The sequence below is a fragment of the Dryas octopetala genome, chromosome 1 (assembly GCF_963921425.1).
Source record: "Dryas octopetala chromosome 1, drDryOcto1.1, whole genome shotgun sequence".
Classification (NCBI taxonomy): Eukaryota; Viridiplantae; Streptophyta; class Magnoliopsida; order Rosales; family Rosaceae; genus Dryas; species Dryas octopetala.
Genome location: NC_141366.1, coordinates 25,114,511 through 25,186,599, shown reverse-complemented (window position 1 = coordinate 25,186,599; position 72,089 = coordinate 25,114,511). Strand labels below are relative to the sequence as shown.

At 35.4% G+C, this 72,089-nt stretch overlaps 5 protein-coding genes, 1 long non-coding RNA gene and 3 pseudogenes across 9 annotated transcripts in view; 3 read left to right on the top strand and 6 right to left on the bottom strand.

The window, feature by feature from the left end:
* Positions 1-388: 388 nt before the first annotated feature.
* On the bottom strand, positions 389-4,026 carry LOC147299397 (uncharacterized). 2 transcript variants are annotated; one of them, XM_086229158.1, is made up of 6 exons: positions 3,728-4,026; positions 3,506-3,623; positions 2,387-2,493; positions 1,757-1,955; positions 1,574-1,647; positions 389-873 (listed from the first exon to the last, which is right to left on the bottom strand). In XM_086229158.1, the coding sequence occupies exons 4-6, from the start codon at positions 1,941-1,943 to the stop codon at positions 787-789; spliced, it is 348 nt and encodes a 115-aa protein (XP_086085284.1). In that variant the 5' UTR covers positions 1,944-1,955; positions 2,387-2,493; positions 3,506-3,623; positions 3,728-4,026; the 3' UTR covers positions 389-786. The 2 variants fall into 2 exon arrangements, with proteins under 2 accessions (XP_086085284.1, XP_086085283.1); XM_086229157.1 differs by having other exon boundaries at positions 1,757-1,952.
* Positions 4,027-5,763: 1,737 nt separating this feature from the next.
* Positions 5,764-8,750, top strand: LOC147299396 (uncharacterized). Its single transcript, XM_086229959.1, has 5 exons — positions 5,764-6,087; positions 6,241-6,308; positions 7,399-7,589; positions 7,773-7,865; positions 8,113-8,750. Exons 4-5 carry the CDS (start codon positions 7,812-7,814, stop codon positions 8,581-8,583), a joined length of 525 nt encoding a protein of 174 aa, XP_086086085.1. The 5' UTR covers positions 5,764-6,087; positions 6,241-6,308; positions 7,399-7,589; positions 7,773-7,811; the 3' UTR covers positions 8,584-8,750.
* A 4,678-nt stretch (positions 8,751-13,428) lies between these two features.
* Positions 13,429-14,124, top strand: LOC147299395 (uncharacterized protein At2g29880 pseudogene; annotated as a pseudogene).
* Positions 14,125-17,779: 3,655 nt separating this feature from the next.
* LOC147299394 (uncharacterized) lies at positions 17,780-19,130 on the bottom strand. The gene is made up of 3 exons (XR_015120045.1): positions 18,645-19,130; positions 18,344-18,538; positions 17,780-18,058 (listed from the first exon to the last, which is right to left on the bottom strand). It is a non-coding gene; the product is annotated as an uncharacterized LOC147299394 (long non-coding RNA).
* A 17,082-nt stretch (positions 19,131-36,212) lies between these two features.
* Positions 36,213-41,829, top strand: LOC147299392 (receptor-like protein kinase FERONIA pseudogene; annotated as a pseudogene). The gene is made up of 3 exons (XR_015119727.1): positions 36,213-36,324; positions 37,090-37,194; positions 40,490-41,829. The product of XR_015119727.1 is annotated as a receptor-like protein kinase FERONIA pseudogene (transcript).
* On the bottom strand, positions 38,232-40,362 carry LOC147299393 (putative disease resistance protein At1g50180 pseudogene; annotated as a pseudogene).
* Positions 41,830-44,938: 3,109 nt separating the features above from the next.
* Positions 44,939-45,919, bottom strand: LOC147299391 (protein ANTAGONIST OF LIKE HETEROCHROMATIN PROTEIN 1-like). Its single transcript, XM_086230328.1, has one exon. It carries the CDS (start codon positions 45,917-45,919, stop codon positions 44,939-44,941), a length of 981 nt encoding a protein of 326 aa, XP_086086454.1.
* Positions 45,920-63,729: 17,810 nt separating this feature from the next.
* Positions 63,730-66,562, bottom strand: LOC147299390 (calcium-dependent protein kinase 17-like). The gene is made up of 8 exons (XM_086236712.1): positions 65,821-66,562; positions 65,313-65,456; positions 65,053-65,205; positions 64,841-64,956; positions 64,521-64,688; positions 64,258-64,385; positions 64,011-64,110; positions 63,730-63,825 (listed from the first exon to the last, which is right to left on the bottom strand). The coding sequence occupies exons 1-8, from the start codon at positions 66,521-66,523 to the stop codon at positions 63,730-63,732; spliced, it is 1,608 nt and encodes a 535-aa protein (XP_086092838.1). The 5' UTR covers positions 66,524-66,562.
* Positions 66,563-69,552: 2,990 nt separating this feature from the next.
* Positions 69,553-72,089, bottom strand: part of LOC147299389 (rhodanese-like/PpiC domain-containing protein 12, chloroplastic) — a 9,132-nt gene continuing 6,595 nt past the window's right edge. Inside the window, exons 8-9 of one of the 2 annotated variants that reach the window (XM_086250696.1) lie at positions 69,739-69,853; positions 69,553-69,619 (exon numbers count right to left, since the gene is read on the bottom strand). In XM_086250696.1, the coding sequence (XP_086106822.1) occupies positions 69,773-69,853 (81 nt within the window). In that variant the 3' untranslated portion in view covers positions 69,553-69,619; positions 69,739-69,772. Of the gene's footprint in view, positions 69,854-72,089 lie in introns of both variants that reach the window. The other variant, XM_086250688.1, reaches the window with a different exon arrangement.

The following is a 72,089-nucleotide window of genomic DNA, read 5'->3' as shown; positions in this document are numbered from 1 at the left end:
TACCAATTCATATGTGGAGGATTTTTGGCACTATATTTAATATAAAATAGGTATGGACCGTTATTGACATTGCATATGAGTAAATATAAGCAATAAACTTCCCAATATAAGAAACAAATTAAACTGAACACATTGATTTTTGACCCTTATAAGGCATTAATCTTATGAACGACAATTGTTGATTAATAAAAAAAAAAATGTTTTTGAGTCGAGTTTCTTTTTTTTTTTTTCTTTGAACATTTATGTAGATAGAGAGAGTCCATGCATATAATATAAAGATATTACTACTTAATATAAATCAAAACAAAACAATGAAGGGGCAAATCCCTTGCACATTTCTAAGTGTAATGCAATGAAACTTTGACATACTGGTATGTTTAAAAAAGGATTCAGCTCCAATACTTCATTATAAGTCTTTGCCCTTCTTTCCTGGCTCTTAATTCACAATCTCTGCGTGCTTCTCAATAATAACAATACAACTAACATTGTTCTTCTTGAAAGTTAAAAAGGAATAAATAAGAATATTGGAAGTTGAAAGCTCAAGCAGGACATTGAAACTTATAAATTACATTAATAGTAAATATTTTGCTCACAGTATATACATATATAATTTCCAAATACATGCACTAATTAATCTTGAGCTAATGCTATTTCTCAATGTCTTGCTTTTTCGTATTTCTAGAGCATGGCTAATATGTGATTCTTCTTATGCATCAACCTCCATCTTTATCTCTTCACTTAAGATGTGATGATTGCAATGAGCTTCTTCAATGAATAACTAGGCTGTCACTTAAAACTTTCACCTCTTCTTTCAAACTCCAAAAGTTGGTTAATTGTGTATGAAGGACAAGCATGCAAGACCATCTCCTGGTACTGAAATCATGAAAAAAAATATATTGGATTTTGAATGTTCAAACTCGTTATAATAAATAATATACTGCAACCACAGAACTTGTAACTTGAGAAGTCCATTCTAACATAATATTAGCAGCCAACAAGAAGTTCAAATTATGGTTTTCTGCTCAAAGCTCATAGCTTTCATACAACTAGAGTCTACAGTTAGTAACTCATATTAATTTTCTACAAAGAAAGATGTAGAGAACATTGTAAAAATCCCATAAACAACAATGACTCCTATGATCAATTGCTATCATCAAATCTAAGGCATATCCATAACTTACCACCTACGGACAAATGTATTCCTCGAAATTTAACACAAGGAAAAAAAGGTTCAATTTATCATAATGAAGCAACGCTTCTCTTGAAATTAATGAAATAAACAGCAACCTCATGCTATCATCATCGATTTCAGATTCTCAAAAGGAACCCACAACAAATTACTCATAATTTCATTGAACAAAAGCCACAATCATGGAGGATGATCACCCAAAAAACAAAAGCCCCTCCTGACTTAACCCATTAAGCCACAACTATGAAGGTTGATTTAACCCAAAAGCCCGTCCTAACTAGCCAATTTATTCTACCCAACAAATTAAAAAACAAAAAATACAGAAATAATTACAAAAATGGTGAAGAAAAAAAAAACAATTCTGAAAATGAATTGCTTAAGCACCTTAATGGGATCAGTCTTCTCACCCTGCACAACCACCTTATGAGTCTTGCAATTTGTGCTCACATCTTCAACCCCTAAAATTAAACACAAACAACTCATTAACATAAATCTCAAAATATAAATTATTTGTTCCTTGAATAGAAGATGCAAGAATAGAAGCTAGGGGAATTTTCCTTGACATACCATACTGCATTAAATGGAGATACACCTCTGCAATTGAAAAAGAAAATCTATTCTGACATTCTTTGCAGGGACATTTTATCTCATTCCGCTCATTAACATGGTGTCTTGCAAATTCCAAAAATGAATTAACCCCTACTTCATACTCATTTGTGAACCGATTCGGATTGAACATCCACTGCCTATCCATATTCACTTCCTGCTAAATGATGTAGATTATTATACATATAAATTATATACACATATCTGTGATAACCTACATTTTAATTAAACTGTAGAAGTTAACATAGGTAATATATATTGATAAGAATGTGAAGTTCTAGTTAATAAGAATCAAATATATATTATATAAAGTAACTTCATTTAATCTAAATCCAAATCCCTCGTTTCAAGTCCACAATCAAAAATAGTTCTGTTTGATAGTTTTTTTTTTTTTTTTGTAAGTAGAACATACACACTTCTTGGACAAATATTTTGTTGCTTTTAATTTCTCTCTTTGGACTTGGTATTTACCTTTGTTTTTCAAAAAAATATAAATATAAATATAAATTGGTTATAGTAAGACTAAATTCTAGCTTTAGTGGGACAAAAAAAGAATCTAAATATTGAATACTATAATCATAAGTAAATTACCTCCTACTGGGGGCTTTCGTGAGTAATCCCCTGGTATGCTCAGTGGGCCTTTAGCTGAAACCACTTCAGAGTTTCTTCATTTAGAAGCTTTTTCAGAGGAAGGGAATCTACAATGTAATTAAGATGTGAGGATCAAAAGTACTGTGTGCATTTCCATAGAGCAAAAAAGTAATATAGTTTACAGATTTTGATTAAGAGATGCATAAAAGTAAAAACATTTAGTCAAAACAAGATTACTTTTTACGTAATAAGCTTAGGTAGAAACAATATATTAACAGGATAATTTCAATACGAACATATACATCTCACTTTACTGTCTACCATGGCTTCAAAATGTACCATGGGCTTTAAAGTTAAGTTAAAGTAAAACTTTCAATTTGTTCTACCTAAAGCAATACTGTCTTTCAACTAGTGCAAAGTTTAGTTAATGAATATTGATACCCAAAAAAAAGTGGAAAAGCTAAACAGTGCATGCATTTCCAGTTTATGGATGTCATCATATGAATTGTAGACCCAGCCTACAAGGGTGCTCAACACACCCATCCTACGCATGATCTCATACCTTCCAGTTATTTAGAAATATTGCTCTCCACCTGATCAAGTTTCTGAATAATTTTAACAGCACCTCATCATCGTAAAGTATATGTAATTTTAAACCTTCATGGAAAATAAAATAGCCTGATCCTCTGACTAGACAAATCAGCCCCACTTACTTACCCCTCCCCCCCCCCTCCCCTTTCCAAGATTTTGAAAAGAAAAAGAGCATAAAAACAAACCCCACTTTTCTTTTTCCTTGCACAAATTAAAAAGAAAAAAGGGAAAGCTATAACTATTCACTACAAATGAAAAAACTCTTATTGCCACATGAAAAAATTGTAGGCAATTAATTAATTGGAAAGGTAGTAATCCTTCAAATATCAGAGATCAAAGAAAAGATGATATTCAGAATCAATAGTAACGAAATGAAGGTGTGCACTGTGATAATCCTTCATATATTCCTAAACTGTCCACTCTTTAATAAAACTAATGCATGTAATTGTCCCCTGTGCATAGTCATAGTCAAATTTATTCCTAACAAAAACAAACACACAAAGGAGAACCTTAGAAAAATGAATATACCGATTCTCCTTTTGATTTAGCAGTGCCAATTTGTTTTTATACTCTGTTTCCTAGATGTCAGTGGTGCACGGGGATAAAAGGGATTTGGGATTGAAGTTGACAAATCACATAATTCAACCTGCATAAACACAAATACAAACCAAAAATCAGAAGTCAAGAATGTAACACATAAAAATAAATAATGATGTGAAAAACTTGGGTAAAAAAAGAGAAGAAGAAAACCTATATAGAAGAGAACACATGCGGAATGAAAAGGCTATGAGGGGGTTGGACGATGGATTCCACGACCAGAGAGGATGAGAGCCAGAGGGGGTGAGGGGAAGAGATGGGCGTTGGTGAGAGAAGGGAGAAAGGGTAACGGCAACAGAGGGTTGTGGGTGATTAGAGAAGGAGAGGGCGATTAGAGGATAGAGGATGGAGGAGGGTGTGGGCAACAGAGGAGGAAAGGGCGATTAGAGGATAGAGGATGGAGGAGGGTGTGGGCAACAGAGAAGAGGAAACAGATGGTGTGAGTCGTTTGATTGGAGGTTGGCGAGTACGACATAGCTTTTTTGTGTTGCCTTAAATGGGCAATTCCTTTTTCGACCAAAAAAAAATAATAATAAATGGGCAATTCCTTGCCTATTAAAAAATGCAACATTTTTATATCGTTGCCTCCCAAATTTGGTTTCTCATTATTAAAAAAAATAAAATTATTAGACAATACCTGTAAAAAATTCAAAATAATAGGCAACAAAGTCATCGTTGGACGCCTTTTTTTTGCCTACTAATTTCCCGTGTAAGAGAATAAACTTGCAAAATCAATAAAATTAATATGATTATAGAGCAACAAATTAAATTTACTTGTGGATTTCAGTGATTTTGACTAGAAGGGTGCCTTGGATGGGGTATGGGGGAGAGCCGTACGTTTTGGATGGAGGCGGCAGTGGCAGAGGCATGTTATGACCGGCCACCAGTGCCCTACTAATCTTTGATGTTCCAACTAGTCATAACATGGCTCTACCGGCCACCATTGCCGGAGCCAGCATGGGCTCACTAGTGTTAGTTGACCCTTCTCACCAATTGAAAAACTCTTGTTTCTATGTTGACTAACATTTATTACTCAACATTTGAAAATATGTAGTTTATATATATGCAGGGGGCTTCTTCCAATAAGAGATCCTTCATTTAGTGTTAAATGAGGGATTCCCCTGGTGAGGCCTACACGGGTTGTCTTGTGTCGATCCGAACCGTCCATTTTAAACATCTTCATTGATAGATCATTCTTGAAATAAATCAGCCAAATTAGAGACGGTTAAGATATCTAATTTGGATCAAACAAATGGATGAACAATAAGTTCACCTATAAACACCTAAACTTTGACCGCTTAATCAAACGGGTAAACGGTTTCCGATTTAGCTGATTTTCTGAAGGAATGATTTATGAATAGAGATATAAAAAATGGACGGTTCGGATCGACACAAAACAACCTGTGCGGGCCCCACAGGGAAATCCCTCATTTAACACTGAATAAGGGATCAATTTAGTGTATATGTTTTCCATATGATCAATTTCGGTATCAATTATATATAATTAATTTAAGTATTAATTATATATAATACTTATTAACTTGTTAACCCTCTTAAGTAATGTTTATAATAATAATAATAGTAACCTGACCATATGAGATTTGAATTCAAGACCTCTCCAACAAATTGCGATTGGCCAAACAATTTTCATTAATTTCATAGTTAATTTAAGTTCACCTCCATAACAACATTTCTAACTCCGCCACTGTCTAACTGCCCCCTCCACCCAAAACCGCCCTTTACCGTACCACCTCCATCAAACCCTTCCACTCACAATCACTAACACCCACAACTAAATTCAATTTTTGTTCTATAATTTAATTGTTGTTTTTTAGTTGTTATGATGTTTTTTTTTTTTTTTTTCATTTGTTATTTTTTTTTTTTTTTCAATTTTTCCCCCAACAACGATTTTGTTGCCTATTATTTTGATGGTCATTGTCTAATAATTTATTTTTTTCTTGAGGAAAACGAAATTTTGGCGTGATGCTTCCCCCCATTGTCTAAATGAGAAAACAAAACTTTTTTCACCAAAAAAATAGAGAACAAAATTTCGGTGGGATGATTCCCCCCATTACGAAATTTTTAATTTTTTTAAGGGAAAAAACCCAAATGCCCCCTTAAGCGCCTATCACTCTGATTATCAGAGACTCCTATCACTCTAAGAAATCAATAGACTCTTAAACTTCTCTCACAGACCCCTCAATTTCTGCAAGCTATTTACTCTTCCCTGCGACTACGACTGCGACCTTCCCTCTTCGCCCTAGCCCTCTCTGATAACCCACAAAAATTTTTGGTGGGATGCCTCCCGCCATTATGAAAGTTTATATCTTTTTAAGGAACAAAACCCATATGCCCTATGTATTGCCAATCAGAAACCAATCGACCCTTAAACTCCTCTCACTCTCAGACTCCTTTCTCTCTGCACGCTATATATATACTCCTCCATGTGTCTGCGAGTGCGCCTGCTTCTTGTTCTCTGTCCCTTTCGCCCTAGCCCTCTCTGATCGCCAACAGTACGCCCCTCTCTTGCCCCTCTCTTGCCCCTCTTAGCCTCCAATTGACTCTTCTTCTCTTCCATCAAGTTTTTATTTTCAAAATTTTAACATCTCTAAATATTTGAATGTTTTACAGTTCTAACTTTTGATTTTTGGGTTGTTTTTATGCAGGTTTAATTATTTTATTTGCTCACTTCCATTGCAAATCTCGTGCGCCACCCCCTCCATTGCAAACCAAGGTTTTAAACAAATTTCACTCTTAATTTTCCTAATTTTGAAAACCATATTTGGGCTTTGTGCTGATTTGGTCTATTTGCATTGCCTTTGTGTGTTGTTTTCCCCCTTTGTTGGTACTCCCTGTTATATTCATGAAGAGAATTAAAACTAGAAAACTAGAAATCTCTTTCAGTTTGATAGCAAGCTGTGAGTGCCTGAAATTGTAAAGTTGCTTTCACCATACCAATGGGCTAATAACTAATTAAGTGTGTTATATTTGGTCAGCAATATATCTTTCTAATTATATATATATATATAATAAGGAATAGGTCCAGCAATTATTCCACCCACCTTTGCAAATTGGCTTCGACCACAATTTTATTTTTCTGTAGAATATATATATATATTTAGCTTTCATAATTGTGTGATGAAATTGTTTCGGCTGATACTGCAATAATGCAAAAGGATTAGAAAATCATCATCACTATCACAATTTGCACCTTATAGTCGATGCCAATTATCTGGGAATTTCAAGCACATACAAATCAATCTGTGACTATTTGCATGGTGACAGTGATTCATATACAATACGTGATCTTGATGAGCATATATATAAGGAATAAGTTCTATTTTTCAAGATAATCACCATGTGCTGGTTTAACTTAATTAACTCATGATCAATTCTCTATTTTTTAAGGTAGCAAAATTAAGTTAATGAAATCCAGTACCTTAACTCATGCAATTCCATCATTAATATTGGTACCTAGCTAGCTAGCTTTACATCAATTCTACATATGAACGTACTCAAACTGATCGATCCTCTCTGCTCACTATTATATTCCTCTTCTCTAGCTAGCTAGTCTTTGTGAAATATGCTTTATATATATAATTGTGAAAAGCACTGATTTCTTATGGTGGAGCTGAGCTATAGTTGGATGAATTGTTGTTGTTGGGTTTTCTTCCTTTGCCATTAATTGGATGGTTTAGGATACTTGCAAGCTCGCATCATAAGTGCAGACCCAATTGATTGACCCATATTTGTTATTAAAGACCCATATTTGTTATTAATTTTTACCAACCCATATTTGTTATTAATTTTTTGCATTGTTATAGGTTTATGGAGACCCGTGGGAAGAGAGCAAAGAGACATGCTTCAAATGCACCTCTCCCAGCCAGCGTCACTAACTCAGCTGGCAACACTCCAGCTCGCAATACTCCTTTGGCTAGCGCCACTAGCTCAGCTGCTAACACTCTTCCAGCTGGCCTAATAATAGTTCTATAAAACTTTCCTTTTAATCTATTTGGTATTCTTTTAAGCTATATATTTCTTTTCTTTTTAGCTATATAATTCAGTTCTATAAACAATACCTATATATTTCTAATTTTAATATTCAAGGTGCATGAACAAGCTATAATGTGTTTTACAACTTGTTTTTAATTTTTTGCCACTAACCAAGTTGTTTTTTCCTTTTGTATTTTTAATATAGGAGGGCAAGGTCCCATCTTTTATTGATAATTGGAAAGATATGTACGTTAACAAGAATCAGCAGTGGACTACTGATGAAGCAAGGAAGAAACATGTAAGTCATGTGTTTGTAAATTTAAAAGCTTTAATTCCACCATGTGTATGTGCTCTTTAATTAAATGAAAATATGCCAGGAAAATTTTCATATAAATTATGCATTTGGGTTGAAGAATGGATGATTTACCAACACTGCTAGTTTAATATAAAGATTCCTAATTTCTTTTCTTCATAACGGTATAACACTACTGCATTCTACCATTTACTTTTAGTTCCACCTCTTGAGTATAATTTTTATATTGTAGGAAAACATGGAGAAGAAGAGGGATGCAATCAAGTTGAGTATGGCTCAAGAAGCACTTGAGGGTACTCAAGTGGATTCCATACAAGTTCCTTTGGAAGTTGAGTATGGGATCTGTGGTGAGGAACTCGGGGTGAAAGGTAGAATCGTATGCGGTCTTGGTGCTTTTCCTCGTTTGGACAAATCTTCCTCCTCCTCCACTACTGCATCTGGGCCTTCATTCGATGGTTGGATGGAGATGCAAAACATGATGAAACAACTTGTTGATGGCTTTAAGACTTTACAAAATGAGAATGTTGAACTAAGATCTGAATTGCAAGCTTTTAAAGGATCTCAAATGTGCAATAGTAGCAGCGGATCTATCTATGAGCAACTGACTCCCAGTCACACTCCTCAACAATCTAGAGATGGCATAAATGACGATCTTGCAGGCAATAGTAGTGAGGATGAGGATGAGGATGAGGATGAAATTTGATTTAGTTGCATTTTTTTTTTTTATCTTTATTGCATTTGTGTTTAAGTTATCATTTTCTAACATTTGGATTTATTAAATTTTTGTTTAAGTTTTAGATTAGACAAGTTAGAATATGACGGTCAATTTAACATTTGGATTTATTATATTATAAAGCTTTATTGGGATTTTAACTTTTATATGTTGAAAAAATAGCATTATTTATATTTATGAAAATTAATTAAAATAAATAATTGATAATTAAAAAATTATTCGTTGCCAATTCTAAATGAAAACCACGTTACGCACCTCAAAAGGCAACGATAACCATGTTGCCAATTGAGGGAAAAGGCAACGATGACATGGTTGCCAAGAAGATTAGCCAAGGACCAACTCATGTTGCCTTTTGAGAGAAAAGACAACGATCACATGGTTCGGTTGCCAAGAAGATTAGGCAAGGACTAAACCATGTTGCCTTTTCAGAGAAAAGGCAACGATGACATGGTTGCTAAGAAGATTAGGCAAGGACCAAACCATGTTGCCTTTTGAGGGAAAATGCAATGATGATAATGTTTGGTTGCCAAGAAGATTAGACAAGGACTAAACCATGTTGCCTTTTATGGGAAAAGGCAACGATGACATGGTTGCCAAGAAGATTGGGCAACGCCATGGTCCTTGCATATTTCATACTTAAGCAACAATAGAGTCGTTGTTTGATAGCATAGGCAACATCATAGAATGTCACCGCAATTATTAAGCAACAACATAGTGGTTGCCTATAAATTGAAAAGGCAACAACAACGGTGTTGCGTAATATAATACGCAACGCGACTTTCGTTGTCTAAATGATATATGTAACGACATGGATTGCTATCAAATATAGTCGGCAACGACAAAGTCGTTGCTTATAAATTGATGAGGCAACGTCCGCGTTGTTGCATAATAAAATAGGCAACGCGGTGATCGTTGCTAAATATCTTCAAATTTGGTTTTTTATGCCAGAATAGACAACGAAGTATTCGTTACCAAATTAGCAACGACCGTCAAAATCGTTGCCTATAGTTATTGGCAAGGGTCCTAGGGCAACGCCCATGGCAACGGCATAATTTTGTTGCCAATAGTTTTAGGCAACAAATTTCGAGCTTTATACAACGACCTCCAATCATTGCCAAATCCCTATTTTCTTGTAGTGTTGGAAATTTATGGAAAACAAAAACTTAGATCCCATTCAATTAAAAGGGCGTATATATCATTTTATCTCCTTACTTGGAATTCGTTTAATAAATTTCCCAAATTATGAAATTGGGCGTGTTTTTTTTTTTTTTATACTAGGTCGACTGTGCTTCACCTCTCGACTATTCTAGTGGCAAACAAGTGAAGGATCGTGAGTAGAAATCAATTTCGGAAAAGATTCGGCACAGCTCGGTATAAACTGTGAGTGGACCTTGATCTTTTATTATTAAATTATGTTTTACCATGTGATTTCGGTCTCTTTGATTTAATTTGAAATCGATTTGAGTTTTAAATCTTAAGTTTGCTTAAATAATCATTCGTATAGTTCGATTTTCCTTATCTTAGAATTTATATTTTAGACGATTAATGTATATTTCAACAAGCTTTTGGATGTGATTCATATCGAAGAATTCTTTATTTTAAAAAGGGGTCTTTAATTGTTACTTAGTTTATTAAAAGATCACATTTTAACTTGGATGTTCATCTATCTGAATGTTTATGTTTGGTTTGAGACGTTGTGATTCTAAGTAAAGGCAGGTTTTGATGAGTTGGATTGTTAAGGAGAGTTTTAGAAGGAATTGAAAAATGTTTAATCATTTATCTCAAAAGTAAGTAGAGATTTAAAGAGTATTTAAAAACTGCTATGAAAATGCAAGTACTGATCAGACAAGTCTGCCTGTGTAAAATGCACAGGATTGTGGTTAGGATATAAGCCTACTTGTGCGGAGCGACCTCTCCATACGAGATTGTGGCTAGGATACGAGCTTACTCATGCGGAGTGACCTCTCCGTAAGAGATTGTGGCCAGGATACGAGCTTGCTCGTGCAGAGTGATCTCTCCGTACGAGATTGTGGCCAGGATATGAGCCTGCTCGTACAGAGTAACCTTTATGTACGAGATTGTGGCTAGGATTTGAGCCTGCCCGAGCGCGGGATTGTGGTCAGGACATTGTCTACAGTACGGGTACGAGTATGACGTCGTTTCGTTATTCTTCAAGGAATTCTCTTACAAAAGTTTAAACGATAAGTTCTTTTTATGCTTTATCTTGATTATTGGACTTCTAGTTTTGCATGATACTCTTATTTAGAAAGTTCTCAATGAATGATTGCATATCGGTATTATTCATGTATCTTATGTTAAATGGTTTTATGACGTTTTAGAAGGATTGCGAAACTGTTTTAAAACTGGGGGATTTTTTTTAAGAAAATGAGTTTAAAGTAAACGAGCAGTTTTACAAATGGTTTTCGAGGGGTTTGTTTTAAAGTTTATTTTTGTCGACTCATAGAGATTATTCTCATGTTTTATTTTTCTTACGTTTTCCCCCCAGGTTTTAGAGATCGCTGAGGTCGGACCGCACCACATCGAGGCATCAGTTTTTCCTATCATTCGTCCGTCATCATCGTTGTGGAGATTGTGGGCCTAACACTCGGTGGGTTTTGGACTCCACAGGGTCACTCCGGGTTCCAGGGTGGAATCTGGGGACAGTCCTGTCAAAAAATATTTGGTTTAAAAGATCATTTTGAAACTGGGAAATACATAATACTATATATAAATTTTTTTTTTAATAGTACTATAATTACTTTGTGCTTGAGTCTAAACTCCAGAGTGTAAACAAATAATTTGTTCAGGATAGGTTAGATGAGTTTGTTGTTTGAGAATGCCTCCGTAAGCAAGTTCAGATGCATCAATTTCAACTATTTTGAAAGAATTAACTATTGGAATACCAAGACAGGGTATGTCTTGACATAGCGTTTAATTTCTCTGACTATAAGAGTATGAGTGGGTGTTCAAGGAGGAAAATTGCTTTGAAGTCTATCAAACAAAGGTTTGCATTGTTTTCTGATATTTTTGTAGAAATCAGAAACATAATTGAGGGATCCAAGAAATCTTTGGAGCTGATTCTTGTCAAGAATTTCGTTAGAGAATTTTTCTGCAAATTGGATTACTCGATAAGTTGGACTGATTTTGGATTCATGAATATTATATCCAAGAAATCTGACCTTGGTTTGAAATAATTTGATTTTTTAGGATTAGACTACTAGTCCATTGGTTTTGACTATGTGAAGAAACAAATGTAAATGTTTTCAATGTTCTTCTATGGATTTGGAAAAGATAAGGACATCATTTATGTAACCTATGGAGAAGTGACTAAGGAGGGTGTATTCAATTAGGATTTTAATGGACTTTTATGGAATTGAAAAGTCTGACGGTATTGAATTAAAACTTTTAAAGAGTCCATTAAAGTTTGATGGTAATCAAATAGGACTTTTAAAGAGTCTATAAAAGTCTGTAGGTATTCAATTAAGACTTTTAAAAAGTCTATAAAAGTCTGTAGGTATTTAATATAGACTTTTAAAGAGTCTATTAAAGTTTGATGGTGTTGAAAAAAGTCATTGACTTTGATAAAATTTAATAAACGGTGGAGTTTGATGGAGTTTGGAGTATGAAGTATAAATATCAATTCTCCAACCTTCTCCCCAGAGATTTCTAAAGGAATTCACGCCAAAACTTTTTTTTTTATGACTTTGCTGAACAAGTAAGCTCCCAACACAGCCTTCAATCTTCCATCAGAGACCACTTTCTGATCTCATCTCCAGGTAGGGTTCTCAATAATTCGATATTATTCTTTTATATAATATAGATCCATGTGTTTCTAGTTAATGATGTCTCTCGTATTTAAGGTTAGGGTTCTCTTGTATTTTAGGGTTTAGGTTCCCTTCTATTGGGTTTATGGATTTTCAACATCAAACATGCATCTATACAATTTACAAATTTCAACGGGATTTTTTTTTTAAAAAATATTTTGTCAAGCTGTGCGAAGATACTAGTTATATTTTGCTAGTTTATTAGAGGAATCTTTTGCCCATGGTTGCCATTGTGTTTTGTTGGTAAAAGAATGCTGTTGCAATTTATGACTCTCTCAAATCTAATGGTTTATTCTAGTACAATGTTTGTCAAACAAGTCCTCTTTCTTCTACTCTGTTTGTATACTTTTGTCTGGTACTATTTACTTTGGTTTATTCAAGGCCTTTAGTACTATTTATTTATTTATTTCCTAGCTGTTTGTTTTCCATGGAAGTCAATTGACATTGCATTTCAATTTCTTTGTATTAATTAATTAGTTTACTCGGTTGCAATAAGAATGTTTGGCATCAATAATATACACATATATCGAAATTTGGGAATGTAGGAATGGAACGCTCACATTCTTGTTTGGTAATTGTTGTACATGTTATATCCATGTTACATTTTCTCTTTGCTATGTTTTTGCTTTAAGTAATCACTTTTTCAAACACCTTATTATAATATTATTTTTTCTTTTTGCATTGAAACTCTTACTTAAGATAAAGAGGCAAAGAATAACCAAAGAATTGATCACCTCTGCCAATAGACAGAGAGAAAATTATTAATCATTATGTATGTATTCATATGTTGCTATTTTTTTTCTGAAATAATATCATGTATAGTATTTATTGCGGATATTTGGGATAATGATTATATTGAGATAATTGGCATGTGGAACTTCAGTGTGATCAATGGAAGATTCACAACCAGGAAAGGGAAAAATGTCATATAAAATGTGGACCACAGTAGTGAGCAATTTATTGTTAGAGCTCATGGTTATTGTTAGAGCTCATGGTTGACGCTGCCAAACGTGGATGGCGTGATGCTAATGGTGTGCTGAGCAAGCAAATAGTAGAAAACAAAATACTTCCTCGTCTTAATGAAAAAATTGATGAGAAAAAAAATTATTCCCAGTACCAAAGCAGATTGAAATGGTTTAAGAGCCAATATTCTAATTTCTCTGAGCTTATGCGTCATAGTTCTGGGTTTGGGTGGGACCTAATAACAAGGAAGTTTACTGCTAGTGATGAAGTATAGGAAAATTACTTTAAGGTGAGCTTATTATTATTTTTTTAAATATATATTTTATATGATAACTTTATATTATACGTAAAAAAAGAAAAAAATTATATTTTTATTATATGTTAACAAATTTTAATATTTTTTCTTTGCTAGTCCCATCCAAACCAAAGACACCTTCATACAGACACATTTGCAGACTATGAGGACCTGAGAATTGTAGTTGGGAATAGAATAGCTTTCGGGACAAATTTAATTGGATTGGGCGATGATACTGATGCAACAATATATAGGGCTGAAGACAGTAATCGTGTGAAGATAGAAGACTATGTGTATGATGATAGCCATGATGCCTATGTACCAAGTCAACATGAACTATCATCCCAAGCACCACCAGCTGGACAAAATATTTCACACTTACCCTTAATTCCCGGACCCCTCTTTAGAGACTCCCTTAGAAGACACTAGTCTAAAAAAAAAAAAAACGAACTAGAACCGAGTATGAAGGAAATACTAGCTCATTTGAGACGACCGCTCGAGCCGATGTTCTAGACAAGATTTATCTTGGCCTTGATACAATTGGTTCAATGGACACTAGGTTTGAAGAAATTTAAAGGCTGATGGAGAAAAGGGACAAATATATGGAGAAACGTGAATTAGAGAAAAAGGAAAGAGAGAAAAAGAGTAATCTCTGGAATGCTATCAAGGAGATCCCAAACTTGGATACTGTTACTCGTTGCAAAGCACTTAAGTCGATTAAGAAGATAGGAGTCACATATGAGTTCTTAGAAATGACTGTTGAAGAGCGCTCAATGTGGATACTCTGCAACAAGTTGGATGATTGAATGTGGTTTTTTGAGTCTAATGTGTCTAGCATTTTGGAGTATGTTAAACTTTTTGGTTTAGAATATGGGTTGAAATTTTGTTTAGAATTGATTTTCTTTAATTTGTTTCACTACTGAGTGCTTATAATGAAATAAATGGATGTTTGATTTATTTATTCTTAATCGTAATTTATAAAAATTTATCCTTGCATGATGTGGCTATATGCTCTGGTTTATACATAGTAGTTGCAAACTTAATTATTACTATGCATGGTTGGTGGAGCGTTAATGATAAAATGGTTATATATATGGTTCACAATAAAAACTCAACACTTGCTGCTTTATTGAATTATTTTTAAAATAGCATGAGGTTAGAGTGCCTGAATTGTATATTGTCTTAGCCCTAAAAATTATTGATATATGACAACTTGAACAAACAAGAAAAATGGTCTAGCTGTATATAAAGTTAAATTATCAATGTGGGACGTCATTCACTTTGTTCTAGTTTTGCATATTCATTCATTAGAGGTTTTAATTTTATGATGAACATATATCATGTAGGATCACGCCTTGCATATTTTGTATACAGAAGCTTTAGATTAATGAAATTTAAGTAATGGTTATAATTCCTTCTCATAGAATTAGAATCCTTAGCCAACAAATCAATTCTGGAGTATGTATGGCTTTCTAGATTCACTGATTTGATTGAGGTAAACACACTCTTCCATTCATTTATATATATATATATATCTATATATATTGCAATCTAACTTCTTTTTCCTTTTCATTTTTTTGAAATAAGGTTAAAAAATGTCTCAAACAATGATGCATGGAGATTCTGAAGGAGAAGAAATGGAGGAAGAAATAAAGGATGAGAAAATTGATGAAGAAGAATTAGAGGAAGAATTTTATGAAAGCATCAATTTATTGTTGATGGCTTTCGAAGCAATAATTCAAGTGCTAAAATTTTTAGTAATTACAACACGTGGTGAACGAATTGCGCGTACTCTAACTCGGCAACCATTTACTACAAATGGATACAATTATATGCATAGGGTATTGCATGAGGATCCTGAACACTTCCGTCAAGTGTATAGGATGTATCCTAACGTGTTTCGAAAACTATGCAAGATTATTAGGGAAAAAACACTTTTGTGTGATACACGATTTATTTGTGTTGAAGAAATGCTTACAACATTTTTACTTACTATCGGTCAAAATTCTCGATATTGCCTAACTCGTAAGGCATTTGGCCGATCACATTTTGCAACAAGTAGAAATTTCAACAAAGTTCTAAAGGCCTTGAATACAATAGCACCAGAGTTGATGGCCAAACCTGGATCCACAGCGCTAGCTAAGATAAGAGAAAGCACAAGATTTTACCTGTACTTTAAGGTATGTGATAAATATTTTGTACAATCAAATGTTATAACTGTATAAGCATGTTGAGCAGGGAAATTTGATCTGTTTATTAACTCTTATATTTTATTTAGGATTGCATCGGAGCTATCGATGACACACATATACCAGCAATGGTTAAGGGACGTGATACAAGAAGTTATCGTAGTCGTCATGGAAAAATATCACAAAATATAACTTTGATTTGGAATTCATATATGTGCTCAGTGGATGGGAGGGTTCAGCTCATGATTCAAAAGTGCTAAATGATGCTTTAACAAGAAGGAATGGACTTAAAGTGCCACAAGGTACATATTTAATTTTCTTTTCTATTTAGAAAAATATTTTCCTTTTCCTTTACGTTTACATTAGGTAGTACATTGAAAATTAATTATATATACATATGTTGTATATTTAGGTAAATATTTTCTATTGGATTGTAGATTTTCAAATCGACGACAATTTTTAGCCCTGTTTCAAGGTGTTTGATATCATCTCCAAGATTTTGTTGGTCAAGGTCGTCACCCTGAAAATGCAATTGAATTATTCAATCTTTGCCATGCTTCTTTGAGGAAAATAATCGAGAGAATATTTGGTATATTTAAATTGCGATTTACAATTTTCAAGTCTGCACCTCCATTCCCATATAAGACACAAGCAGAGCTAGTATTAGCTTGTGCAGGATTGCACAACTTTCTACGCAAAGAGTGTCGTTCTGATGAATTTCCTATTGAACTTGACAACGAGTCATCATCATCATCATCATTACCAATAGATGAAGGGGATAATTTTGAACTACGTACTTCTTCAATCCTAAGAGCAACAACGAGAGAATGTTAATCAATGGAGAACTAGTATAGCTTCAGCTATGTGGGGAGATGTCGGGCATGTTGATCATAATGAGAATTGAAATATTTAAAAACAATTTATGTTATGATTTTTTAATTTAGATCTAGAGACATGGACGATTTAGATGCAAGTACATGTCAATTGCTTTCATCCAGTTGAACCACCAATTTTTTTTTTTCTTTTTTAAGTTTGTTATTTTTCTTGTTTTTTCCCACAAAATTAATCATATTCATCATAGACATAGTTAAAAAAATTTAGATGGTCATGCATCTTGATTTTTCCTTGTGTACCCAATGGCTGCACCTGACTTGATGTCTATCATCATCAACTTGACCATTCTTGCTCTAAATTGTGCTTTTGTTTTGTTTTAAAGAATATTTCTCTATTAATGGGGCTAATTTGTAAGAGTCCCTATCATTGCCATCAAGCCAGGGTGCATGGTTGGTCTTTTTATTTGTGAAGTTTGACAAAGAATACTGCCCAATTGTAAACCCCCTAATCACTAAAAAAATTTGCCTAAACCTCCACCCATCTAGAAAATTTTTCAAAACCCCCTATAACTTATAACCCTAAATTACCCATCTGACGCGCGCTGACACATGCTGACACATGCTGACGCATGCTGACAGATGCTGACGCACGCTGACATCACTGTAACTGAATTTTTGTGAAACTGTTTTTTTTTTTTTTTTTTTTTTCTGGAATTGAAATTTTTGCTAAAATTCAATATTTCGCTAAAACTAAAATCAAACACTTAAATTGAATTTCATTACACTAAAACTGAATTTCAAAAATTCAGTTACACTGAAACTGAATTTTAAGAATTCAATTACACTGAAACTGAATTTCAGAAATTCAGTTACACTAAATTGAAAAATTCAATTACTGAAACTGAATTAAATGATGAAACAATTATACCTTGACTAAAATGCAATTATACCTTAATTAAAAAACAATTACACCTTTACTAAAACAATTACACTTCACTAAAATAATTACACCTTTACTTAATTCCGTTTCACTAAAAAGAACACAGCAACCTTATCAAAAAAAAAAAAAAAAACAACAATGCAACAAGCCATTGAGATGAGAGGAGTAGCCAACACTGCAAGCCATCGATGTGAGTCTATCAAACAACTATAGACTAAATTCAGTTTCAGTCTGAATTCAATTTCAGTGCATTCAGTTTCATTGCATTCATTAAATTCAAATTCAGTTCACTGAATGCACTGAAACTGAATTCAGTGAAATTGAAACCCTAGACAATGTCGTCCGATCACCTCACGCGCGACGAGTACACGACAGTCGCCACTGCCTTGATCTGTTTCTACCTACAAATTTGATTCATCATATTTCAGAACCATAGTTTCATTCAAAATTCATTTAAAACTCATGTTTCACGAGCTGAAACTGTTTCGCGAACTGAAACTGTTTAATCAATAAATGAAGTAAATTTGTATATACTTATAAATCAATTAAAAAGCACATTTCTATCCGATTTATAACAAATTCAATTAAAACATATTCACAAATTATACATTTCACAAACAGATTCACAAATCATTTTCAAATTAGGGCTTTTAAAATTCAATGCAATTGAACCAAAATTTGTATACCAGTACAGAGAGACTGTGAAAGGGAGAAGAATGAGACCGGAACCACTTCAATCCGCCGCCGGAATCACCAGCAACGGCGGCGATAAGTCTCAGACTTTCTCAAATAGTTACACCTTCACCAAAACAGTTACACCTTCACCCAAACCATCAAATTTGGAGTAACTGCAACTGGAGCTTGGCAACCCTTTCAATTGTCTGCAATGCCCATGGGTTCAAAATTAGGGATTTCACTTTCTTCAAAAACCAATTCAATTAAACACAACCAATAGCAATATAATGCAAAGGAGATTTGATTCCTTACCTGTGTCGAGGCCAACGGCCGCCGGAGTCGCCATATAATGGGCAGAGAAGCCGCAGCTTTGTAGCTTCGCAAAAGCCGTGCCCAGTGGTGGTCGGAGTGAGGAAATGGCATGGAGAGACTCAGCGTGAAGAGAGGAAGATATTGGTGCCAGAGCTAGGTTGCGACGCTGCCGGAAAAGAGAGATCGTCGGCGGAGGCTTCGCTGCTGTTTGGCGTCGTTCCATCTCCGTCGAGGGTCGGTTGGATGATCGGTGGGCACCACCGTGTTCGTCGCGAGGAGAGGAAGCTATTGGTGCCAGAGTTAGACCGCGACGCTACCGAAAAATGGAGATCGCCGACAGAGGAGCTTGGGTCTGCCTGGGTTGATCCGTTGCTGTTGTTGGGTTTCGTGGAAAGTGGAGGGCAAGGGAAGGAAGCAGGATCAGAGAGGCGAGCATGGTGGGACCAGTCTGGCCAAAAACTGTCGCCGGACGGTGGTGCATGCGCCGACGACGCCGACGGAAGAGAGAGAGAGAGAGAGAGAGAGAGAGAAAACGAAAAAATAGAGATGGGAAATTAAAAAAACATGGGAGTCAAAGATGAGATAGAAACAGAGACTGGAAGTAAAAAAAAAAACATAATTAAAATTTTATAGAAATTAAAAATAAATAAAAGGGGTAAAACTGGAAAATTAAAAGACAGGGAGTCAAACTTAGCTGGGTATTAGTTGACTAGGGGGTTTAGAAAAATATTAAGTGTAAGATTAGGGGTTATGGGAGAGGTAGATTTTGGATGGGGGTTATGAAAGATTTTTTCTCTAACTAGGGAGTTTATAATTATTTACATGACAAAGAAAATAGGGGTAAAATAATGATTTTACTATAATTTTTCGGAGTGTAATGAAAAGCTCAATTTTGATTTAAATAGTTCCTACATACTTTTCTATTCATTATTTTGATGTAAGGAAAAATTTAGCGTGAAAGAGGAAGAATACAAACATATCACAAAGTTGAAAGAGATCACACGGCTTCTTCAATAGATTTGTTACAAACCTCCCCTACTTGTTAAAAAAAAATATCCGAGAAATTTTAAAATAAACAATAAAAAACTCTATTAAACTCTATCAAAGTTATTAAAAGTCTATAAAAATCCATCAAAGTCTGAAAAAAGTTAGACAAACTCTGTTAAAACTCTATGCAGAATTCTGCCAAAGTTTATGTGGAGTTTATGAAAGTCATTTAAAATCCATCAACTCTACCAAAGTTAATGACTTTTAAAAACTCTACAAAAGTCCATTAAAACTCTAATTGAATACACCCCCCTAAATATTTCATTTATGATATTCTGAAATTCACTAGGGACATTTTTTAACCCGAAAGGCATGACATTCCATTCATAGTGGCCAAAGGGAGTGACAAAAGCAGTCTTGTATTTATCATCTTCATGAATTTGAATTTGCCAAAATCCACTTTTCATGTCAAATTTTGAAAAAACTACTGATTTGCTTACTCTGTTTATTAGATCTCTTTTATTTGGAATTGGATATCTTATCCATTCTAAGACATTATTAAGGGATTTATAATTTATGACTAATCTTAATGTGCCTCTTTCTAATTTAGCATTTTTCTGAACATAGAAGGCTGGACAAGACCAAAGAGATTTACTCTTCTTGATTATTCCTCGGTTAAGTAATTCAGTAATTTCATTTTTACAGAATTCCATGATTTCTTGACTCATTTGGATGTGCCTTGCTTTTGTTGGGATATTTTTCTCATTGAGGACACATACTTAGATGTCAATTGTAACTTATGACACATATTTAGAAGTGTATAGATAAATGACACTTATTAATGGTTTGTATCAACGTGGGACGAACCGTCAACTCTATTACTAACTTTGTCTAAATGCGAGATAAATTGGTCTTTTCATATTAAATAAAATTTAAATTCTATTTCTAAATTAAAAAACAGTAAAATTATAAACTAAAAAAGATTACTACTAAAAAACAGTAAAACTAAAAACTAAAAACAAAAAAAGATTGCTACTAAAAAAATTAAAACTCTAAAAGATTTAAATTAAAAAATATTTAAAATAAAAAAGATTTAACAAAAAAAAATTTTATCATTAAAAAAAATAAATGTTAATCAAATTTAAAAAATAAAACATTAAATAACACACCTAATTAGTAACCCCTCCCCTCAGTCCAAACCCCTCCCCTAGTATTGCTCTAGTGTGAGCTTCTAACTGTGAGATACTAATGAGGACCGTGAAGCTCTAATGACTTAGTTACTAATTGATGAAGACAATTAATAAGCCCATAAGTCAAGTGATTAATTTGGGGTGATCACTTGACATAATCTTTTTTTAAGTATGATTAATTATCTAATTAATTTACTTAAAGAGTAAGATTAAAATTGTTAGATGCATGCCCTAAAAGTCAATTTATAATTAGAATTTTAGGAATTAATTAAATAAATATACAAAAGGGCAAAGTCTAATTTATGTATTAATAAATCAGTGTATATGATATACTGAACCAATACATAAAATGTCTATGGATATTTAGATAAAGAGAGAGTATTCTTGTGAGTAGAATATGTGAAACCTTTACTCCTGAGTTCTTATTTCCTACAGATGTTCCTGACTGACGGATCACATATCGAATACATGTGATTCTATATTAGCATTTGTTATATCAGCACCTTTTGGGTGAATGATGAGTCTCAGATCATTCGTGTAGGTTGACACTATGATGAACAAGTGGGTGCTTAATTGGTGATTAAGTTCAATGAACAGGACCGTTAAAAGGATTTCTTGTATGGAGTTTTATGACATGTCAAACAAGAATCCTTAATTATAACGTCATAAAGAATCCTTTGACTTGAGACACTATGTGTGACGCCCCAAACCCTCGGGCTGGAAGATTCGGGTGCGTTACAGCGCCACACTAACCATTTAGCCCTAGATGGAATTACCAAGCTCGGCAACTCGCATCTTGAACCGAACAATCAATGTAAGGCTGAGTTTAAAAACAAAATACCGGGTTGGATCAGAATGCAAACTACGTAGCGGAATAACATAAATCAAATACTTTTATTAAAAACCAACCCCCAAGATTACATAAATAATAGTAACCTTGTACAACTGTTTCGAATATTAATGAGCTGAAGTAAATACAAAATTCTTTACAAATAAAAGAAAAAAACCAGTTCTGAATTACCAATTGCCACATCTTCTCCATGTTGCTTCCTCAGTCTTACTTAACCTGTAAAACCACCGTTGAATGGTGCACTGGGTTAAAGAACAAACCCGGTAAGCTATAAAGCTCGTATGGGTGAACCAACCCATAAGAAAGCATAAACAAATAACACTTAGCAATACAGTATATAAAATACCCTGCAACACCAATCCTGGAATCAACATCCAGGTTATCACACATATAAAACAGTGACAACAACCATCATAATTCAACATGAAGTAATATCAAAGCAGAATAAACAACCATATTTAAATAGTGGTAAAACATCACCACGTCATCAACAATAAACACGTTATGGCATTTCAAGCTCATTACAAATTATGCATACACCATACAATTTAATAGTTACTCAATAATTTAATTACTAATCAACATCTCATAATCAAATTCACATTTTAATGATTATGATGCCATATGAATTATATGTCACGCACACCAATGCATGCGTACCTGGCCTGCAGAATAGGCAACAATTGTTTACCTATACAAATGACAGTGGACCTACACTAACAATTATCAAATGTATCAACTACCTCCCTGTCAGTAAAAACTGTACGGGTAGCGAGACGTCCAAACCATTTGATCATCATATCAAAACAACTTAGCTTACTCTTAAAAGTAGTAACCACACAGTTGTATGCATTACAACTACCATCCCTGGGGACCCGCAGCTCACTAGGTAAACCCCACCGGTGGATTTAGGGGATCGAACCCAAGGTCATCACTAGGTGACCCTTCGTCTCAAGTTAGTGGTCCAAACACTTCAACATCATTAGTGTAATCAATATATCAATAATGTTTGATATGCTCAATGTCATGCCAACTTTTAATGCACTCTAATTAGCATATCCAATGATCATCCACATAATTAATTGATTAATTATTGATTATCAAGCTCAGTTGCCATGCCAATTCATCATGCAATATAGGCAACAAATTAATCAATCGTCAACATAAACTATTCTCAAATAAATCTCTACCCAACCTCGTCTAATCTTTGTGTCTCGGATCAAACAGCTCAACAAAGACACAAACAAACAATAGTTCTCTAACAGACAATAATCGTCTTTACTGAATAACTATTTAGTCAAATTATGATATCCAATTATGAGATATATAGTAGGGTCTCACACACCCAACAACAAGACCTTAAGTGAAGTCTCTAGAGTGTGCCCTAACTCATTTTAATTCACTAACAAATATATGACTTGTAAACCAACAAGTCAAATGCCAAGACAATGGCCAATATCAATTCATATAGAAAATAGCTCAAAAGGAGCATTATTGGAAACTAGTCATGCCATCACAAATCTGCTCTATTAGCAAAGCAAATTGGCAACTAATGTGCCATCACACCCTTTTTTTTTATCATTCTAATTAATTGAATACATATGATTCACCTTTCAATAACAATACTACAATTTATCATGTGACTTGTTTAATAAGTCAAATTCCGACTAGAACGGTCAATTATGCATTTACTACTTAACTCAGTAATAAATCATCTTCGACAGTTAAGCATGCCATAATATTCATCTTTGGTACTAAATCGTACCCATATAGCAATCCATAAACATGATGCACAACCTAGCATCTTAGGAATGCACACAATCAAAGCATATAATCTTCAAACAAACCTTTATCATCATAATAATCAAGTGATTATTTAATCAAATTATGATGTCCGATTATGAAAAGTAGGGCCACACAATAATCAAACAGATTATATGAATTCACTAGAGGATGTCCTAATTCATTTTAATTAATAATATTTCTTCTACTGGTGAAATAGCAAGTAAATTGCCAAACCAATGGCTAACAACAACACAATCAAATAAATAGCTCAAACGAGCATCACTAGCATCTAGATGTGTCATCACAATTAACTTGTGTACCGTTTTAATTATGGTACCAATTAGTTGAATAACAACATTCACTATCATAAACAATAAGGTGTTACGTACAAAATTAAGATTTGACACACCATCACTAAAATAATAAGTCAAATAAGGTAGCCTTACCTTACACAATTAATTAAATAAATCATTCTCACAATTCCACAAATTAAACAACAAGGGACTAATGACAACCACAAGACTATGATCACAAATCACCCACCTGGATTCCGTGCATCCTAAACCACCACGAGTACCTCACCACCTCCGCGGGCGAAGAGAAACTCAAGACAATCTCTCAACTAAGAGAAAGAACAGAGAGAAAACTGAGAGAGAGAGAGAGAGAGAGCTGCAGATGAGAGAATGAAACATAAGAGAGAAAGCTGGGGGGGCTATATATAGCAATACCGCCGATCCCTCGTCGGCCTACCGAGCGCTCGGCAAGGCACGCCGATCGCTCGGTGGCTTCACTGAGCCCTCAGTGGTGCTTTCCACAAAGTTCCACCGAGTTCTCCTTTCTTCGTGTGGCTTCTTCTCTTGCCACCAGATATTGCCACATGTCATCATCCTGGCCATTTGATCAAAATAGATCAACGGCCGAAATTCCTTTCACTTCAAAAATTAACCAAAAATACTCCAGGACTCAGAAAAATACCCAGAAAAATACTACGTACTCATAGTGAAGAATACTATTTTCTCATTAGCTCAAAACCAATCTTGAAAATAAAATAAAAGACGAAAAAATTTTCAGGGCCTCACACTATGGGTCGCCTTGTGCATGCGTGGCTAGACTTTGACTATACAATGCGTGACTTTGACTTTGACTATGGGTCACCTTGTGCATGCGTGGCTAGCTTGAGCTTGTTGAACCAAGGCTAAATCATTAATTATCAAAGAATAATTAATGTTATCTTATTAATTAAGATAAATGATTAATTTGTTAATCATTAATCCTAACCCAATTACTAAGTTTGTTGATTAAAGTGTTAATCACATAATTAAGTGTTGGGATGACATCATGGTTAAAGGACATTTGACTTTAATGAGTCACATAGGGTAAGTCACATGAATTAAAAAGAACTTTGGGCAATAGTGCAAATAAGAAAAGGTAGTGATTAGATGAAATTAAATGGATGAATGAGGACCATCCATTTAGATGGATTAATCTTGGCCATTCATTGAAGATATGTGAAAGAATAAAAAGAGGGTTTCACTCCCTCATTGCCGCACCCCTCTCACAAGGGGTTTCATCTTCTCATCTTCTCATCTTCTTCATCCTCTCTCTTCCTCCATGAAACCTAGAGAGAAATTGATGGGTCTTGATGTACCAATCTCCATCACCATGTCTTAGATGTCAAACCATGAAAGGACGATGATCTATTAGATAAGATCACTCATTTTCTTTCATCTTTCCTTCTCCTACACTTGGTGTAGAGTACATTTAGAGAGACCACACTTGTGATCTTAAGCCTTTAGTTTAGATGAGAGTTCCATAAGAGATTAGTGAGTTCTTCTTCCTCTTAGTGGAGCTGAAAATTGAAGACGAACATAGATTGAAGGCATCCCCATAGATATGTGCATATCTTGGATTCAATCCAAGATGGTCTTCAAGGGTAATCTCTCATCTCTTAACTATTTCTAGTTTTTCATATCTCATCACACCTAAGGATCCTATAGCTAAGGGAATATGACAGGACTGTCCCCAGATTCCACCCTGGAACCCGAAGTGATCCTATGGAGTCCAACACCAACTGGGTGTCGGGCCCTCTAACCTCCACTGCAAACCAAAATTTGTATATGAACTTAAACAGAGTATAACTAAATAGATTTTTTATAACATCAATAAACATAAAAACAAATGAGACAAAAACATTGTGCCAACAATGTTGACGAACGAATGGTAGGGAAAAACTTGTGCCTCGACGTAGTGTGGTCCAACCTCAGCGATATCTAAAACCTAGGGGAAAACGTAAAAAATAAAAAATAAAACTTGAGAATAATCTCTGTGAGTGGACAAAAATAAACTTCAAAACAAACCCTTTGAAAACCATTTGTAAAACTGCTTGTTTACTTTGAACTCATTTATTTAAAGATCCCTCAGTTTTAAAACAATTTCTCAAATCCATTTTTAAATCAACTTAAAATTGTAATTCGAACTCTGAAGAACAAATAGTACTCTCAAGCTGTAAAACTGTTAAAATATCTGAAATAAAAACCCAATGCTCTACTGAAACTGTCATTTAAAATATATACTGATGTAAATTCATTTCTTTAAGATACTCCACAAACTGAAACCTCACGCCACACTAGTACCCAGGGAACAACTGGTCATACATGCACGCAGAATTTATGATGCTGGTCATATTCTACCAAGTCATCTCTAGGCAAGTGCAGATCAAATATGTAATGCTGGTCATACATCGCTGATTAGGCAAGTGCAGAGCAATTGCTAGTCATACACCGCCGACTAGGCAAGTGTAGAGCAAATGCTGGTCATACACCGCCGAGTCATCTCTAGGAGGGTGCAGAGCTATCTATACCTACTGAGGGGGTACTAATATGGCGGTTTGAAACCACTTTTGGATATCTCAATATACCACATCTCAGGAATACTCATCCAGATAAAAACTGAAAATATAATTCTTTCAATATTTTGAAAACTACTCAATCAATATCATTTCCAAAGAAATAGAAATTTTAATCATAAACAACTTAGAATAATACCCAAAAACCATTTCCATAGACCTTCCTTATGAAAATCATGCAATGCAACTATGATCACGAAATCTCACTTCCTTACTCATATCAAAACAATTATTTAACAAAAGGTTTTCGAACTTATGAAATTCAACAGATTTCCAAAACATCTCGTAAATCATTAATCGAAAATACCAAGATAGTTAATCATAAATTTATGCTTCCAAACAATAATGGTAAATCATTATTGTTTTTCTCTTTTTCAAATGAATAAACGTGCACTTGCTTGTTTAAATCCCTCAATTAAGTTAGCATGCAATAATTAAATAATTTTCTTTAAATAAATAATCATAAATTGCATAAAACATTTATAAAACAAAGTCCACTAACAGTTTACACCGAGCTATGCCGAATCCTTTTCAGAATTGATTCCTACTCACGATCCTTCACTTGTTTGCCACTAGAATAGCTGAAAGGTGAAGCTTATTCGACCTAGTATAAAAACACAACCAGTTTCATAATTTGGAAAATTTATTATACGAATTCCAAGTAAAGAGATAAAAAATGATCGATATGCTCTCTTAATTGAACGGGATCTAAGTTTTTGTTTTCCATAAAATTTCTAATCCGGTCAACACCACTTAAACCAACATCAAGACTTAGACATCTTCCTTGAATAACAAATCTCAATTTTCCAATCAACCAAACCTACATTTCTCATTCTCTCCAAAATCAGTATAAACCATAATAATACCAAATATATAAATAATAATCCTCAAATCATATCAATACTTCCTCAAAAATTAATTATATCATTCAGGCAGAACAATTGTCTACTAAATCAATCATTAACCTCCATAATAGACATTTCTCGTTTAAATCAGCAATTAATCTCAGGGCATCTCTATAATTTCCAATTAATCTCTTAGCCTCAAAATCATCATCAATTCATTCTCATAATCCAATTATACACTTAGCCTCCTCTAACCTACAACAACAAGTTACATAAAACAGACAATTCACCCATGGTACTCTACAATATAACCAGATAAGTTTCGCTCACCGTGCAACTTGTGAGAAGACAGAATTGCCCTTCAGGTGCCTTTGCTCAGATCTCCAATCCAGCAGCATGACGACATCGGGGATAAGATTTCTCGAGCTCGTGTACCTGTTAAGACCAGACAATCCAATAGTTTAAACTAGATTTCACAATCTGGCCGTTCAACGGCCAAGTCGGGCGGCCCACCACCACACACGGTGGCTGGCACGCCCCAAACTACACCAAAAAATTTCAAGAAACTCACCCAAAACACAATGGACTTTGGAATTAGCCTCGAGGAGTCTCAGGGAGGCTAATTGGCGCGAAAAACTATTCTACCCGCCACCATGAGTAGCGGAACTGGAGGTGGCAGCGGCGGAAAAATCCTGGAATCACCCAAAATCAACTCCAATTAATCCTAATTGCACAATGAAACCTTCAATTGTACAAACACAACTCGAATTCAAGTCCAATTTTAAGAAATTCGAAATAAGCAAAATCCCCAAAAATTGATTTTCTAATTTCTCAAAATTGGACAACCACACCTTGGAGCATCATACGAACGATCGGAGACCATGGCTGGGCTCACCATGACTAGGGGAACAAAGCCCTATAGGTTCGGCTGTCCAATTGGCGGCTTGCTGCGCCGTCGTGGGTGGTCGGATGGCTGATCTGAGACCACCAATGGAAATGTGTTGTTGATAGCTTTCAAACGCCACTAAGAACGCCTAAATCGGAGGTCGGGAGCGAGAGTTATAATCGGTCAAAGTTTTGTCAAGAGGAGAGAATGAGAGAGAGAGAGAGAGAGAGAGAGAACGCACGGGAGGGAGAGAGAAATGAGGAGAGAGAGAGAGATTTCTGACTTTTATTTGGGTTTTAAAACTCACTTTTGTATAAATTACAAATTTGCCACTCATTTCAAATGTCCGTAACTTTCAAACCGTAACTCGGAGCAACGCGTGTTACGTGTTTATGGAATCGTGGGCTCTAGACGTTTGTAACGGGCCCAGAGTAAAAATCAAAAGCCCCTTAGTTTTAAAAGTCAACTTTGGGTCAAGTCCAATTTAAAACAAAAATTAAAAATTAGCCCAAAACCTTTTTATTTCTCAAATAAATTCTCAAAATAATCAAAATAAATCTTTGAAAAATACGGGGTCTCAACCATTTAAAAACATAACACTTTTAACTGATAAGTTTTGAATAACGTTAAATCAATTTCAAGGAAAACATCGAATAGATTCTTAAAACATTTCCAAAGTAATTTATTAAAAATTTTCCGAGATCTTTCCAATTTCGTTTTCCTTATAAAGTCTCTTAAAATAAATAAAGTTAAATAAATTATTATTATTATTATTTTAAAAAAAAAATTCAAAGAAATTTGGGTTAGGTGGTTACAGAATAGGTGAATAAAATTGAAAATCCATCATGCTTCCACACTTATAAATTGTTTCTAGGATTCCCACCATTCCCTTTAGTGCCTTCATTTGTGGCTTAGCACGTGCACAAGTCCCTTCGTGACCTGTGCATAGTATCAATGTCCATTTTTAGGACCTCCAAGTCTTCAAACTTTTCTTTGTCCTCTTCAATCTTCTTCACTTTTTAGCTAGTTGCCAAACATCAAGAACCTCAATCCTTAGAATTTCCCTATGTTATTAGCAATTTTTTTTTTTCCACATTAGGATTATCTTTCTTGTCATTTTTTGAAGTGTTTCTTCCTAGCAGCCTTGAACAAACCCTGGACAATGGTTGAAATGCTAGAGTGTCCAAATTTTTGGCTTCAACATTAGTGTCCTCATTTGGTGTGTCATCAACGTTGGTGGCTGTGTCCGCTTCCATGTTGATGAGTGAAGAACCCCACTTCACAATCTCTTGTAATAAAGGTCATATATGATGTCATTTGAAAGCTTTTTGTAACCATTTGATTGTAAGTACCAAACATTTTCCATTTCCACCTATTCAAATGAAAACAAAAAAATCAAAAATTAATTTTACAAAATACACTACAATTATACTTTAAAACATAAATGATCAACTCGCTCACTATAGAGCATAAAATTTCCCGCTCAACTAATCACTGCTCACCACATAGCAAGGATCCTCAAGGGTCATCTTGTAAAAAATCAGTTAAATTTGTAACTGTTTGGTTATTCAAATTGTGCAGACAAATAAAGTCTATCTAATAAAGTTGAAATGATGTTGACAGAAATACATGGGCTAAACAGTGTCTGATTTGGCTGATTTTTTGCAAAGGTGATCTTTAAATAATACTTTAAAATATGAATGATTTCGATCATTGAAATTTGGTGCTGGGTTGTTAAGTGATCAGGGAATCCCTCATTCTATAGTCAGCGAGTGATCATTACTATGTATATATAAGGGCCTTCAGGTGTGAGATTCCACATTGCAGTATATTTGTGGAATCCTGATGGGGTCCACTCCACATTGTATTTTGATAATCGGAATCGTATACTTTTTTGGTCTATATTGAAGGATCATGCTTGCAAAAAATTAGGTTAATCGAAAACCATTTAGCCGTTGATTAAACTATTACAATTTCAAATGTTTATCGAAAATATTTGAGAGATTTGTACATTTACCACTCAAACTATAAGGGGTGTGTGCATTTATTACCCAAACAAAAAATTTTACTATTTTCTATCAAAACGTTGCGCCGTGTAGCAATGTGGCACCTTCGTCACATTCCGTCCATTCTTCTGTTAAATCATAATGATATTTTCATAAAATCACATAAAAGGGTTTTAAAAAAAATTTCTCATAAATATATTTTTTTAAAACTAAAGTAAATTAAGAAAAACTAAAATTTTTAAAATTAACACCACCCGGCCCCTCCCCTCTCTCCGGCAATCTACACCATACCTCTTCCCTCCCCTTATTTTTTATTTTATTTTTTTTTCTCTTTCTCCTCTCTCCTATTTTTCTTTCTCTCTTTGGACGCTGTTTGGGCCGATTTCGACCCTTCTCGCACTATCTCTGAGCATCTAAAGCAAGGGCTATACAGTCGATGATCTGCATCGAGCTCACATACTCGCCGACGACTGTGTTGCCGACGATTACAGTGGTGACTCGTGTGGTGGGAGTTTTGGTTTCCAGATCCGCATTAAGAGAGAAAGAGGAAGAGAAAAAGAAATACTGAAAAAGATAGAAGAAGATAGAAGAAATAAGAGAAAAGAGAAGATGACTGGTGGTGATCAGAGAGGAGGGTTGGGTGGTGGTGATCAGAGAAGAGGGTTGGGTGGTGGTGAAGTGCAGTCGGGTGGGGGGAGGGGTATTGGGTGGTTTATTCTTTTTTAATTGTTTTAGTTAGTTAAGCAATAAAAAATATTTTTATTAAATAAAAATTAGTGGAGAAAAAAATTGAAGCTTAAATAGGGAGTTTGGAGAAAAATTTGTTTAATTTAACAGAGAATGTGATGTATGTGCCACATTGCTACACCGTGCAAAGTCTAGATGAAAAATAGTAAAAAATTTTTGTTTGGATAGTTAATGCACACACCCCTTATAATTTGGGTGGTAAATGTGCAAATTATTCAAAATATTTTGTACGTCTATTTATTTAATCAAAATTAAATAGCTTAATTGTTTTCGATTTGTTTAATTGTTTGCAAGGATGATCTTTGTATATATACTTAAAAAATAAACGGTTCGAATCGTTGAAATACAATAAGGAGTGGGCTCCATCACATTTGAAAGGGCATATACAGTAAAATCTCTACAAATTAATATATGAGTAAGAAAAATTATTTTTTAGAGGGATTATTTATACATTGATAAATGAATAATTTATTAATTTATTGATAAATGAATATTTATTAATTTAAAAAGAATTTTATGTTTTTTTTTAACAAAAATACATGTATCTTATAAAAAAACAAAAACAAATATATTAAAAAAATTTAGACATTCATTCAAAACTAAGATTTCTCTCAACAGATACATGTATGACTTCAAAGATATATGTATTTTAAGGATGAGGTTTAATTCGGTTTAGGTACAAAGAAAAAGGCAAATGACTTTAGAATCATATTTTGAGAAAGAACTGAATTGAGAAAATAGAAATTGTTAAGTAAAAAATTCCTTAATATGTAATATGAATTTTTATGTGCTATTTCTTTTAGGGTTTTTTTTTTTTTTAAAGTCCTGTTCAATAAAAACCATGATTATCCGGCCCACCAGCAATAGCGGCCCATGCACTATTGTAGAGGCCCACTTTTTAAAAAATTAAACGGAAGTGTTAACGGTAAAAAAGGCACAGGTTTTCTCCCGAATTCCAACAAATGAATCCATCACTTTGTAAGCTGGTCTAATCAAGTCAAGTGTCTGCATTTAAATTTCTGTTCAGAGATGAGAAATAATCAAAATGAAAACCAATCAAAGTCCACCGTACAACTTTATTTGATTTTATTTTCCATATATGCCACACATCACCTCATCAAAAGCCAAAATTAACTTTGTGATTGGATTTGTGGCTTGAAAGGAGTCATAAAGCAGAATGGGTTTCACTGCACCAAGTCCTTGATCAAAAGCTTAGTCATGTGTCTTTTCTTTTTGTTTCTTTTTAATAATTAATTGGTGTAGCACTGTAGCAGTAGCAATTAATAATTAATCAATTTTCTCCCGAATTCATAGCCCTACTTACATAATTACATATTGCAGTAACAATTATAGTCTCACTTATATATTGTTACTGACAAATAGTAACAAACATAGCCCCGCTTACATATTGTTACTGATAAGTAATAACAATCATAGCTTCACTTACATATTGTTAATGCTTGTCAGTAACAATCATAACCTCACTTATATATTGTTACTGACAAGTAGTAACAACCATAGCCCCACCTACATATTATTACTGTTTGTCAATAACAATCATAGCTCTACTTAGATATTGTTATTGACAAATAGTAACAACTATAATCCCACTTAGATATTGTTACTGACAAACAGTAACCAATCATAGCTCCACTCACATATTGTTACTGCTTGTCGGTCATAATATATAAGTGAGATTGTTACTATATTTCTCAATCGAGCCCAGCTCTTCCAAATCGCGCTCACATTAACAATAATTGCAACTGTCTGATAGTTACTATTGTCCCAAATAGTTACTACTCGACAGTAACAATCATAGCCATCTTCGTCCACAAATTATTCCCAATTGAAAACAAAGACAATTTTCAAAATACTTACTTAGAAAATCTACTTCCACAAAAGATAATAAATAAATTACAAAAAATTCCTCTATTTTAAAAGCAACCAAACAGATGGGCATACTTTAGCCATTGAATGTTTCTGGTTGCATTGCATTTCATTTGCATTTTGGGATTGACTATAGAAAGGTAAAGCCATTAAATTAATACCAACACTACCAGAGGCTCCATTGCATTTAATTTGCATTATGGGATTGCTTGCAGTTTTCATAAACATTACTAACCATGAAAACTAGCAACTGAAGAAAGGTAAAGCCATTAAATCAAATATATATATATATAATGATTAACTTGAACCATATCAATATCCAACTCAATCAAAAATATATATAACCCACAATCATTTCATCATAAATCAAACACCCATAACAGTAATCACACCAAAATCAAAGACCTCTAAGAAAATTAAAACATTCAATGACAGATATACGAATTAATAGTCACTCAACCAACCAGAAATCATAATCATAAAGAAGAGGGATAGACATACGAGTTACCAACTTTAACCAAACTCGAAGATAGCACAAGTTGTTTCAGTATTGCTAATCGGACTCAAAACAGCAGCTCGACGGTGGTAGAGAAGCCACTGAACCTGGCTGCTCCAAGATCGGCGTCGCAATGCCGTCTTAGCACCATCGCTCAACCTCCAAGCCCACGTGGGACGACACAGATCGAGGAGGAGGGGTGGCTGGGCGTGAATGAGGAGAGAGAAATGAGAGAGGGAGTAGGAGAGAGACGAAGAGAGACAGAGAAGGGATGAAAAATTAAAAGTGGGCTGGAAGAAAATAAGGTGGATTAGCTGAGAAATCTAATTAAATAGATGTGTCTAAAAGAGAATAGGAGTCCAAAACTGGATTTTATAATCATTTACTTTTTTTTTTTTTTTTTTATGTATTTCATCAATTATTAATTTATATATTCACTGAGTTTTAAAAGATTTTAAGAAAAATTATTATCTTATGCATTTGATTAGGTTATTATTTTAATACACCAGTCCGAGTTAGGATCGAAATATTTTATTATTTAACGGAGGTTATTACTTTTAGTCTTTTACTGTATATATACAGGCTGCTTCTGCCAACGCTCCACTCAGCACCAGCCCCACATCCTTCTTCTCGATCGGCAAGCCGTCCTCAGTCCCGCAGAACCACCTGCCAAAACTCGACGTTGAAAGGTTAGTTTGCTTCACTTGGCGTAGATTTGATTGATTACTTCGTCGTTTCTTCTTCTAAACTTTTTTCTTTTTTTTTCCTATGTATTTTCTATCTTTCTCGATCTGGGTTTTCTCTGCGTCTGCGTTTTTTTCCTGGATTATTTTGAGTTATATGGTGTCGACTACGAGACGATGAGTAGTCATGGGAAGCTATTAATCAGATTCTAAACTTTAAAAAAAAAATTTGTCTTTAATATGCGAAAACAATGGAGACTTGGCCACCGAATTCCACAAACACACCACAAATTCCTATGATTTGGGATTATTATTTTAGGGGTGTTTCGCAATTTGTGCTACAAAAACACAATCTACAACATAAACATTATAACTAAGAATGTAAAGACTTACAAGTAAAGAGACATGTAATGTAGAATTAAAAGAAATACTTGAGGTTAGCTTGGTGTAATGATCGGTTTCCTAACAGTATACCAACCCAAAACCTCTGTTTTTAGAATTGAGTGATTTTAGTCATCTCAGTCAGAGGTATACATAGCATTTACAAGAATTAATCACAGCGTAATTGTAAAATAATTACATGTAATTACAGCTTAACTATAAGCTATTACAATCAATCAATAAATTTAAATCAATTAAGGCTAAACCTAAGGATTCAATAGTTACATTGATTTTTCCCTCTTTCTTTAGATCTAATTTGATAAGGCTTAAGTTCTTATGTTTTGTAAATCATTTTCAGGAACATCAATATGGACAGTGGAGTTGATATGGTTGAAGTGGGCAGGGCAAAAGAATGATATTATTCTTCAAATTGGAGAAGATGGAGCAGCAACTGTTGACGGTGAACTACAGTCCAGGGCATTGGGAAAAGTTAGAAGATTTTCCTATAGGTGATGGGTTCTTGACTCCGTACTTTTAGGTGCAAATGCCAATTGTACGGCATTCAAACTAGGCATGAAATTTAGTGTGTATTTATTTTATAAAAACGCATTAACTACCACTAACACAGGGCAACTAGTGTGTTTTTATAAAATAAATAAATACTAAATTTTATGCCTAGTTTGAATGCCCTCTTAGTGAGAATGACATTTCCGCCTAAAAGTATGGGATTAAGAAACCCATCATCCATGGGGAAATCCTTCTAAACTTTTCCCAATTCCCTGGGACTGGTAGTTCACCGAGAACAATGGAAATAGGAGATGACATTTACACAACCTTGGTGTCAATATATTATGACCTAGCTTTTAACACAAGTAAAACTTGATAAGGTACTAAGGCCTCTGCCTTTACAAGTTAATTCATAAAGGTGTCCATTTATTAGGACTTACAAGACACTTGTACCTTCTGATTTAATGCACCGAAACATGATCTTAAAAGTGTATTTATTTTGTTTGACTCCTTAGTTTTTTTTTTGTTTTTTTGGTGGGGGGTGGGTTGGTTATTATTTTTTCAGTTCCACAACTAGTTAACCGGCTTTGATTGCTTTAATTGTTGTTCTATGGTTCAACAATATTAAATTACAGTTTTCTTTATGAATATATCTTTTTCCGTGGAAAGTGGATTTTCCATGGGAATGAGTTAGACTCTTGGTATCTTTATTGGCATCATTGTCAAAGTAATTCAGGTATATTACTTTCACTTTCATTCATCTTGATTGGTTGGGTGTTTTGAGCTGATTGTAATGTATTTCTTCTAATATTTGTGTTTGTTTGTAGAGCATAGATGGGCAATTTGTCTTTCTTCTTCATGTAGTGTGTCGTTCCTTTATTTAATAAAAATTTTTGTTTCACTTTTCCTTGGGTTACTCAGCATTTGAACCCAAGCGATGTAGTTTTTTTCTTCCTATATAAATTATTTTCCAGAAAAGTGCATTGGCTACTTAACTTTTACTCTTTTACGTGAGTGCCTCTGTATACAAAGATGTACGTGGCTCAATCTCTATTTCTTTTGTTGCCTTGTAGGTTGGACAGTTGAGCGAGGTATCAAGAAGTTCATAATGCAGAACTAAAGTTTTGCTTAGTAGTAGAGCTTGGGCTTGTAATATAGTCTTACAACTAAATATTGTAGATCTTGAATGGAATTTCTTTGCAACGGTTCATCTGATTGTCTGCATTTTTATTCAGGATTTGCACCCTATTGCTCCACCTGACAAGACGAAGGATGCTATTCTGCTTTTCTTTAAGCTTTATGATCCAGAAAATGAACAACTACAGTACTTTGGAATGTTTTTTTTTGTTACTCTTACTCCTAATATTGAGTACTGGTAGAATATGAAGTGTCATTATGCTTATTTTCTCCATTTCAGTTATGTTGGAAGGCTTTTGTGAAGAGTGCTTGTAAGCCAGCTGAAATCTTGTCAAAATTAAATTAAATGGCTGGCTATGCTCCCGATGAAGATATCGACCTTTATGAGGTATGTATCCAATAACATTTTTTATCAGCTCGTACTGTCATTTTGTAGGCAACTTCAATTGTATATGTCCATATAATGATAAAAGCTGATATATTGCGGGTAAGGATGGTGTCAGTTAATGCTTCCTAACCATGCAGCGCCTGAGAGAAGAAGTTGATAGTCATTCCATGCGAATAAGATTTCATTTATTTTCTTCTGAGAGCTTGGTTGGATCTGGTTTCTTACCAGAGTCATTAGTTTAATATTTGAGTTTATGTCGGTCTTTAATCATTTGCTTTTGTTTGCTCATTTGTTAGAATCACATTATAGAACCATCTCTATAGGTGCACGTATGACATCTGGGTAAATTCGAGCCATGGTATTTCGAGTATTAGTGCCTTCATGTTCGTAGCCCTGTTGGACATGACAACTTAGGATGGTACTGGCATTTGATCAGGATTCTGGGCAAGAGAGGAACGTGTACCCATATCCAACCTTGTACCTTGTACGTTTACTGATTGAATCCCAGGCCCATGAACCATGAGTTTAATTTGTCTGATGCCAAGCTGGCTGATCACCAGTGTTATTTACTAAATACTGTATACAATGTTGATTTATCTTGCATTGGTTTGGAACGTATGTTATCTTACATGCTTAAGAAATTGAGTTTGCGCCCAATGTCATGTTTGAACTCATCGACAAGGAATTCATATTTTCCAAATATTATCAGTGTTCATGAACTTAATGTTGTTTGTCAGTATTTTTAATTGTTGTCTTTGTATGCAGCTTGAGGATGGAGACATTGTTTGCTTTCAGAAACCAACCGAAAATGGTGAACATTTCTGCTATCCAGATGTCCCATCATTTATGGATTATGTTTACAGTCATCAAGTAAGCCTTCCTGAAACTTCTACATTTGTATTGGAAATTGCTATTCCTTCTTTGGTGCTTTATTTGAATTGGTAGCTATGTGAGATCAGACTTTTGGTGTAGCTATCAGTGAAGCTTGATCTCATGCCGGACTCTGTTCCTAGAAGAACACATTTAATATGCAAGCTTGTTTCTCTTGATGATTGGTTTGCTTTATGTTTTTACCAAGTCTATTAATTTCAAATGAGTTGGTCTATACACATACACAGGGGACGATCTTTTTTTTTTTTTTCTGAAGTAATGCTAATAATTGGAAAGTCATGCTATAGTGGAAAAAACTTGGCTCTTTTGTTTTCTGAAGTCCTGGTATTGTGCAGATTAAGAGATCCACCAACTTTGAGTGGTACAAGGGTTGTTTAGGTCTAGCATGGGACTTGAAGTATCTTAATGATAGAGCCGCTACTTCTCTTGTGATACACCAGAATATTAATTCTCCCAATATTTTGTTGGGTGAATTCATGAGAGCTAAGGGCATTTCTAGTTACTTTGGTGCTGAGTATATATCTATAAGGAATTTTACCTTGAAAAGTGACTGTAGATTTTATTGGCATAAAATCATTTATTTTTCGGATTTCCAAGAGTTTGATTGATCTTGTCAATCGGTTGAAGATTGGTACTGAAGTTGATAGGTATTTTGTCAACAGAAATTTGGAGACTGATAGATCTTACTACTTTTGTGAAGAATGCAGATCCGTTAGCTGATTTACTTGCCAAAGTAGTCTCCGGGAAGGGTTCTACAACTCACTTGGCAAGTTGGACATGCGAGATGCTAATGTGCCAACTTGGAGGGGAGTGTTGGCGGGGTTGTGAAATTTAGGTTTAATTTGGAGTCCTATTCTACTTAGGATAATTTATTTACTTTCTTATTCTTGTAGCTTTCCTTATCTTTTTTATTAGATTTCTTATGTATTTAGGTTTACTAGGGCTGTACTCCTATAAATACCTCCTAAGCTATAAATACCTCCTAAGGGAGAATAAAGTAAGCTTAGTTATTATAGCTAAAGCATGATTTTGACAAGCACAACAATGACCAATGGTAAGCCTGCACACCTTTTAACTATTTCCCTTTCTAACATCTCCTTATCGTTACATATTGTAAAATCTGCATTAAAGCATAAAACAATTTAGAGAAACACTCAGGTGATGAAACTGGTCAGTATAAATGACAAACAAAAATAAATGATTTATAGCCATATCATCAAACATGAAACTGAGTATGTAATTATAATATCTCTTAGTACTTTATCAACAAACCAAGAATCAAGAAATTGAGTATGTACTAATAATAATTGGTATCATCTATGGTAAAGAAATGCTGATATAAAATATGGATGCAAAACATTATTAGAATGGGGTAAACTACCTGCAAGATCATCCTTTTTCGGAAATACCTTCCTCTGAAGCAACTCCTAATCCTCTTCTTCAGTCAAATTCCCTGGTTCATGAAGAACACCTCTGGGATCTGCATAGGAAGCTAATTCTTTATTACGAGTTGTAAGCAAAATTCTGCTGCACTCCTTCCTAGATGTTGGGAAAGAAGGACATAGAATTTGCCAAGCCTCAGTTGTCTAAATGTCATCAAGAACCACCAAACATAGCTTCTTTTCTTGAACCTGGTAAAGTTTCTTTGCAAGCTCTACGTCTCTCATTTTAGAATATGATCCCCCTCTCATCTTTTGATAGAGAGGTTAGTTTAATCAGAATGCCTTCCCAAACATCTTTGGGTTTGCATGGTTGAGATATATAAGTTCATGCAGAGCCATCAAAATAGCGCCTAATAGGATCATTGTGGTAAACTTGCTTGGCCAGAGTGGTCTTGCCAAGACCACCCTTTCCACAAATACACACAACTCGACCATGTTTTTCTTCATTCACAAGCTCTGCCACTAATTCCTCTATGTTTCCATCTAACCCAACAATATGCTCAGCAATATGGGAATAAGACCACCTCAATTGTCGTTGAGTACTTGATGAGTATTGATCTAGTCTCACAGCATTTAAGCCATAGATTTGTGAACTTCTGGCAAGGTCTGAGATTCTAGCTGTTATGGCCTCAATCTCAGACCCAACTTTATTAAGGTGTGAAGCTTGGTCGAAGAAGCAAAACTACCTTTTGAGCGGATTTGGTATTAGGGTTACGAGTTTGATGGAAAAAAGCATGACTGACATCTTCAGCATCATAAGCAACTTCTCTGATCTCTGAAACCCAATTCCAAAGGCTATCATCTTGGTCTTGCCTCTTATATGCATCTTTCAAAATGCATTGCATCTGCCTTAATTCAACTTGGATCTGCTCAACTTGTTGCTTAACCCCATTTAAGTTATGTAACAAGGTAGCTTTTTCGATCAGCAGGTCACCGAGCCTTTCAACAACAAAGGACACCAGAAACTCTGCCATGATATGCTGCTTGATTCTAATTACAGAACAACAAAAACAAAACTTGATGGTAGCTTTCTTTCTTACAACAAAGTAGTTTGTAGGACCAACTTTTCTTTCACTACAAACAATATTGGTCTTGGTCACTCATTCCCCTATAAACTTTAAAAGTTTTGTAGTCTATATTCATGCAATTTAAAATTGTTCATGCATGTCTCATCCAAATTCCAAAGGACAATAAGGAAAAAAGTCAGAAGTCGGGACAGTAGGTAGGTAGGTAGTTGATTGGAAAAAATTGGGACCTTGTTTTCAGTATACGTACAACATTGTGAAGGTAGGAAGTGTCCAATCTGGTATGCTTGGAATTGATGTAGATGTGGGACTTTTCTTATGATTTCCATTTCAGTATAGGAAATAGCACATATAGAAACGCGTGAAGTGCATATAATTAAATAATTAATGGACTGATCCTATAATATCTTTAGATTTTGGCTATTGGAACAATTTTTAATTGTTTTGGTGAGAGTTATTGGAACAATTAATTTCGTTAAACAACACGCTAACAGTTGTTAATTGATTGACTAAATATGAGTGTTCAATGGAGAGTTGGATTGATTTTATTTGTTAGTGAGAAAGGGGGCCCAAAGGACCCAAAACCAACTCGATTACATTTCTGAAAATTCATTTTTGATTGATTTGAGTAATTGGGGAGAGACAGATACTTCACTTCTCCATTTCTTTGGGATACTGGAACTTATCGAAAGGTAGTTTTTTTTTCTTTGGTACAGTATGTTATCGATTTACTCAAATTATCATTAAATATATACTCTAAATTATCAAATTTAGAACTAAGATACTGTATAAATGATTCTTATATAGGTGGATTTGTCAGCATGTCACGCACAAGATCGTTCCTCTAAATCTTTAAGGGCAGCAGCTTCAAAGGCAATAGCTTCAGCACTGTAAAACGCAGAATTATTGTTTATGGGGTTTAATGCACAATCTGTTTGGTGTTTCTTGTCTCCACGGAAGAAAGCATCTCAAAAAAGAAACCCCACACAATTAAACCAAAACTGGTCCTTTCTAGAAGAAGTATGTCATCGCTTTTCACTTGCCGAGATCAGAGCAGCAACTCAATGTTTCAATGACAGCTTATGCATTGATGCTGGTGGCTTTGGCTCAGTGTATAAAGGGTACATCAACAACGGAGCCACAGTCGTTGCAATCAAGGGCATTTCCAATAATTCATTACAGGGAGCGCGCGAATTCACAGCGGAGGTGCATTTGCTCTGTCAGCTGCACCATCCCAACCTTATATCTCTCATTGGGTTTTGCGAAGAAGAAAGAGAGTTCATCCTTGTTTATGACTACATGCCCAATGGTAGCCTCTATGACCGCCTTTTCACGTCTGAAAAGGATCCGTTGTCGTGGAAGCAAAGACTCAATATCTGTCTTGGGGTGGCGCGTGCAATACACTACCTCCACACTGGGGTTAAGCATGCTGTCATCCACCGAGATTTGAAAAGCTCCAATATTCTATTAGACGAAAAGTTGGAGGCTAAGCTTTCGGACTTTGGGTTGTCCAAGATGGGGTCCTCCTACTATGTCAAATGCATTAATCAGAGTGAACTCGAGGGTGGTGGGTACAATGGGGTATGCTGATCCAGAGTACTTACGTTCTGGCCAACTTACCGAAAAATCTGATGTGTTCTCGTTTGGACAGGTGTTATTGGAAGTGTTGTGTGCCAAACCTTGTTCAAGAGAGCTTAGAAGATTTCCTGATATGCTGGATCCATTTCTGATTGGGAAAATAGCTCCAGATTGTTTGAGAAAATATATGGAGATCATGGAGAGATGTATTTGCTATACAGGAGCCCAACGTCCCACAATGGGTGAAGTGCAGGTGGAACTTGAGTTTGCACTGGGGCTGCAGGAGAGTGCAGACACCTGCAAGCTTAAGAAGTTGGGGGCAGGCACTTGTGTTCCTGCTCCTGCCCTTGACTATACCTACCAAGAGATATCATTTTCTCAAATTAATAATACTTTCTCAGTTTTGTATAGGCAGCTGGTGGATTCAAATGGGTCTGTTGGTCTTGATTCAAATAGCTAGTGTTGATTTTTCAGATTCTGATAAGGGTTTAGGCTGTGTAGCTTCAAAGTCTGACAGGGAAAACAGTTTATTAGAAAGATGAAATAGAGACTTTGTGTAAATTTGTAAGGTATAAATATAGTTTGCATGGCTTGTTATTAAAAACCAAGATGATCGATCGACTACTTAAAAGGAATTTGCAAAGAAATCTTGCTTGATGGCAGCATAGTTTTCATCTCACCCAAATAAATCACTGAAACATACATCGTGAATCAATTGTTGGGTTGTTGCTTGAAGACTTTTAGGTTCCATTACTAAGCACTGGGATTTCATACAACTCTCCCCTGCATTCTAATTAACTATTTTAATCAACTTTATCATAAATCATGCGTAGGTTAAAGCTATGTATTGTCCTCCCTAGTCCCTATCACTTAAGCTTTCAAAATTGTTGCCCTTTGAACCATGGTGTGAGAAGAGTTGTATTTTGTTGTCCTTGGTTAAAGGACAAATTGAAGTTGACCATACCAAACTTTGAGGGTGAGATCGTAGTGAAGGGTCTTGATGTTGGTGAAGTAGTTGAACTGGGTGAGTGAGGAATTAATGGGTCATAATTAGCCATTTGACTAGTCGGTTTTGAGAAAGTGCAAAAACCCAAAAAAAAAATAATAATAAAGGAAGCAATTGGGCCTCTGTTTGTATTGGTTTCTTCTGGAAACTGGAAAGTACTTTAAGATAACCAAACAAAATAACTCATTATCGGTCACGTATTAGCATGAAATTAAATTTTGAAAAATTCCTCCATTTTTTCAGGGTTCAAAATTGTCAAAATTTTGTTAAAAGTTTCAATTATTTTAATTTAAACTTTCAACGAAATTGTAATTCTTTTGAAATTCCATATTAGAAGGCTTGGCCCAGTATATGTCATAAGGAGTATATCAACAATTGCAACAACAAATCAATTATGATGCTTCAACTTCTTCTTTCATTTGGATGAAATTTTTATTGGGCAATGCTAAGTGCCCTAATTTTTGTACCCTAATTTGTGCCCTAATGACATATAATTTCAAATCAATTAAAATATTTAATTTAGTTAAATATTCATTTGCCACATTATTTTTGACAAAGTCCATTTTAACCTTTCTTACAACTCTTATAACATTTAAATTATGAAAAAAACAATAGTCATTAAAAAAATCCCAATTCTTTTAAAAGTATGCTTAATTAGTCTGAATCATTGGCCTCCAACCTAAATAAAAAATCTTGTAAAAATAAAAAAAGCTTAAAAGCCATGTTCCCGTCAGATCCCCAAGAACCACCATCTAACATATCTTCACCATTTCTTCTCCTTCCTTGACATGATCGTCCTCAGATTCCACCCTAAAACCCAAAGTGATCCTGTGGGGTCCAACACCAATCGAGTGTCGGCCCGCTAACCTAACTCATCCTTGTGATCTTTATAGGGATGTCAATCTAAAAGGAAAATTCTACTGAAAATTTGGCAGAGTCTCCCCTAAAAATTGGACTATCCCCACCTTTAAGACATGAAAAAAACACTTCTATTTATCAACAGCCAACTCCAACCACAAACCAAAAGGGGTCTCAGACCTACACCAAGTAATACTTCATCAAATATATCACAGCATAACTAGTAAGGGTTTACAATCACATCTTACTATAACAATTACAAGCACAACCTTGATTCCATAATATCAATTGGTGGGGATGGACCACTAAGATGCCTCGACGTGGTGCGGCCCTACCTCAACAATCACTAATACTTGGGGGGAAATGTTAAAAACAAAACGTGAGAAACTCTCAATGAGTGGACAAAAAATAAAGTTTAAAACATTTCCCGTAAAATTATCTTATAAAACTGCTCATTTTCGTTGAGTTCATTTTCTTTTGAAATCCCCCAGTTTTAAAACCATTTCACAAACCTATTTCAAAATGTCTTGAAAACTGTTGTCGTGCTCAGGGTATGAGAAATACATGTGAACAGGAAACACTTATGAATTTTAAAAAACATGCCATGCATTTTATTCAATGATCAATCATAGTCGACTCACGTTTTAGAGCGCTTGGCCCCTCGACGTCATATTTTTTTTTTTTTTTTTTGTACTAAAGCGATAGTCATTGTCAAATAGTAACTCAGTTAAACAGTGAATCAGTATCAAATACTGTTACTGTTGAAATTAAGGTGTGGATGTGACTGCATAAGCTTCAATTTAATTAGTGTTTTGTGTTGATTTATTAATTTTTGTCATGTTTATATAAGAACATGACATAAGGTATATCTACAAGTATCATTTTTATGCGATCTCGCATGGTGACAATGGTTGTTACGGTCAAAAAGTGACTACAATTAATATTGTAAAGCATGAAAAAAAAAAAAAAAGGAGACTAGCGCTCGGCTCATTTTGAATGAGCCGACTTATCACCATATTTTTTCTAGTGGGCCAGTTTATCAGGACAAATAAAACCCTTATTTTCAGCCTTAAAATAAAATCCTTATTTTATTATATTTTTCTAACATAAACCATCCCATGATGAAAGAAGGGCCAAGTGCCTAGTTTTGTTTCCCTAGTTTTCTTATTTTATTTTTATTTGTTTTCCTTCTTCTTGTTTTCCTATTCATTTTTTATTTTGTATCGTTGTTAAGTATTTATTGTTTAGGCCATCCACAGTGGTGAGAGTGAGAGTGAGAGTAAGACATAGCCTGAAAAGTGATTTTTTGGCCTGAAAAGTGATTTTTTGGCCTGAAAAGTGATTTTTTGTCCTGAGAGTGAGAGTGATATGTGCTGAAGCTACAGTGGTGCTGAGAGTAAGAGCTGAGAGTAATGTAATTGTATATAATTAAATTAAGCCTAAGTTAGATTAAGTTATAGTTAAGTTATAATTTATAGTTTAAATATTTATAAAAATTATACCATTAGTTTTATTTTAAAGAGATCTTTAATATAAGGTCAATATTGACTATATTTGAAATTATAATTTTATTACCTAAAATATAAATTCTATATTTTGTCTCCACCAATACCTTTATTTCATTTCACCAACATAAAACAAGAAAATTTAAGACAAACATAAATAAACATAAACAAATAAAACAAAAAACAATCACAAACAAACACAAAACGACAGCCACAAACACAAACACAAACACAAACACAAACACAAACACAAACACAAACACAAACAAACACACAATGGTATTGGAGACATCTTCAACATTTCGGCGTTCATCGCCGGCGTCGGCCTCGTGCTTGGCCACGACTTCCTTCTCGCGTCCAAAGGTGCTGGACCAAATCATTCTTCAGTTGCCGGTGGAGTGTTGTTGACCGTATCAACCTAACCCGAGAAAGCCGTTGCTCTAAAAGAATTGGCTGATAACTTTGGCCTCCATCATATGGTTCAGTGTCATACCGTGCCACAGCCCGGGAGATTCTTTCCTGAACGTGGTCAATGTCATCGTCCGATTCATCGTCCTCGTTCTCTGGACGCTCGTCCTCAATGATCATGTTGTGCAAAATTATGCATGTCTTCATAATATAGCCCAGATCATTGACATTCCATCCTCTGGCGGGCTTTTTTAGAATCTCCCATCTAGCCCTCAGAATCCCGAACGCCCTCTCGACATCTTTCCGGTAGGACTCTTGATATCTTGCAAATAGCTGACTTGCCTCTCCTACCGGATTCGTTATTGTTTGTATAAGCGTGGCCCATTTGGGATAGATCCGATCCACTAGATAATACCCCATTGTGTAGTCATTGCCATTAACCTTATACTTGATCTGATGGTTTCGCATCTGCTCCTCATCATCAAAAAGGTGTGAGCCATCCAATACGTTGATGTCATTGTTGCTCCCTGGAAAACCAAAATTGGCATGCCAAATCCACGTGTCGTACCCGGCAACGGCCTCTAATATCACAGTTGGGGTGTGATAATGGCCTTGATATGCCCCTTGTTGTCCTACTGGGCAATTTTTCCATTCCCAATGCATGCAATCCAGACTCCCTAGCATACCTGGGAATCCTCTTTTTTTAGCCTTACGCAATAGCCGTTGGAGATCAGCCACTGTTGGTGTGCGGAGGTATTCCGCTCCGTACACCTCCGGAATAACTCTTATGAACTTCTTGAATGACTCCAGCACTGTGGTTTGGGCAATTTGGAAGCCCTCGTCTGGGGCATCAGCCGAGTACCCAGCGGAGAGCATTCTCATGACCGAAGTCAGCTTTTGCTCTGGCGTACAGCCCTATCTTCCAGTAGCGTCTTGTCTTTGTTGGAAGTAGACATCTTTGTTGCACACATCTTGCATCATCTTTAAGAATAGTGATTTCTTCATCCGATAGCGTCGTCGGAACATCTCTTCAGTATATCTTGCTCCAGGGTCGAAATAGTTGCTCATAATAAGACCATGGCCTAGTTGTCGGTCTCGAGGGATATATCGTCGTGGTTGGGATGTGCCTCCATGTATTGGCCTTCTTTCACTTCGTTGTTTATGTCGTCGGTAAGCAGCCATGGCACACGCCGTGATATTTGCGAGCTGGTCATCGTACATGTCTAGTTGTGCCTGAAACATCTCTTCATCTGAATCATAATTGTGGGGGGTAGACATCCTGAAGCAAAGTTTAAACGAATTTTCTGCAATTACTAAGCAGGGTGAATTGGTGAAGGCACGACATGGTGAAATTTATAGACTAGGTGTGATAATGTAAACGAATCAAAATCTTATCATCTTGGAAAATTAAACGAATCAGAATCTTATCATCTTGGAAAGTTAAACGAATCAAAATCTTATCATCAGTCATAACAGGCTATCTTATCATCTTGGAAAGTTAAACGAATCAGAATCTTATCATCTTGGAAAGTTAAACGAATCAAAATCTTATCATCAGTCATAACAGGCTATCTTATCATCTTGGAAAAGTAAAGGAATCCGTGACATATTTAATAATAGGGTATTTTATTTTAATTCATAATAAAATGCATACATAAAGTACACGACAGAAATAGTTGGAAAAACAATGACACGTCAGTCATATTGTGAAAAGTCAGTGTTGGGGAAGTACCCTCCCGAGCTTGACGTGCCCTGATTGGCCTCGTTAGCAGCACTTGCCCTCCACCTCGCCAAAACCTCACGCTGTTGTGCCTCCCAAAACGCTCGTTGTTCTCCGTGCATGTTGGTGAGGTCCTTGCCCATGACCTCATAATCTTGCTGCTTTTGTTTGAAATCGGTGTGCTCTTTGATCAATCGGTCGCGTGAAGCAGCTATGTCCTTCTGCCCGTGGCAAAGAAACCTGATACTATCGGCAAGGTCATCATCATTAGTATCAACTTGTTTGGCCCTCTTGGAGTTGTTTCTACCAGGTGGCCTCGGGCGACTACCGCTAAGTGGTTGAAAGGCCGGGGCATCCTCATCCGCGCTCAATTGAACCGCTTCAGCTTCGGTATCGGCATCAGTGGGGGTGTCGGTTTGTGCATGTTGCCACTTCACAAAGTGTTGCATCTTAGCAAAACAATGGTGCCAAGCAAAAGGACGGTTTTTCGGGTTTATTGCTTGGTATCGTCGTTGGCAAAGGTCACCTAGTAATATGAAAACAAATTAATGAATTATAAATGGTACTCAAATATTTGAATTTAATTATCACAAATATTTGAGTTTAACTAGCAAAAATAAAGTATACACAATCTCAAATATAGTACACACGTATTGATCAAACATAAATATGTGAATTTAATTAACAAAAATATTTGAGTTTAACTAGCACAAATAAAGTATACACAATCTCAAATATAGTACACACATATTGATCAAACATAAATATGTGAATTTAATTAACAAAAATATTTGAGTTTAACTAGCACAAATAAAGTATACACAATTTAAAATAAAGTACACACATATTAATCAAACATAAATATGTGAATTTAATTAATAAAAATATTTGAGTTTAACTAGCAAAAATAAAGTATACACAATTTAAAATAGAGTACACACATATTAATCAAACATAAATATGTGAATTTAATTAACAAAAATATTTGAGTTTAATTAGCAAAACTCACCGTATCAATTTGATTTTGCCCGCTAGTGCGTGATCGTTCGGCTGCCAAGATACATTTATGATATTTCGAGGTGGCTTGCCCTATTTTCTTGAAGTGAGCCATGACCGCCCCAATTTGTCGCCCATTCCTCACGGCGAGAGGACATTTCCGAATAAATTGATCGTACACTTTATTCCAAAATTCCATGTTTCTTTGATTGGATCCGATTTCACAATCTTCCGAATTTTCCATCCAAGCTTCAACAAGCGCTACCTCTTCTTCAATGGACCAATTCTTTTTCCTTGAATTTTCCATGATTGGAAAAAAAGAATTTTCTAGGAAAAGTGAGGTGATTTGAATAGATTGATAAAATGAATGAATTGGATAGATAGATGTGTGAAAAAATGAAGTGTGAATGCTCAATTTATAGGAAAAATTATGAAATAGCCGTTATAAATTTTTCAGAATTTTTAAATATTTTTTCGAATTTTTTTGGTATTTTTTTTGTATTTTTAATTGCATTATAACGGTCAATTAATTCTAGCCGTTGATCTCCAACGGATACACTCATCTGAGCCTCCAGACGCTGCCACGTGTTGCAGCCTTCCTTTTTTTTTTTTTTTTTTAATTGAAACCGGGCTTAAAAAGAGGACCGTTGATCTGCAACGGGCAAGTGATCTGGGCCAACGGTGTGAAGCAAGCGCGCGTGTGGGCGAGTGGGAGGCAGCACCTGCGATGAACAGTGGCGTGTCGGCCACTTGCATCCCTCCCTCCGAAGTACTAATATGCCCCTGCCAATAATTAAAATTCCGGACCGTGCCTCAGCTTTTTGAATTTGTCAAAAGCCCTTTTTCGTCTTTTCCATTCCGGTGCTTTATTGGGTGAACAGTGCTTGTCGGCCACTGTTTTCTCTCCCTCCGCAAGTACAAAAATACCCCTGCCAATAACGAAAATTCCGGACTGTGCTGAAGGGTTTTAATTCTTCTCTCTGCCCTTTTTCGTCTTTTCGATTTCGGTGGGACCCACTGTGATAAAAAACTCACACACTCTCACTCTCAACCAGATCCTCTCCTCACCCTCAACTCTAACCCTCACTCACCCTCACTCTCATTATTCCGGCCCATTGTAGCAAAATTAGACCTTCCAATCACTCTCACTCTCACTCTCAATATCATTGCTGTGGAAGGCCTTAGTTAACTATATGTTAGTTAATTTAGTTGAAAGAATAATTAATTAGTTTATATATAGTTTAATATATATATATATATATGTTGATACTCATATTGATTGAGCAGAAGTACGCGTTGTAGAAATGGAAACGAAGAGGCTTGAATGGTCTTTGGATCGATGTTTTGCCTGGACATAGGCTAAGAAAAAGGCCCAAGAGACTAGAAACGAGTCCATAGGCCCGAAAGGTCTAATGGATGGGGCAAGGCCCAATAATGGACTCAAGACCAAAAGGACCAAGGCCCAATGGTGGGCCTAGCGACCAATGGGCCAAGGCCGATGAAGCTTGGTGACCAAAAGAAGCGAGGCTAGGCTAGCCTTGGCTTAAACATGGGTTAGTAGTCTGTAATGAACCATGGGTTAGCAGCCATGGATATGAGAGCTCAATATAATAAAGGCGTGAGGCCTGACTGGGTCTCGGTGCATTGAATGTGGGAGGCCAAGGATAGCTTAGCCTCGGCACTAAAAGAAGGCCCAAGCCCGATAATATAGGCTTAGGGCTTCACTGTAGAGGGAGTCTCGGAGGCCTACACCCAGAGGACGCCCTGGGATAGAGGTGCTCTGGAGATGGTCTGGTACCAGTGTCGGCCCACGATGGCACTTGGGACCTATAGGGTCTTAGGTGGTGAGGTTCGTAGGCGACTAGGGTGGAGTGGATGAGCTTCTTGGATAGAAGGCCCATCTTGTGCGAGAGTTAGCCTAAGAAAAGGCGTGTTCTACTTGGATAATGAGTCGCGGCCTATCCTAAGACAAGACTTAGACGGCAAGTTGTTAGGAACCCTAATTGGACAAGGACTAAGAGACTCTCTATGAGGCCTTGGAAAATTTTGGTGTTTGATTTTCAAAGATTTGGAGATCAAAGGTTGGTTGTGAGCCAATAGGAAATTGGTATTCATTTTTACGAGTACGTAGTATTTTTCTGGGTATTTTTCTGAGTCCCGAAGTATTTGTGGTTAATTTTCGAAGTTTTTTGAGTGAGAAGATCTTGGCCATTGATCTATTTCGATCTAATGGCTAGGATGGTGACAAGTGGCAACATCTGGTGGCAAGGGAAGAAGCCACGCCAAGAAAGGAGAACTCGGTGGAACTTTGTGGAAAGCACCATCGAGGGCTTGGTGAAGCCACCGAGCGATCGGCGTACCTTGCCGAGCCCTCGGCAGGCCGGCGAGGGCTCGACGGTATTGCTATAAATAGCTCAGTTTTCTCTCTTTTGTTTTATTCTTCCACAGCTCTCTCTCACTTTCTCTCTGTTCTCTCTCTTCTTTGAGAGTAGTTTTAGTTTTGGTTTCCCTTCGCCCGCGGAGGTGGTGAGGTGGTGAAGTACTCGTGGTGGTTTAGGATGCACGGAATACATGTGGGTGAACTTTGTGTATTTATTTTGTGGGTGATACCTTGTCTTGGTCTTATTTGTTTTGTGGTATTTAACTGTATTATTTTCAGTTAATTGCTTGTGTGCTAGAATTTGGTATAATTCTAGGATTGGAATCCTGTTTGTGATTCGAGGATGATTTTGAACCTATATGATTAATTGGTTTATATTTTATGAACTATTGAGGTTAATAGTTGTGATTAGGCATTTAATTTGCCAGATGGATTTATTGATGTTATTGGATTATCCTATGATTCGAGGATAGATTGTTGGGCCAGATAGGCTAATTGTGATTTAAGGATATCTGTGATGACCAAGTTAACCGGATTTGAGATTAATGTACCTGTTGGTCAAGATATTGTGGTTTGACACGACTTGAGAGTAACAAGTGAATTGGGTAGGTTGAGATACCAGTGTGATTGTATAATGTGGCAGGTAGCTCAGACATTACTATGGGCCTTTGAGCGTGGTTGTTGCCAGATCGTACAAATGGGCATGAAGCATGTGTAACAAGTGGCCAGGTTTACAATCAGAGATGGTCACTCTCTCTATTAATTCATTTTTACGTTGGATCGGTCGTGAGATTGTTGATGTTGGTGATTGGCCAATTTGGATCGGCCATTGTGTTGATTTGGTGGTTAGTGTTTTGTTAAGTACATGAACGATTTAGTAAGCGTGATTATTGGAGATGTTTGTTTTCAGCTTAGTTTTTACCTAGCTGAGTTGGTGGTAAGTTTTGGTACCACGTTTGGTACAGGAACACTTGGAGATGTGTGTTTGTGAGTGACTTGTAGTCACAGTCTGTTTGTGGTTGTGGGTGTGAGTCGTTTCACCCATACGAGCTTACGAAAGCTTACCGAGTTTGTTCTTTAACCCGGTGCACCATTCAACGGTGCAGTGGTTGGTTAAATAAGACTGAGGAAGCAGCGTGGAGGAAATGTGGCAATTGGTAATTCAGAAGTGGTTTTTCTCTTTATTTGTAAATAGTTTTGTATTTACTTCAGCTAATTAATATTCGAAACAGTTGTACAAGATTACTATTTATTTATGTAATCTTGGGGGTTGGTTTTTAGTCAAAGTATTTGATTTATTTATTCCGCTGTGTAATTTGCATTCTGATCCAACCCGGTATTTTGTTTTTTTGTTTTATTTTTTTAAACTCAGCCTTACATTGATTGTTTAGTTTTAGATGCGATGCTGAGCTTGGTAGTTTAATCTAGGGTTGAATGGTTAGTGTTGCGCTGTAACGTATCTAAATCTTCCAGCCCGGGGGTTTGAGGCGTCACACCTTCGGCCATAATCACTATAAATATGGCACGTTATCCCTTAGGTAGGTATGCAACCCTAACTCTCTAAATTACTCTGAAGATGATTATTGATTTGAGCATCGAAGGGTCCTCGGCCGGTACCACACCAGTGCCCCCCTTACGCTTAGTATTCTTTGTCTTAATGTGCATGGTAGAAGGAGAGTGATGTGATAATCAATATAGGCCTTGACGTAGAGGTCAGAGGCTAAGTTGGCTGCGTGACAAAATTTGCACATCAACTATATATGTATATATATATATAGTAATTCTCTTTGCAGGACGTCCACACTTTTTTTTTTTTTTTTTTACGAATACCCGGTGCCGAGCGCTCGGTAGTACATTTTTCTTTTTCCTCGAGTGCTCGACACTAGTTTGTCAGATTTATGTTAGATTTTAATTACCCTAAGAGGGAATGAGGTGAACCGTAGGGAAGTACCTCGATCAAAAATGGGGCAGTGGAAGTAGTGGTGAGCGCTGCAGCCAGCGCTCAGCTGTTTCAAAAAAAAAAAAAGTTGTCGAGTGCTCAGCACCTTTGCCGAGCGCTCGACGATATTTATCCGCAAAAAAATAGACGAATGCATCCGTCTTATAGAAAAAATTGTATATATATATATATATATTATTTAAATAAAAGTCGGATCCCTCTTCCCCATAATAAACAAAAAAAAAAAAAACTATATATATAAAAATATTTCACCTGTTAATTACTTGGATGTACTCAGTGCTGTGTATGTTGCACCACGTGCTCCTCCAATCAGTACATGGCTAACTAAAACTGGAGAAAGCTCTCATATTACAAATGATCTCTCTACCATGTCCACCTACTCACCATATGGTGGCTCAGATATATATGTTGGAGATGGCCATTCTGCATGTGCATACTATGAAATATGAATCATAATCTCCTTTAATTTCTGTCCAGAAATTTGTTAAAGACAATGATATATTGCTCGCCGATTTTTGGTGCTAATATGGATTTATGGTTAAGGATCGAGCTTCGGGGAGGAAGCTCTAAGAAAACCTGCAATGGTTTGTATCCCTTTCACTCCTCGTCTCTATATCACCTACTGCCTTTTCTAAGCTTTTGTTCATACCTGGCAGACAGGCTGGGGCATCACTCTCTTTAATTTGTTTAATTTACAATTGCAACATGCATAATGTGTCCTGTAGAGAATGTCTCTCATATAGTCATATAGGCGATGAGATGCGGGTGCTCATATAAAATAAAATCCTAGCTACCTAAGATATATCTTCGTGCCAATCATGTTAATTGGTAAATTTACAGGAATTTCCTTTGGCTAAAAATTGATTAAACAAATTGAAATTAATGATTTCTTCTTAATAATTTTAGTTATTTTAGTTTAATAACAGCATTAAGCATTGTTGCACTTCCGTTGTGTTTTTCTTTTGTTTCTGGTAATAAATAAAAAAGTTGCAGAATATATAGTTCTGTCCAAAAAAAAAAAAAAATTGTAGAAATAGTGTATGTTTCGAAGGTGGTCCACAAAATATTTCGAAACAAAAAAGGTAAAAGGACTGTATATATAACACATTTAAACATACCCTCAACTATTATTTAATGTACAAAAACATGCATAATAATTAATAAAGTATAAAATGTAATAAACAGATAATAAATAAAGTCTAAATTTATTCAATATAGCATTCGAATAAACATAATAAAAGATCAGAAAACTAAATTAAAGCCTAGAAGATCGAGGCTAAACATAACACGAGGTACGTACGTACTGACAGCGAAAGAAATAGGAAATTAAAAGACATATGAAAAACGAAATTAATCAGAGCCTGAGGGACAAATCAAGGCCATGATCATCATCATCATCTTCAATTTCATGAATGGTAACAGAAGTGGTGGGTTTTGGTGGCACAACAAGATTGCCGTGCGCATCAAGCTTCCCAACAAATCCCATTGCATTTGGTTGTGATGATGAGGCTGATGCCAGCAGGTTGAAGTTGAAGTTGACTTCATGAACAGCATGCTCACGCTGTTGTTGTTGTTGTTGTTGTTGATGCATCGCAAACCGAGACTGACGGCGTGCCACTGCCAATGCCGCAGCAAAGGCATGGGCATGGCCGCCGCGGTTTTGTCTCTGAGCCATGAAGTGGGATGAACTAGGATTGTTAGGGCGCATCATCGGCCCGGGTTTATGAATCCTGGACTCTTGACGCACGCCCAGCCCACCGTTGAAAGGCGGAGCAGCCAGGCGTGGCATAGCGGAATGGAGGAAATGATGATTAGGGTTTGGAGTGAGAGTAGTGAGAGGAGAAGGGCGAGGAGTGAAACCGAGAGGCGGCGGTGGTGCTTGAAGTATTTGGCGCCTCAGTTCAAACAGCATTCTAGTTCGAGTCTGCTCATCAAGGTATTGTTGAAAACCATTATTGGACATGGCTGCTGCTACTTGCTAGAATGCTAGGGCAAAAAAGATTGAAAAAGAGAAGAGAAAAGAGGAAAGACAAGTGTTTGTGTGGCTGATTGATATGTTTGTAAGGAAGAGACGCATGCATAGCGTGTATATATATAGGCGGGTGGGCAGAGGAAAAAATGACTGCTTCCTAAGTTTGTGGCGATCAATCTTTTATTTATGGAAGCAAATTAATATCCTTTGACAGCCAATTTACAGACACACTACTAAAAAATCTTTTACTTGGTACGTAAGGTATTACCCATATAATAAATACACATTATAGGTAATACTTTCTTTTTCTTGGTTTGCAATATTATAGGTGATATATTAAGGTCTAAATTAGTTATGAAAAATACTATTATTAAGTATATGTTTGGATTATTATTAGTAGGACTATGTTCCCTTTTTCATACGCTGTTCAAATCTTTATTTTGATTACCCCTACTCTACACCCAAGTTATATATTCCCTCGATTAAAATGAAAAATCTATACTTTGATTCAATTGGTATTAAAAGTAGAAAATCTTATAAATGGAGATTTTAGTAATTAAAAATGAAGTGAAATTTAATTGGTATTGCTTGGTGACAAAGGAAATGTAATGGGACTCCAAACATATTGCTAGAAATATTGTACTTAATTTGGTCATAGAGAATTATAGCCCAAAAGCTTAATTATCAAAAGCTATTGTAGATGAAAAGTATAGGTCACTCACAATAGTTTTGGTATTAGGTAATAAAAGTAATAATTTTTTTTTTTGCTTTGCAATATTAGAGGTGATATGTTGAGGTCTAACTTAATTATGAAAATACTATTATTACCTATATATTTGGATTATTATTGGTATGACCAGCTAGCTTCCCTTTTTCAAACGCTGGTCAAATCTTTACTTTGATTCCCCCTTCCCCTAATTTAAAAAATAATAATTATACTTTGATTCAATTGATATTAAAAAAATATCTTATAAATAGAGATATAGTAATTAAAAAGGAAGTGAAATTTAATTGGTATCGGTTGGTGACAAAGAAAATGTAAGAGTTTTTTACCTGGCAGGACAAAATGAGAACGAAACTTTTTTTTTTTTTGGCCACAAATGAGAACGAAACTTAACCCAACCACTTCAGCCTAAAACTTAACTCGCAGGACAAATTAGCTCTAAGCACTTGGAAATTCCTATCAATTACTCAACAATTTCTATTAAGCGTTCGACACTTCTTGCTGAGTGCTTCGCAGTTGCAGATGCAGGCTAGCTGCATCAGCAACCTAAAAATTACATATATATGTAGCATCTGCAACCTAAAACATACATTAGCAACTCAAAAAGTAACTCAAAATGCTCTAAAATCTTCAAATATATACAACTCCAAATGTAGATATAGATACACTATTGAGCGCTCGACATCTTTTTTTATGCTCACACGCGAATAGAATATTATCTTTTAGCTTAACTTTTTTTAGGTGTATTTCCAATTAAGAACCTTACATTTTTTCCGTGAAAGTAATTAATTTATTAAAAATATAATGAGACTTCAAACATAGCTAGCAAATTGTACTTTGGTCGTGGAGAATTATAGCCCAAAACCATAGTTCAAATTCGATCCCTTCTTTTCTCAGTCTCCTTGCAATAAAAGAAAAATTGCATGTTTTTATTTTGTAACCAAAAGCATCATATTATATTAACAATAAAAAAAAACATCATATTATTGAAGCAAATTAATGGGTTACAGTAGATCAGCTTTGAGACAAGACTCCAACTAAGCTGGAGTAAAATCATGTCATTACGAAACAGTACTAGAATTTAAAGCAAACTTGGCCAAAGAATGTGCAACCGATTTAGAGCACCGATCTAGGGATATATAACAAAGCCCGGACAGACCCCCTTAAAATCCTCCATGACATGCCCGTCAGTACGGCCAAGATCCTGCATGAAAGCACTAATTTCATCCTAAATATTAGAGGGCGTACACGGAGAAAATGACATTTCCGGCTTATCCAAATTTACCCTTTGACCAGAAGCCTCCTCATATTGTAAAAAGATATGTTTGAGAGACTGACAAGCTAACCTACAAGAGAAATAAAAAAATAAGGGCCTGTTTGGTATTCTATTCAAAAATTATATTTTGTTTTCAAAAACGAAAAAACAAGTTTTACTCAAGAAAACGTGTTTGGTAGATCATTTTCAAAAACAATTTTTAGAAAAAAATTCAAAAACATGCTTCTTTTTTAAAATGATAAAATATCACACTTCCTTTTTTCTTAGCTGTTATCATTTTTTAAATTAAAAAATTGTTTTCAAATTTCATACCAAATACATTTTCAAATTTAAAAAATTGATCTTGAAAACTCACATTAAAAATAAAAAATCTTAATTTTTGAAAAAAAAAAATTGAGTTGGATACCAAACGGGCCCTAAAAGACTGTCATCGGCGAGGGAGTGAGAGAGAGAGAGAGAGAGAGAGAGAGAGAGAGAGAGAGAGAGATAGATAGAGAGATAAAAAGAGAGAGAGAGGGAGAGAGGGAGAGAGGGAGAGGAGGGGCCGGTGGCCGGTGGGGCAAGGCGGGGTAAGTGGGTAGGAGGGGAGGGTGAGTGGGGCTCCGGTGGGGTTGAATTAATCTGGGTTTTCTTTATATTTTACCATTTGGGGATAAAATAAAAAATGTTTTCGAAAAAAAAAATTATGGAGTTTAAAAAGTAGACAGTGGAGTTATTTTTATAACTCCCCTACAAATTAAAAAAATAGATAGGCCCAAACAATAAAACAAAAAGGGAAGGACGTACGAGCCTTTACTTATAGTGTTCATATAGTGCTCAAATTGTATAAAATAAAATCCTGGCTAGCTAACATCTTCGCGTCAATCATTCTGACAAAGTATCGTTGAGTGTAAACTTCACAGAAGTGGAACCAAATTGACAGAAGTTTCCTTTGGCTAATTTAATTGGTTAAACAAATTGAAATTAATATTTTTTTCTTAATAATTATTCGTTAATTTAGTTTAGTGACGGCATTGGTGCAGTTAGTTTGCATAGATTTTTTTTTTTTTTTTGGTTACTGGTAAATAGAAAAATTGCCGAATAGTGAATGTTTTAAAGTCGGTCCGCAAAGAATTAATTAGACTGTATGACACAAACATGCCTTCAACTTTTATTTAATATATATTCTACCAAACATAACGAAAAATAATAATAAATAAAGTCTTATTGGAATAGAAAACCAAATTAAACCCTAGAAGAGGCTAGACATAACGCGAGGTACGTACTGCCAGAAAGAAAAAGAAAAAAAAAAAAAAGTAAATGAAAATGCATGCATATGGAGATAGAAGTAATCAACCTAGAGACTAGAGATTAGAGATATACATATAAAATGAAGTCATAAAATTAAAAAGGGATCAGAGCCTGAGGGACAGATCAAGGCCATGATCATCACCATCATCTTCTTCTTCTTCTTTGGCCAGATCACCATCATCTTCAATTTCATGAATAGTAACACCATTGTTGGCTGTTGATGGCACAACAAGATTGCCGAACGCATCAAGATTCTCATGTCCCACTGCAGCATTTGGTTGTGAGGATGAGAAGGTTGATGGCGGGACCGTGGTGCTGAAGTTGATTTGATGAGCAGCATGCTGATCACGATGTTGTTGTTCACGCATTGCAATCTGAGACTGAAGACGCACCACTGCTGCAATCCCCGCAAAAAGACTGCGGGTGCCGCTGCTGTTTTGGCTGATGGCCGAATTGTTATGGGGCATCACCGGCATGGTGGGCTTGCGAATCCTGGATTCCTGGCGCACGCCTAGCCCTCTGTTGAAAGAGGGCGAGGGGGCGGCGCCAGAACGGGTAATGGAGTTAATGACATTATCGAGATTAGGGTTTGGAGTGTGAGTAGTGAGGGGAGAAGGGCGAGGAGTAAAACCAAGAGACCGCGGTGGTTGCGTCAGTAGCTGACGCCTCATTTCATTCAGTATTCTATTCTGAGTCTGCTCATCAAGATAGGGCTGAAAACCATTGGACATGGTTGTTGCTGCTGCTGTTACTTGCTAGGGCAAAAGAGTTTGAAAAAGAGAAGAGAAAAGACAGTGTGTGTGGTGGTTGCATGGTACTGCTGATTGAGATTATATATATAGGGGGATGGGCAGAGGAATAAAATGGCTACTTCCTAAGTTAGTGGTAATCAATCTTTTATTTATGGAAGCAAATTTCTTAATTGACAGCCAATTTTCGGACACTGCTAAAAAATCGATTCCTTGCTACATAAGCTATTATCCATATAATAAATGCACCGTGGGATGGGGTAATATTTGATTGATTGATTGATTTATTTATTGTTGGTTTGCAACATTAAAGGTGATGCATTAATATTGTTACTTTTTATTTAAAAATGATTACACATTCATAATATCATAGATTGATTGATAGAGGGTTGGTCCTGATCATTAGGAGGCCTTGTACAAATTTTATAAAAGCGGCAATTTTAAATACCAAAAAAAATAAAGAATCACTGAACCAAAATTAATTCACTCAATGAATATATTAATTAAGGAACTCTGTGGATTTTTAACCCGAATTGAAACCCTTTAGCTGTAAATTATGGTTTAATATCATAAATAAATTTGACAATAAAATGTTGCAATTTAGGGATATTACTTCGTCAACACTCAATGATGATTTATCGATTTTCTTGGTTTTTGGATTTATCCTTTTAGTTTCACAATCACAAATCATGTACAGTCACGATCTAGTCGGGAAATACTAAAAAGGGGCCATTTTAGTATTTTGATCTTTCCTCCACGTACCACCATTTACACACACTTAAAAGTAATGATGCCAATAATTTTTCAGCAAAACAGTAAAATAATAATTTTTTGAAATAATTAGGCTTAAATTTTTTTATAAAAACAGTTTTTAGATGGAGAGTTGGAGACCGGGGGTATTTTAAAATTTATAAATCATGTACAGTCACGATCTAGTCGGGAAATACTAAAAAGGGGCCATTTTAGTATTTTTGATCTTTCCTCCACGTACCACCATTTACACACACTTAAAAGTAATAAAATAATAATGTCAATAATTTTTCAGCAAAACAATAAAATAATAATTTTTTGAGATAATTAGGCTTAGATTATTTATAAAAACAGTTTTTAGATGGAGAGTTGAAGACCGGGGATATTTTAAAATTTATAAGAAAATTCTTTTAATTTATAATAATTTATAAGAAAATGATTTTAATTCATAATAAAGTCTTTTCCCAATTTGAAGGGTATTTCTCCTCTTAGGGTGTAGAGTGGGCTTTGTAGAGGCTGCAAAATTTTGGAGTTAAAACCTAATATAAAGCCGTCAAAGAAGAAAAATAAAAGGATTTAATTGAAAACTCTAAATCACTACCGGTTAGTCTAAGAAAGACTCATAAAATGGATTGAACTCTAAATCTCCCTAATTTTTTTTAGCGGATACTAATTAACCTAGAGTAAGACATTTTGAATTAGAGCACAACAATGTATGAAACTTACAGTATTGTCGCCGAGCACTCAGAACTGTTCTCGGAGCGCTCGGTGGTCTTCAGTTATCTTTTTTTTTTTTTTTTTAAAGGTTTGGTATGTAGCTCTGATTGCCACACAATAACAGTTGTGACCGTCATGCAGTCACAATTGTGATTGTATGAAATTCATAAAAATTCAGAATTTATAAGGGGCTTTTGATGATTTAGGCTTGGGGCTTTTGGTTTCAAGGATGATTTATCGATTTTCTTGGTTTTTGGATTTATCCTTTTAGTTTCACAGTCATAAATTAATCACAGTTATGATCTAGTCGGGAATACTAAAAAGAGGCCATTTTAGTATTTTGATCTTTCCTCCACCACCAATTCCACACACTTAAAGTAATAAAATAATAGAAAATTAGAATTAAATACTAAATGTCAATAATTTTTCAGAAAAATTGTAAAATACTAATTTTAGTTTAGATACTAACTTAGAGCAAGACATTTTGGATTAGACCACAAATATGTAAGAAACTTACATTTTTTTGTCTCCAAGTGCTCAAGAACAGTGTCAAGCGCTCAGTGGTCTTCAATTGTCTTTTTTTTTTTTTTTTTTTTTTTTTGGGGGGGGGGGGGGTTTGGTACGTAGCTGTGATTGTCACACAGTAACAGTTGTGACCGTACGTCATGCAGTCACAGTTGTGATTTTATAAGGGTTTAAGGCTTTAATTTGATGCTTGGGAGATAAAGTCTTACAACATACTAAACATTAAAGCTTAAGCCTTGAATCATAATACAAATATTGAAAAAAACAACGAAAGAACTAAGTTGTGTGACTTTATCTCTATAAAAACGTTGTGACTGCTGTACAGTCACTACAAGAAAAAACGGTTTGGGCGACGAACCTAGTTCCTCTCCCAAAGTCGAATTTCGTCGCCCAAACTTTTGGGCGACGAACTCAGTTCGTCGACAGTTTAGCCGCCCAAGCCATGACGCCCAAGATTTTGGGCGACGAACCAGTAAATTTCGTCGCCCAAAGATACCTAGGGCGACGGATTTATTTCGTCCCCTAAAGCATATTTTTCCTCGCCCAAAACATGCTTTGGGCGACGAAAAATATGTTTTGGGCGAGGAAAAATTAGGTTCGTCGCTCAAAGCATTTTTGGGCAACGAAATTGTCCATCGCCTAAACATGCTTTGGGGGAGGAATAATTAATTTCTTCGCCAAAACATAGTTTGGGCGTCGAAACATTTCATCGCCTAAACATGCTTTGGGCGACGAACTTCACTATTCCTCGCCCAAAAAAGGTTTAGGCGACGGAATTATTCGTCGCCTAAACTTTATTTGGGCGAGGAATAGTGCAGTTCGTCGCCCAAAGCATGTTTTAGGCGACGAACAATTTCGTCGCCTAAACATATATATATTTTTTAATTTATTTTTTTATTTAGATTATATATTTGAATTTAATATTTAAAAAAAAAATCTTTATTCAAAAGTTATATAAATGCACATAAAAAATGAATTGGACTTTGGGCAAGGAATCCATATATTCCTCGCCTAAAGTCACTTCAGGCGAGGAATAATTTAGTCGCCCAAAGCTACTTTGGGCGACGAATATGTTGTTCGTCGCCTAACGTAGCTTTGGGCGAGGAATATATGGATTCCTCACCCAAAGTATGGTCCAAGAGCATTTTGGCGCGTAATTTTAGGCGACGAACATCATATTCGTCGCCTAAAAGTGCTTTAGGCGATGAACACCATATTCGTCGCCCAAAGTCACTTTGGGTGATGAAAATCTTTGTCGCTCAAACCTTTATTAGTTTAGGCAACTAATGTTTGAATTCGTCGCCCAAAACCTCTTTGGGCGACAAATTTGAATTCGTCTCCCAAAGTTTCGTCGCCCAAATATCTTTTTCTTGTAGTGAGTCACAATTAAATGATTTTTCCAAGCACTCAATGAATAATGTTGAGCGCTCGGTAAAACCACGTTTTTAAAGATGGTACGTACACTTAAATTTGATATTTAAAGTTAAATGACATAATATATTGGTAGTTAAACTAAAAAAAATTAAAATTTAATACCTAAAGTTAATGGACTTATAAATTAAGAAGGTCAATGAACTGGGCTTGTACAACCAAATTAAAGAAAAGTATGAAAATAGGCCTATCTTTTTTTGGTGGAATGGGAAGAAGGATATATAAGAGCGAAGAGGGAAATGTGGCCTATTTGCTTTTGGACCTATTGGGCTTATATATTTTAGTAGAGGCCCTATAACTTAATTAGTGAGCCATGTGAGGGTGCACAACTCACACTTACTCATGCTCGAGCATGTGCCAAAATCACATGTTTTGAGTTTAGTGTTTTTATTAAAGAAAAACTTGCATGTAACGAGTGTATATATTATTTCTTTCACAATAAATGGTCACATGATTAATATGTGAGAAGATCGACGTTGTGAGAGTGTGGGTGTATACATCCATTACATGCAACTTTTTCTATTTTGACTAATAAGAGCTCTCCAACAGCTTAGTTATGTCCCTCTCCTTAGTTATATAAGCTGATTTCCTCCAAAAATCATTTTTCATGGAATTTAAAATGACACCTAATTAGGAAGAATATAAAATTGGAATTTATGGCTTCTAAATTCTACATTTTTTCCTACACATAATTTTATAATTTTCTTGTTAATGATATCAAACAAGGCAATTAGAACTTGTCATTTCTCAAATTCTGACTTTTAAAACTATACCAAATTTAATTTCTCTAACGAAACACACCATAGGTCTTTTGGGCACTAAGACTTAAATCTTTCAGAACCTTACTCCCAATAAATTCCTTTGGAATTCTAGTCAATCTGATATATAAAACAAAAGGTATACTAGAATTGAGAGAGAGAGAGAGAGAAAGAGAGAGAGAGAGAGAGAGAGAGTCAAGTGGCCGAAGAATGGGCGATATTTATAGAAAAAAATGTGGCAAGTCATCTAGAAAAAGGGTGCAAATTTAATGGACTAGGTTAGCACTACTCTATTGATCACACGAAACAATATGTGTCCCAACCCGGTTCGAAGAAACAACATGCCGCTTATCAACCGTGACGACCTTAACGCCATGTTTGACATGTGTCCAAATTAATGACATGTTCTTAAGCATTGCTAATTACATTAAGGGAGACTTACTAATCTATTTCATGAGTCTTTTTTAAATTAAGACCGGCAGTGATTTAGAGTTTTTAATTAAGTTTTTTTATTTTTCTTCTTTAACGGTTTTATGTTAGGTTTTAACTCCAAGATTTTGGAAGGAGCCCACTCTACACCCTAGAAGGGGAAATATTTTTCAAATAGGGAAATACCCTTCGAATCGGGGAATGACTTTATTATGAATTAAAATGATTTTCTTATAAATTATTATGAATTAAAAGAATTTTCTTATAAATTTTAAAACACCATCGGTCTCTATTTAAAAATTATTTTTTTAAAAGACATAAGCCTAATTATCTCTTACATTAATTTATAACAATTGACACATATCTATATAATTACGTACTATATATATAGTATTAATCTTAATTAATTAAAATTTACAAACAAGAAAGCTGAAAACTATGATTGTGAAAAGATTGTCAAGTGTAAAACACAAATTGATTCCTAAGCATAAGTTAGCCAATGACATATATTTGACAGGTACAATGATCGATTTTCACAAACAATATCCACTAAATTGTTGCAATATCCACTAAATTGTTGAACAGAGCTAGGGACCTTGCATGTGATCAGCACAGAGCAGACAATTAATATCCACTAAATTGTTGCAAAAACCCTCATGTTAACCCCATCAACACATGATCATCAGTACTTTTCTTGAGCCACTAGGTACTCCATCCTCTCCTCCCAATATTCAATTCCCTCCCATTTTCTTCATTATTTTGAATTTTGTTAGATACTGTACATGATGAACATTATATGATCATACCCATGATGAGCAACCAATCAAATTTTCTCCCACATTATATGGAGCATAGCTTCTTCTGATCCTTCGATAAAGCAGCAGGCTCATGACGACGACGTACGGACACACATTTATAATTTGCCCCCATTAATCAATTGCATGTACGTATGTGCAATTAATTGTGCTTGCATGCATAAAACCAACGCGATTAATTAACTAATTAATCAAACAAATCAAACAAATATATCGTCACGCCGCTTCTTTGGATTTGCTTCTGGGTTTCCTTTTCTCATCATTGCCACAAACTCATCGTAATTGATTCGACCGTCCTACATTACACATATCAAATTAATTATAATTAACAATTTAACAATATAACAATATTACATTTCAGAATATTTCGTAAAAGATAATATCTATTACAAATAAAACGGTTTAAAGTGATTCCTTTAAAACCAATTTTTGTGTTTTCAATTAATTGAAATGGGCTTAATTTAATTAAGGAATAACTTACATTATCAGCGTCAACTTCAGCAATGATTTCTTTTATGTCCCTTCCATCGTGCATGCCAAACTCGCGGAGGGCTTGCTCTAACTCTTCCGTTGTGATATACCTGATCGATCATCGAGTATGCATACATGAGATACAGTAATCATGAGATGAGATCTCGATCAATTACTTGTTAGGATTTAGTTATTTCATATTATTTCACTATGTAATTGCAATCTAAGAAAACAAATAGTATAAAAATCATAATTACCCGCTGTTATCTTTATCGAAGTGTTGGAAGGCAGTGTAGAGATGCTCTTCTCTATCCATTCTGTTCATGTGCATTGTTGCTGTGATGAACTCATCATAGTCTATAGCCCCATTGCCATCAGCATCAGCCTGTTAATTGAATGCATGCATGCATGCAATTAAATAATTAATATGAAATCTAATTCATTAATTTGATTACTATAAAATTATGATAGAGAGAGAGAGAGAGAGAGAGAGAGAGAGAGAGAGAGGTAGCTAGCTTACTGCTTCCATTAATTGTTTAACTTCATATTCAGAGAGCTTGGTGCCTTGCTTAGCAAGTCCTTGCTTGAGCTCTTCGAGTGTTATAGTCCCACTGTTGTCTGTATCCATGCCCTTGAACATCTCTTTCAATCCCCTGATTTCTTCCTCTGATAGGCATCCCGCAATCACCTATATATGTACATATAATATATGTCATTAATTAATTAATCAATATATTAAGAATTTCCCTAGTAAATCAATATTAATTAAGAATGTCCCTAACTAATTTATTAAATTTAATTAACATGAATGAATGAATGAATGCATGCATGAATATATACCCGAAGCGCAACTTTCTTGAACTGATTCATTGCCTTGAACTGTTTGAGCCTGCTGAGCACAGCGTTGTCCAGAGGAACGTCAGGTGCTTCACCATCCTCCTTGATCCAAGGGTGATCTGGTCATCCATCAAATATGTATATATGTTCAGGTTCATTAAAATTTAATCCACCATGTTTAATTAATTAATTAATTTGTTATATTAATTACTCACTTAGAACTTGGAAGGCTGTCAACCTCTGCTTGGGGTCTGAGTTCAACATCTTCCTCACGAGATCCTTTGCTTGAGGTGATATTGAAGGCCATGGGTCGCTTGAAAAGTCCAGGTGCCCTCGTAAGATTGCGTTGAATATCCCATGTTCCGATTCTAAATATGTCATTTAATTCATTAATCAAATAATTAGTTTCAATAATATTCTATCAATTAATTAACGCTAATATCTAATTAAAAGTTTTAATTAGTTAACTAATTACCTGCCCAGAAAGGAGGAACACCACTGAGAAGAATATATAACATGACCCCAACACTCCATATATCCACTTCAGGTCCATATCTCCTCTTCAACACTTCGGGTGCAATATAATATGCGCTACCAACAATATCCTTGAAAACTTCTCCTGTACATGTAACATGTAACATGTATGTGATCATCACAATTATTACCCTACCATTGTAATTATTTGTCCATCAACTTCTTTCTAATTAAGAATTAAAGAAGACATGATACTTTAATTAGAATTTGAGCATCTACTTCAAAATTAATTGGTAATGAGTGAAGAAGTTCAAAACTTTATAACCACATATATTAAGCTCTAGTTTTCCGATGTAGGATATTAATTAACATTCATACGTGAGCACTTGATTAAGCATTCGAATGTTTATCAATGTCCATTCAAATGCTCATCTAGGCGCACACTTATAAATAAATGAAAATGAATTAATGGATGAAAATGAATGAATGAATTAACCTAATTAATGTACCTTGTTTGTAAAAGACAGATAGACCAAAATCCGTAGCCTTGAGGGGAGAGTTCTCATCTTTGTTGAGCAAGAGGAAGTTCTCAGGCTTGAGATCCCTGTGGATGACCCCCATGGAATGGCAGGTGTGGACGATCTGAACGATCGTCCTGAGCAACGCAGCAGCGGCGCGCTCTGTGTAATGCCCCTTGGAGATGATGCGGTCGAAAAGCTCTCCTCCGGCGCACAACTCCATCACCAAATGCACCGACTGCTTGTCCTCGTACGCTCCCTTGAGCTCCACAATGTTGGGCTGCCCCGTGAGGTGGTGCATGATCTGGACCTCCCTCCGCACGTCCTCTATGTCTTCCTTGTTCACCAGCTTCCGCTTTGCTATCGTCTTGCACGCGAATTGCTCTCCGGTCGCCTTGTGCGTGCACAAGTGCGTCACCCCGAACTGCCCCCTCCCCAGCTCCTTCCCAATGCTGTAGACTGTGCGCACGTCCTCCATTAGACGACCAAGCACGGGCCCAATGGGCCCGGGCTTAGGGGTCCTACTGCCTGTCGGGGAGGCAGTAGGAGGGGTCTTCGGGGTGGGATTATTGCTAGCGGAACCTCCTGCGGAGGAGTTGTTTTGGTTGGCACTGTGTTCCGGGCCGGCATTGTTGTCTCCGGTGTCGTCGTTGGGGGCATCCTCGGTGTTGCGTTGAGAGCAACAGTTGCCCATGGTGGCCGGAAGAGAGAGAGAGGGAAGTGAGAGAGAGAGAGAGAGGCAGAGCTAGCTTTGGATGGGTGTGGCCAAGAGAGGCAATGTTTGATTTTGGGGGTTGAAGAATTAAGGGTTGGGGTGGAGAGAGAGAGAGAGACAAAAGGGAAAGGAAAGAGCGACAAAGAGACAAAATGGGTTACAGCTTGGACTGATAATGAGGAATTTTAGGAGGTTGGTAGTTTTGGAAACTTGGAAAGGCCTTTGAAACAGTCTTACGCTCTTAGCCCTGTCTCAATATACGTGGGACCCTTACCTTCCTCACATTCACATACTTAATTACCAATTTACCATTCCCTCCTTGCTGGATTGATATTATTGCATGTCTTGATAGGTCCTCTACTGTCTATATATGATTCTATCCGTACACAACCAACTGCATGCTGGCATATATACGTAACGAATTAGCTAGCTAAGGAATGAATGTTATACACAACCAATTCAATGTTCTAGACGTACGTAGCTTCTAGGTGCATGCATGCGTGCTTGTATACGCGTACGTACATGCACGTACAATTATAGGCCCGATTGTTCTGCTTCAGTTTCATCACCTTTTCTTTTCATTAATCAAATGCACACGCACCCTAGCTAGCTTGCAGCCTTGGCTTAATTTGCAAATTCATGAAAGAAGTCACATGTATATGATATAACATTTAATTTTTGTCATGCATAAACAAATTAACACCATAATGCATGCATGTATATTGATAAATAAAAAAATAAATGATAGAAAATTTATATACGTTATGCAAATATGACCAAGTTTATATACTAATAAGGGAGTGTATATAATTGAGGCCCCCAAATAATATTGCATGCTCATCTTATTATTGAATGCCGTTCTTAAATATTGATAGAAATGCTTAGACATGTCAAACTCAAATTAATGCTTTGATGAGTAGGATGTCATTGCCGTTGAGGCTAATTTGGGACACCAGCTAGCGTTCGTATTACAAAATGTGGACTGCTCAATTACTGCTTCAAGCTAGCTTAACATGTAAAGTCCAATATTTTCTTTTCGGGATATGATTTTGAGACTTTACAATCAACCTTATACACTCCTCATTTGTGGGAATGTAGAAAAGTACCGCAAGAAGTCATTTTTGGAGTGCCAAAATTATCTCCCTTTTTCTGGGACTTCTCATTTCCTATTTCAAGTATTATTAGCTTCTTGTCACGCACTCCATACATGTCAATTTATTTTATTTATTGCACATATAATTTTTTTTTTTTTTTAAGAATGATATTATTAGTGGTTACGATGTTTTGGAGATTATTTTTTTATGAATTTAATTACCTCCGTTAAGTATAACTATGATTTCATTTGACATTTTAATTAAACATGGCCAATTTAATTATTAAATTTTGAATGTTTCACTTAGCAGATATATTTGCTTTATTTATTTAATATAAATGCAAAGTATAGTTTAATATGTAAGAGAATGTGATGTAGAAAGATAGAACCCCGAGTACCCACGTTTCTGGTACCCCCTACAGAAATAAAGAATCAAAAAACCAAATGAGAACAGTCAAAAAGAGAAAGACACTAACACATGAGAGAAATCAACTCTTTATAATTCAATAATTAACCAACAACTTCATCTTACAAATTGAGAGAAGTCTCCCTTATACAGATACTCAAAGGACAGATAGAAAGCCACAGCTATAAAACATGTGGGAAAATTGAAAGGTCTCCTAATTAAATTTAATATATTAATTGTAAATAATGTGTGAAAATTCCGAGAGTCTCCTTATTAACTTTTAGATAATCCATGTTTTATTTCAGTTCCCCTTTTCTCAATACTCCATGAATTATTTAGTGGGCTGCCTGTATCACAAGTTATTCACAACTAAATATTTGTCATATTTGTTTTGTTTTTCACATTTTAATGTTTTGTCTGACTTAATATAGGTTGATATATATAGTAAGCTTCTTTAGTTTTAATTTATCTATTGTCTTTATAGGTCATAAGCTCACTATAAATTCTAATCTAAATTAGTCAAAACTCCCCAAAAAAACATCATGTGTTTGTCAGAAACATAGATAGAAGTTTTATTTATTTTGAGCCACACACTGTGGCTTGAAACTATATTTTTCAACGCTGTAACCCGCAAGAGTTACAATTTGAAGTCTATTCTAATATTTAAACCTATTATTATTTGAGTTTGAAGTTTAGGGTTTAGAATTTAGTATTTATGAGTCAAACCCTTACCTAGTAAATAGAATCCAAAAAATAATTTTAACTAGAATTTGTAACTCTTGATATGTTACACTTTATTGAAAAATGTAACTCTGAGTTACAAAAAGGAATATTGGGCATTCGAACACTCGTGTTTTGGTTCTGATATATGGCTTAAAAATAATGGGAAGAAGGTGTAGATTGATTGCTAGGAGTTGTAAATTGGGGCATATTTCTAAGAGGCCCTAAAATTTATAAGAAAGTTATGTGTGGAACATTTTGAAAATGTATGCCAATCCATTATCCAAGCCTATGCTTATAGGTCATCCACTGTAAAACAAAACATAGAGTAGCCCCTAGTAGGTTAGAATAACCATTGCCTTAAAGCATGCATTATATGATTATATCCCAAAATAGTCAATTAAATGTTATTACATCTCAAACGTCTGGGGAAGGGACGCTTTCCAGGATGGAAATTTACACCAGTTCCACTATACTTTTGTTCTTGCTTTCCCACAGTACGTACATACAAACTTGGAACACCTATGCTATTCTGATATGCAAGCATTCACTGAAATCAGGGAAGACCAATATAATGTAAAAACAAAAAAACATCATTACCTTTTATTTTTTTGATTGAAGAAACATTATTTGTTTGCCCAAGTGGTGAGGGCGAGTAGGGTAATGAGTTAAGATTATAATAGGTACAGGTTTCGATTTCGTTCAATCAATGTAACAAAGAAAAAACCCTTCATTATTTTACCAAAATTTAAAGTATAAGATGACAATCTGGCATTATTTGGATCTCCATCAGTCCAACCATAATTTGCATTAATTTTCTACAACCTGGGGGTTGCATTATCACCATTACATAGGACTGTAATATATAAGGAGAATGAGATAATATTAAACCACTTGCTCCAATATTCAATATTCAGAAAAACTGAGGGGGTGGCGAGAGTATAAAAAGAAGAAAAATAAATTAGGCAACTCAACTGATGGAAGAAATACATCTCTGATCCAGAAAGTCTCAGTAAGTAGGAATTGTTGGATCAACCTTCTGAGCATATTCATGAATTCCGCCGGAAACATTAAATACTCTCTTAAAACCCTGAACCACAAAAACAAAAAACAAAAAATAAATAGTACAGTTAATATAAGGAGTTTGGAAATAAGAACATCCAGACTCCAAACTGATATTGCATAATGTTGCACGAAAAATGAATATGAGGTAGCATCTTTCCTGGTATAGTATGCAGAACTCATTGTCCAGTTATTTGAAAAAAAAAGGATGCAAAAGGTGAAAGGGAAGATAAAGAATCAAAAAGATATGGAAAGGAAAAAGAAAGGTTTCATTATGTTTTTTAGGAAAAGACAAAGTATGAACTAGCAGGAATGGCAACAAGGATTGCTAAACATTTAAACAAGTAAACAACTAGGCCCAGTGAAATGTTTGATGGGAATATTTTATTATAGCGCATTCATCCGATATGTTTTTCCTTTCTTTCCATTATTTGAGCAAGAGTTTCCTTGAGAGGATAGGAAACCAGCCTACGATTGTACGTACAGTGGGCTTTAGGGTTTAACAACTTGTATACTATCTGGGGTCTCTGGTTGAAGAATGATTAAGGGTATGAAAGGTTGGAGGGGAAATAGGAGCTCACTTCAAGAAGTTTTTGAGGGCTACAGAACATAATTGGGTTCTAGGGTTTTGATTCAGGAATATAATGGTTTCAACTTGATATTGAAAATAGGCAAGAGAAGGAAGAAAATTCAGACTGTCCTATTCCTGTAGCAGTACAACATGAACAGCAGGTATCGGGGAAGAATGAGAAAATATGCACAAGGCCTGAGCTCAAATTACTCAATATTGCATTATCAAATTCTGATATTTTTTCAACATATTTAGAGACTCCTAAACCAATTATTCTAATGTCATTAGAATTACAAATTTACAATTAAGGTACTAATTAATAAACATGTAAATGAGAGACTCCTAAGACTTCAAAAATGTACAAGCTCAACATGATTAATAATATAAAGGGAGACTTATAATCCAGTCCATTTTATGAGTCTTTCTTAGACTAAGACCGGTAGTGATTTAGGGTTTTTAATCAAGTCCTTTTATTTTTCTTCTTTGACGGCTTTATGTTAGGTTTTAACTTCGGAGGCTCCGCCTAAAATCCCGGAGTTAAAACCTAACATGCAGCCTCTACAAAGCCCACTCTACACCCTAGGAGGGGAAATACCCTTCAAATCGGGAAAGAACTTTATTATGAATTAAAAGGATTTTCTTATAAATTTTAAAACACCCCCGGTCTCCATCTAAAAACTGTTTTTCTAAAAGACTCAAGCCTAATTATCTCTAATATAAATTGGGTAATTTGCCCCTACTGGCCAACAAGAAGAAATATGCTCATGCCTCAACTCGAATTACAGAATATTCCATTATCCGATTCTGACTTTTTAGCACAATTAGCCATCCTTATACTCCTAAATCACTTATTCTAATAGCATTACAAATCCAATTAAGGTACTACTTCATCAACAGATCAAACGAAGGACTCCTATTCACTCACCAAATTCATCAACACACACACCCACCTTTGCGCTCTCCATACAAATTTGTTCAAAAAAAATAAATTATTTATCTCAAAACACCCTCTATAACCCCGATATAAATTTCTGTACAGAAATTTTGTGAAATTCTATATCTGTCCCTAAGCATCAAAACACCTATAACTCTAAATCTAATGCCTCAAATTGAAAAATGATTTAACCTTAAACCGCTAGTGACTATCTTACAGCCATATAAGACATGTTAGAGAACCCAAGACTGCCAAATCTGAATATCACAAATAGCATACGAGCCTTATTTCAATTGTCCACGTCAAGAAACTTATAAATCCTCAATTTCAGATCGTACATTGTATTCTCTACCTCAAATCAAATAAGTAACCATTTGGCATTTTAAACAGTGGAAATGAAATTCTTTAAATCTGATTTCTTTGGCATTTGAATAGGGTCTATGAGCTTCTATTTGATGGTTACTATAAGTAAACTTTTGACTAAGTTGAACAGCGGAAACTTCTCTTTGAACTTTGGTTTAAATGTTAATGAGAGACCATCCTTTTTCTAAAGGGCTTTCCGATGCATGACAAGCACTAAGGAGATTCAAATTTATAAACATTATAAATGGTCACTACAGGAGCACAGAAATTACATGCCAGCCACTGGCAAAAGGGCCTTGAAAGATATATTTGAATAAATGAATAATGATGCAGCTCTGTAAAATTTGAAAAAAGAAAGGAGATGAAAAATTACGCACTGTTGTCTAGATCCCACAA

Excerpts from the sequence above, each read along its gene's own strand:
- LOC147299397 (XM_086229158.1), bottom strand. The coding sequence starts at position 1,943 with ATGGATAGGCAGTGGATGTTCAATCCGAATCGGTTCACAAATGAGTAT. Across the intron at positions 1,648-1,756 it reads TCTCCATTTAATGCAGTATG|GGGTTGAAGATGTGAGCACA; the intron begins GTATGTCAAGGA and ends GTTTAATTTTAG. Across the intron at positions 874-1,573 it reads AGAAGACTGATCCCATTAAG|TACCAGGAGATGGTCTTGCA; the intron begins GTGCTTAAGCAA and ends TCATGATTTCAG.
- LOC147299396 (XM_086229959.1), top strand. The coding sequence starts at position 7,812 with ATGTACGTTAACAAGAATCAGCAGTGGACTACTGATGAAGCAAGGAAG. Across the intron at positions 7,866-8,112 it reads ATGAAGCAAGGAAGAAACAT|GAAAACATGGAGAAGAAGAG; the intron begins GTAAGTCATGTG and ends TTTATATTGTAG.
- LOC147299391 (XM_086230328.1), bottom strand. The coding sequence starts at position 45,919 with ATGAGAATGCTCTCCGCTGGGTACTCGGCTGATGCCCCAGACGAGGGC.
- LOC147299390 (XM_086236712.1), bottom strand. The coding sequence starts at position 66,523 with ATGGGCAACTGTTGCTCTCAACGCAACACCGAGGATGCCCCCAACGAC. Across the intron at positions 65,457-65,820 it reads ATCTGTCTTTTACAAACAAG|GAGAAGTTTTCAAGGATATT; the intron begins GTACATTAATTA and ends TTACATGTACAG. Across the intron at positions 63,826-64,010 it reads CTGAAGTTGACGCTGATAAT|GACGGTCGAATCAATTACGA; the intron begins GTAAGTTATTCC and ends TGTGTAATGTAG.